The 72,089-nt window shown below is 36.0% G+C and overlaps 1 long non-coding RNA gene across 1 annotated transcript; it reads right to left on the bottom strand.

Annotated features, from left to right (window-relative positions):
- Window positions 1-25,099: 25,099 nt before the first annotated feature.
- LOC309634835 lies at window positions 25,100-49,183 on the bottom strand. The gene is made up of 2 exons (XR_014248459.1): window positions 41,682-49,183; window positions 25,100-41,322 (listed from the first exon to the last, which is right to left on the bottom strand). It is a non-coding gene; the product is annotated as an uncharacterized lncRNA (long non-coding RNA).
- Window positions 49,184-72,089: the final 22,906 nt, after the last annotated feature.

The following is a 72,089-nucleotide window of genomic DNA, read 5'->3' as shown; positions in this document are numbered from 1 at the left end:
TTTAAGCTATAATATGCAATTGAGAGTATGCTAGTAGCAGGAATGAGGATTATTTTATTTTAAGGCATAAACAAGGAACTGATTTATTGAGCATATTTTAATATACACCACTGGATAATTCTTTATTATTTTAAAACATAAAACTGCATGGAGCAAACAAACAGCAAAATTTGTTACTTTGTATGTAATAGGCAATCTAATTTATAGCCCTCCAAGAAATAGAAATATTAGAATAATATTCAAGTTTTATATTGCTTTTATTCTTTTATTATATTAATAATATTCTAATATTCAAGTTTTATTTTGCTTTTATTCTTGCATGTGGTAGATACAAGAAGAATAACTTTAAAAGCACTTTGAACTCATTCTCACTTAAGGTTAATTGACATACCTTTATTCAGGTGTTAGCACAAGTATAAAATGAGACATGTTACAAAATTAATCACCATATATTTATCGATTTCCTATATTATATGTGAGGTATTATAAAATAGGATATTAAGATATGTTAGGCTATATGTGTATATAAATAAATATGGGTGTGTATATATATATATATATATATATATATATATATATATATATATATGCACATACACTGCCTAACACGGGTTGATCTCTCCCTCTCTCTCTCTCTCTCTCTCTCTCTCTCTATCCATCCAATAAGTACGAAGAAGATACCAGTGAGCACAAGGACACCAAAATTGATTGCCTTCATGAAGAAAATTGTACCCATCAGAGGAAAAATCCCTTGTCTTCCTGACAGTTCACACTCATATGCATTCTCCTTCTTATTCTCTCCCCCCTTCCTTACTGTTGAACAAATATGATCTCTTCTTTCTGGGCCAATTCCCTGACCAGAATCTTGGATTCCTTCTCTTCCTGACTTCTCAGGTCTCTTGCTATAGTGATTATCCCTTCTGTTTCCTGTACCTTCACCCTTTCTCCATCAACTACTTGCCATGGGTACTCAAATATACTCACATCTCTGCTATCTTAAGAAGAACAGTTTGTTCCTAAACTCAGACTCCCCCCTCCAACTATTGCCCTGCCTCTTCCTATTAAGGGTCACAATTTTTGAAAAAATTGTGTATTTTTCACTTTGTACTTACTCCTCAGTTTATTTCTGTCTTCAAAACTCCAGTGGGAAACTGAGTTCAATCAGATCACGAAGAACTTCTTTGGGACTAATTGCAGTGGATATTTCCAACTTTATATTAGTTGGCCTGTGGATGGATTTAGACTTAGTTTACCTTGGCTTTGGAAACACACACCCTATTCCCTTTCTCAGATTATTTTCTTTTATCCAGTCTTTAAATGTTGACATTTCCTAGGATTCTGACTTGGAGACTATTCTTACTACACGTTCTTCCTGGAAATCCTCACCTACTCCTGAGTATTGAAGACCATCTTTAGACTGAGGACTTATATCAGTTTCTCTAGCTCAGACCTCTCTGCTGAGCTCCGTCCCTAGAGACTGAATATTCTTCTAAATATCTTCACTTGATTATCTTTCAGAAATCTCAAACTCACCATGTGTGATACATAAGTACTCGAACAGCTTTTTAAACTAACTCTTAGCCCACAGACTTGGCATCTTCCATTCTACTCTCCACACATTAGCCTCAGTAATCAAATGTAAATCAGGCCATATCACTTCTTTGATCTGCCCCATACAAAATCTACCACTGACTTCTGAATCCTAAGAGTAAAGTCCAAACTCTTTATGTTTTTCAGACCCTTTAAGATGTGTTGCACATTCTTTGTAGGCTTTATCTTTTGCTTTATTTCCCTCACACCCTATGCTACACCTATACTAAATATTTTTTTTTTCTGTTCCTCAGGCGCGCTCTACTATTTATCCAGTTGGTTGTCATACTCGCTTAGAACATCCCTCCTTCCTTTTTGTCTTGATCATCCTTTATATTTCATTTCAGTTGAGATATTCCTTCCTCTTTAAAGCTTTTCCTGACTCCCACCCTGCCCCCCCACAAGACTGGACTGGACACCCTAGTTCTGTGCTCCCATAGCTGATTATATTTTCTCATCACAGTTCTTGGAGACACTCTGCTATTAAAATTTTCTCACTTGTCTGTATTTCCAATGTAATATAAGTCAGGGGGCACAACTTCTGAAGCATTGGGTATCCAATTGAAATTTTCCCAGAGACCAAAAATAATTTAAAATTCAGTGTAGTTAAGATTACATAATAGTTCTCCGAATTTTCTCGATTAGGTCATTCATTCATGCATTTATTCATAAAAATATTTATTTACAATAGTATAGAGGTGATTAAGAGGGCAGACTAGAGGGCTAGGCTAGATTGATTGGGTTCAAATCCCAGCCCTACCTGTGTGATTTATCGTCAGATTGCTTAAGCTCAGTTATGCCTCAGTTCCTTATCCACAAATTAAGAATAATAATAATAGGATGTACCTTTTAGGAATATTGTATAATGTTAGTTATTAAATGTAAAGTGCTTAGGATAGTACCTGGCTCACAGTGAGCACTACGCAACTATTATTGAGCTCTGCTAGGTCAAGTGTATATAGTGGTCAAAAACACATAGCATCTGCCATGAAACTTACAGCTAGTGTGGGAGAGAAGAATTTAAGGAAAAAAAGACTAGTTACCTCCTTTTCTGGGAGACTAACATGTTTCTTACCCTCACCCTACCCCAAGTCCATGATATCTGGGGTCTTTTCAAGTACTAAAGTAGAATTTTATAGTTTCACTGGGAATTATTTTGATACACACAATTCATTTAACTCCAGGGTTCTTAGTTTTCACAAATTGCCTCACAGCCACTTCATAGACTCTCTGCCGGATGACGGCCCACTTTAGGGACGTACCTTTCACTTGATCTTTTCCCTGGAAGCAATAGTTAGGCTACTGAGTTTGTCTTCAGCCCAGAGTCACCACCTATCTATCTTGCACCTTTCTGCAAATTATAAAAAAATACTCTCTCTCTAGCTGGAAGAATTAGAAAAAAAGTTGCCATTCTGAGTAAGGACCAGCAGCCTCCTAGCATACAAATTGAGGAGCATATTAAGAAGAAAATGTTTTCAAGAGGAATACAAGGCAGCTACAAGGAGCAAGAGTGTGAGAAGAGGGAGCAGGATTTCATTCCTACTGTACCCTTTTAACAGGGTGCTATTGCTCAGGGCACAAAATCCCTATCCCATGCAGCAGCCCTGCTTCACACTGTGGGCCTGTTTGCTTCCTGGGCTTCGTGTGACCTAAATTTCTCCTTGTCTGCCCAGGGTCAACTCCATCAGCAGCTCATCATGCACTGAGTATTTTCTCAGGTTCCTCCAATACCTTTCTACGTCTCATTTTTTAGGAGCTCTGCCTTGTGCTTTCTAAAGTGACAGCCTTGGTCCGTTTTACTCTGCAGAGTGGCATAGTTATATATTGAAAAGAAGTCTCAAGATCATTTTACATTAGCCTGAGAAAGTAAGTAACTGTACTGTTAAGCATTTAAGACAGAAAAGCATTTTAGTGGTTTGTATTGTTGATAGCATCCAGGAAGAAGTTTACAGCTAGAAGTCTCAGCTGAAGTTTCCAGATTTCTCTGGTGAGCCTTCCTTGAACCTCGCATGCTGAGTAAAGGAAGATGAACTTGGCATATCAATATTGATGGGTAAACACCTGAAAATAATAGGAAATAGTTAAAACAGATATATTCTATATGTTGAGGATGTTATTTGGAAAATAACAGTAAATAGTCCTTTAAAAATCTATTTACTTACAACGTATAAAGTACTTTTATATACTTTATCTTCCTTAATGTTCAAAATAATCCTGTGGGAGAGGTAAATCAAGCATTATTATTGTATAATGCACAGATACTTTTAAAACATCTACATTGGTCCATTAAGTAGAAAATACGAGATTTGGCCTGTCCAAACATTGAATCTCTAGGGAGGGGGACACTAATTCTAACAGAATTTTAATAATTTATGTGTTTTTATTCATCATAAATTACTTTCCTAAAATCTGAATACATGTCCAAAAGACCAAGAACAATTTACATTTGGGTACCCCCCCAAAAGAGATACATTTAAAGCAAAAATAATCATGATATGATAGTATTGCACTTCAAAGCAGTAATATCGTCCCTGTCTTGTCTAGTTATGAATCAGAGCTAATGAGGGATTTGAGTACAGAACTAACACTCAGACTTTAAAAGGATGCTCTGTCATTTTGTTAGCAGCAGCTACTAATGATTTAAGGGTTTCTATTTTGCTGAAAAATGGGATCTGTCCTTTTGGCTTTGAATGAGCATTAGTACCTTACAGGAGATTAGACATTACTGTAAGAGGTAATTGCAGCTAATGGCTACATAAGAATTTTCATTGTATACTTTTTTGGGGAAAGTTTCTTAGTGATGATTCAATTCATGCTAAAAGTTGGCAGGGACTCTCAACCAGGTAGGTATTTATACAAGTTTTAAAACAACTAGAATAGTTCAAACCATACTGTCTTTTCAAGTGCAAAGTGTTTACGTACAGAAAGTGAACATAAAACATTGCTCAGGTTATTCAGTGTTCCGGGGACTCTAAATGTTATGAAAAGTGTTCAGAATGTTCTTTTAGCTTTCATATTTCATTATGAAATGTAAGAAAATATTACCCCAAATGTTGGTAGTTGAGGATTCCTAGCATATAGGGTGATAGTCATACAATTCTGAAAATCATCAGAAATTCTTTTCTGTCTAACTGTGAACACTAACATTCCTCATTATGCTGTTGCCAGAATCATAAATTCGTTGAACCAGAATCAAACAAATTTTAGAAAAAAAAGTGTAAATTATGGACAAGCTGAGTAAGTGTGTCCTATTATTCTTATAGGGTTATATTTATAGCTAACTTTCCCTTAGAGCTTTAGCCCTGGTGTAAGACATTTATCTAAAGAATCTTCTGAGCTCCCTTGAAATTTTAGTTAAGAAGTATTGTTGGTGACCTTGCAGAATCTGAGCTGTAAACTCTGAAACAGGTCACACTGTCTCTGAGTCAGAGGCTCAGAAGAATAGTGACTGCCGAGAGGCGGGCCAGGCATTTTCTTCCTCCTCACTGACTCTTAACCTCGTGTCCTCCAGGAGGAGTTCTGAGACCACTGATAGTCATCATAGCTCATGGGTCCAAACCTTCCTACTGCAAGGAATTCTCATTATTTCAAGGGCTTTTTAATCAGTAAACAGTAGAAGACAATTACTGTATAGATCGGTTTAATTAGTTTATTTGATGCCCAGAGCATGTAAATTTGCAACCAGGTTGCTTCTGCTAGCTATAGAATCATAAATTAATGGCAGTGTTCTGGACGGGCAAGATGATGCTCTGTGCATGCTAACCTCTCAGAACGATTCTAGTGGGTTAAGAAGAGGATTGGCATCCAAGAGCCTTTTAATAAGACAATTTTCTCACATCTTGGCATATTTTTGGTCATCAACAACCATAACTTATTTTTCCCCCTTTTTTTACTTGCACATTTCTAGTTTTCCATTAAATAACCTCACTTGACAATATTGAGAAAAAGAGCTACCTAAAATCTGTATATTTGTACATTGAATAAAAATTCATTTATTCTCTATGCTGTCTTTATAACCTACAAAACATTCTATGTCAAATTAAAAATAATTTCTGAGGACCAGAGGACCTTGAACTCAAAAACAAGATGTTTCCATATTTTAAGTAGGCATATTTAATGGCTTTAAATTATGTTTCCAACTTGTTGATCTAGTATGACACTTCACTTTTCTAGTCACCCCCACTTTTTACTTGTTCCCTCTGTCGTGAAGCAAAAATAACACACATTTTCTCCTTCAGAAAATGCAGTTCTTCCAAAAATGCAAATTAGTTTGGGATAAAACAAACAGAAAAGAAACAAGAGGAAACAAAGAAAGAGAATCTTTAAAGCTTTTGACTGGTTGCTTGAGCATTGTTCAACAAGTAGACATAGTCACTTTATTCCCACCATGAATTTTAGAAGTTGTGACAAGAGCCATCCACATTCTTTTGTGTGTGACTAGTGGCACATTTGTGAGATGACCAGCAGGGGTTGGAGCTATGACTGGGAGCAGTTTTCTTTTTGTGAAGTTAATGGGCACATATGGGGATTGAACAAGCTTTAACATTCTTTTGGGCTCCTCCCTCTTCCCTGGCCATGGATTTGAAAGATTGCCATTGAGACTACAATCAGTAATCTTTTCTTTAGGGCTCCTCTCTTTTATATAATGCACTGTCATTTTCTTTTTTTAATTTTTTTGTTTTTTGAATTTTATTTATTTATTTTTTATACAGCAGGTTCTTATTACTTATCTATTTTATACATATTAGTGTATGTATGTCAATCCCAATCTCCCAGTTCATCCCCCCCCCGCCCCCCCACTTTCCCTCCTTGGTGCACTGCCATTTTTAGAAGACACCAGGCATGAGTTAAATTTGGTTAGAAGTGAGGTTAAACCATGAGGTCTTTGCTGATTTTTTGAAATTTTCTATTTTTCTCCTTATACCCCACACCACCCCTAACTTTTTCCTAATCATATATGGTGCCCTCAATGATCTGATTGATGTGGCCTAATATGAGAATAGTTTGTATGGGACCATAATTTGTTTACAGTAGACAATAAGACAAACAATTAACTCAATTCTGCAGCTTCTGATACTGGGAAGAAAGCCATACTGGAATTCCAAATGACTGATGGTAAATATCTCTGAATAGCCTGTTTCCATTGAATCTGCTCTTTCTTTTTGACTTAGTTTCAATTATGAACGAAGAGCTTCTACTTAGTCTAATAGTCTCATCATTTAGAACAATAAGTAATAGTGTAGAAGCAATTTCAATTTTCTTAATATTTTTCTCAATGTTAATAGAGGTTTCTAAGTTGTACCATTTAGCTCCAAATTTGAACAAAGCAGGTGTCTTTTTTTTTTTAAATGATGACACCTGTGTACAGTCTAATGCTTGGCCTGCATTCACTTTCACTCCCTTGATTCCAGGGTTTGCAGAAGCCACATTTAGACCTTCTTTTGAATTAAGAGTGAAGGAAAAGCTGCACTTGGTTAATATTTAAGGTAATTGAACTTAGCTGAAGTTACCTCACATGGGAAACAAACTGTCTACCTAAACTCATTGTAAAACATGACACTCATCTTTTGCTGATTGGTTTGCAAATGGTCTATGTTGTCAGTGTCAGAAGACCTGCCCCACCCTTCCCCTTTTTAAATATTTTGATTATTTATCTGTGAATCTTTGGACTAATAATTATAAACAATTAATCTAGCAAATATTTATTGAGTGCTTACCATGTGACATACATTGTCCCCAAAACTTTAAATGCATTATCTTATTAATTCCCATAATGATACTATGAGGTAGATGTTTTTCCCATTTTACAGATGAGAGTAACAAGCTTAGAGTGGTTAATGTTAAGGTTAACTTACCTAAGACCATTCAGCTATTAAGTAGAAGTTTCAGTCTTTCTGACTCTAAAACCACTTTGCTTATCTGTTCTGTGTTGTTGCCTAACTTTGTTTCTTAAGATTTAAAAAATTTTATTTTTTTCATATTATAATAATATTATGGACTTCTTAGGATTATAGTAGAGCACTGTATAGGTAGGACATTTTGTTCATCTGTTTATCTGCATATAAAATGAAAGAGCTAAATTTGATTATTGTCACATACCTACTGGTCTATAAAATGATAACTGTCTAGAAATAGAGAATTTTAGCCAAGCAAGAGTTTCTCTGAGAAAGGCTTGGTAGCATTTGTAGAATCTGGAAAGGGACGCAGATAACAGGGGGAAGGAAAATAGGTTAGCAGGCAAACAATAGGAGGACTGAAAAAAGGTGACAGTTCTTTGCAAAATCAAAGAATTAGAAAACTTTCTACTTTAAGACATCAGTAAACATTTAATGGAATATATTTTCTCATTATTTTCATTATAACAACAACGACAAAAATCCAGAGTCTTTTAACAGGCATTCAGAATGCAGTGCCTCCTGACACAGAGTTAATAGCTTGTGCTGAGACTGGTTGCCATGATCATGTGTGGTTTGTGGAATCAGAATGTTTGGTTTAGTCACTTTCTAAATTAAATCTGTCTGTCCTGGATACCAGAAAGTAGGTTATCATTGATAATCCATTATCATGGCATTCATATGACATTCCAGTGAAGGCCCAGTTTTGTTTTGTTTTGTTTTAAATTTTAAAATAAATAAGAAAATAGTAGAAAATATTATCATTATGTAACAAAGGGGATGGCTTTGTGCCTTGGATAGCTGTAGTAGGACCGTTATCATTGTAGGAATGTGCTGAGGGAAGCTATTGGCATGCTAAAAGTACACTACTTTAATAATAATCCATGCATAAAGGACCATGAGAGAAGAGGTATGGCAGAGATCTAATGAATTCTGGATCTTTTCCACAATTACCATTTCTATAAAAATATTAAATTCCAAATATTAAACTATAATGTTTAAAACAGAATCTGTAATATTAAGATGAACTTGAATCATATAATTGTGAATTAAAAAAAATTAAAATGTGTTTCATTTTATTTATATTCAAAACAGATGCATGATTGTAAATACAGGGTGGTTGTAATATTCTAAGCACATATTTTAGGGACTTCCTCCCTTTTCCAAATCTCACTCAAGTGGAACATACACTCATTTCTGTAACAAAAATTCTTTCTACTCTATTGACAAAATGAATAGCATCAACTCAAAATATTTAAAAATTTAGTCACATCCACATCCTGCAGCCTATAAGGAGCTTTCACGCTTTTGGGCTCGCTTTAGATCTTTAATACCCTTTCCTTTTGTGTCAAGGAGCTCACGAGGCGTAAAGAAGCACTGATAAACCCACTTAGATCCCTTCCTGGGCCGTCACCTCTCGCTGCCAAGCGGCTTTAGGTGGTAACTGATCTGTGACAGGCTGCCAGTCAAACAGAGCATTTCTGAAAGCTGACACAAAAGACTGAACGCTGGAGAATGGATAGGAAAAATAAGAAAAGGACCCAAACTGTATCAGTGCCCCCCACTCCATCTCGGTCTGTTCCTCTTCGTTACCGCCGCCACCCTCTGGCCCACCCCTCTCCTCCCTAACCTTTTTTGGTTGGTTTCTTTCTCTTTCCTTTTCTCCTTCTCTTCCCTCCCAACTGCCCGCCTCCTCCCTTCCCCGTCCCCTCTCCCAGAGCACAGACTTTCCCCCCTGCCCTCTCGTAGGTTCACGGCAGGGCCAGCGCCGAGTGGAGAGATAGGGATCAGCGGCCCTTCCAAGCGGGGACTGCCCCAGTGCACTGCTGATAATAGAGCAGAAGTGAGAGTGACAGTCAGATGGACACTGACACAGGCCTTCTGTCAATGCCGCAGCTGCCCGTGGGACTGAGGAGAGAAGGGGTGGGAGGTGGGCGGGAGTGGAGCGGAAATGTCAGTGCCGGTAGCTGCCCCAGCTCGCTATTCTTCTGTGTAGGTGTCGTGCTATTCCACGTGTGAGGCAAGGTTTTTCTTCCAACTCCGTAGCACTTACTGTTTCTTCTCGGTTTGTGTGTGTGTGAGAGCAGGAGCAGCTTATTCGGTGATATCCTCACTTAATTTCTTCTGGTGCTGTGGAGCCCCGGTGCTGTGATTGTGTTTGACAGTTTTTGTTCTCACAGCCTTTTGAGCGTTTTAAAGATTGATAAATCTTGTCATATGAGAACGCTGAGTGATGCCCGAATATTTCACATTCTTAGAGCTGTAGATCATTTCTGTATTTCCCTACATTAAAATAAGGCTAGAAAATACTAACTGAGGCAGTGACTCATTTTTCTGCCTAGGAGTAGGATATGCTGAAAATGTCCCAAGCAAGTGGCTTTTGATCTTGACTTTGGGAGTTCCCTGGAGAGAGCTTAATGGTAGCTCTTCTTGGATAATTATTCTCTTGATTTCTAGGAGTCATGGTGATATCATTGTTCATCAATAATAGATCTCACATTTCTGTTTCTGAAAGTAAACCATTTTTATATAAATCTGCCAAAACCACATACACACACAGAGAACATATAACAGTGACTGATGATGACTATAGCCTCAATTATATAACAAAGTGATAAAATCCATTAAGACACCTCAGTCCCGCTGAATCTCTGCCTGACATCTCCAGCAGTTTAGCATCTCTAAAAGGCTGTAGCAGCTTGAAGTTTGAAGGTTTTCCATATCCTAGAAAGCAGAATCACCTGAGATTTAACTCAGTCCATTACAAATCAACTCTGCTTTTCCTTCTGAGAAAGTTATCGTCCAGGATCTTCTCTCTTGGTTATAAGAAGGGCAAATCAAAGATTTATACTAAAGGAGGTGGGTACGGAAGAATTTCATTTCTCTCTCCTTGTATATGTAAATGAAGGTCAGTGATAATGAATATGCTAGCTGATATAAATATTATTAACCTATCACATTTTTATAGGATGTTGCATTACAAAAGTATTGTCTTTCTCTCTCTCTCTCTCTCTCTGTCTCTCTCTCTCTCTCACACATACACACACACACACCCCCACACACACACATACACACACACAGAGGAAGGTGGAAGCAAGAGTTTGAGAAAAATACCCCATGGGAGAATATTGACTATTTTTAATGGCCTGATTTAGGTTCTCAATTTAATTTTTATGCCTTTTTCCTTTTCAGTAGATCCTTTAGGTATATGTTTTGTTTAAGTTACAAAGCACTAAGGAGAATAGCTGGAGACAAATTGGAATTTTGTGAATTCAGGGAAAATATGGATAAAACTTACAGTTAGGAGAACTATATACATTTATAATTTTGGCTTATTTCTATTTTATTTGCGATCATCTATTAGAAACCATTAATTAAGTCTGTATTTACATGGTGCTCTGTGACCATTATGAAAATAAAGGCAAGAAAAGCAAGACTTGTCAACCAAGGACCTTTCCCTGAGATATATAGGATTAATGATGTTTTATACACAAGGCACAAAGCTAGAAGATAGGCATCGGCCAAGTATATAAATTAAATAAACAAATACAGAAAACCACATTCTATGCCATTGAGTCAGTGAAGAGGGTAGAAGGAATACTTGATGTTATCATGAAAGTGGCATGTTTAGAGAGAGATAGGAGATGGGAAGGCTTTACGGACAGGTTAAGATTTCAGGAGTTGCCTAAAATAAGGGACAAATGAGGAATTATGAATCAGTTCTTCCTATTCTCAACAAATGTGAGCATTACTAAAGGATCTTTTTTCATTCCTTGGCCTTCGGCCTTTACACTTAGTTTTTTGAAATAGGGAGGATGCTTCTGACAGAGAGGCCAGAGTGGAACTTTTCACTGTAAAGTCATCAGAAACTAACATTTATTGATGAATATTATATGCTAATACTGCTGTAGATGTTATTAAATTTAATCTTTTAATCTTTTAATCTTCCGAATAACTCTGTGAGCTAAGTATTATTTTCCTTATTTCACAGGAGAGAAAGATGTAAAATACTTTAGTGAAGAATGTGTAGGTAATAAGGCAGAATAGACCTTCAACCTAGGCCATCATCCCTCACATGCTATGCTCTAGCCATGACACATCCATACTCACCCAAACTCCATGAGAACCCTGTGAGGTTTAACAATAACAACTATGATTATTCAGTGGCCTACAAAGAACTCTTAACTTTTAATTGAAGAACCAGTCTTTGCTCCTAAGTCTTTTTTCAGTTCTCAGTAAGACTCTCAATATTCTTTTGCACAGTGGTTCTTAAACTTGAGCAAACATCTGGAATCAACTAGAAGAATCAGCGAGAAACTTTGTTGAACAGAGATTCTGGGGCCCAATCCAGAGTTCCTGATTCAGTAGGACTGGGGTAGGCTTGAGAATTTGCATTTTTTGCAAGGTTTCAGGTTTTGCTGATGCTGGTAACTTGGAGATGCAGGTTATGGAAAAAAAATAGAGATGTCAAGTGTCTCCACGTTTTTGGGGTGAGCAATTGAAGAATGAAGTTGACATGGCCTATGATGGGAAAGACACAAGTGGAAAAGATTTAATTTCAGAAATAATGAATTTGATATGTATATATTTTATATCCAGTTGGAAGAACCAGGCAGGCAGTTCGATGTATATAGCCAAGCTGGAGATATAAACTTGGGAGTTGTTGGACTATAGATGATTTTCATGCCATCAATATTGGATGAGATCACTAATTGAGTACAGAGAGAATAGAAAAGGACCAAGGACTGAGCTCTGTGGAACCCCAACAGTAAGAGTTTGGGAGAAAGAGCAGACTGAATAAAGAATATTGAGAGGAAAGAACCACTGAAGTAGGAGAAAACCAACGTGGCTCAGTGTCTCAGAAGTCAGTCATCTGATTTCCATTTTAAAAGGATCACTCTGGCCAGTGTATTGAGAATAGACATTAGTGGGCCGTGGTGGAAGCAGGGAGACTAGTTAAGTGAATATTCCAATAATCTAAATGGGAAATATTGATATTTTGGTTCAGAATGGTAGCAGTAGGAATAGTGATAAAGGTTAGGTCTGACATTTATTTTGAGGACAGAACTGACAAGATTTACAGAAGGATTGATTATGGGATATGAGATGGAAGTGGCAAGCCTTTTGGTTTGAGCAACTGAAAATATAGAATTATTTACTGAGATGAGGGAACTATGAAGTAGGAACAAGTTTTGTTGAAAAAAATGATGATTTAGGTTTATTATATGTTATAGTGTGATTTATATTAGGCATCCATGTAAAGATATGGATTTAACAGTTGGGTATAAAAATGTGAAGTCCAGTTAGGAGGCTGGGTCTGGAGACAGAAGTTTAAGAATTGTCATCCCAGAGATGGTATTTAAAGCTATTAGTCTGCATGAGATTACTAAGGAAGTAAGAGTACATGGATAAAACAAAGTATTTATGGTCTGAGCACTGGGGCTCCCGATGTTAAAAGGTAAGGGAGATGAGGAGAAACTAGTAAAGGTGACTGAGAAGGGGAAACTGGTGACTTAAGAGGAGATCCAGGAAATTATGGTTTACTGGAAGCCAAAGGAAGCTCATCTTCTCAAGCGTGACAAATACTGTGATAGGTGAAATAAGATGAGCACTGGAATTGAACACTGAGTTTAACAATATGAAGGTTATTATTGACCATGTTCAGAGCAGTTTTGGTGGAATCATGGGGACAAAACTCAGGAATGGATTCCAGCGAGAATGTGAAGATAATTAGAAACAATGAAAATAGTACAAATAGACAACACCTTCTAGGAGTGTTGCTGCAAAGGGGTTATAGAAAAGATCTGGTAGCTGGAAAGAGAAAGTGGTGTCAATTGGTGTTTTTGTTTTGTTTTGTTTTCCAGTTTTATTGAGGTATAAAGACATACAGCATTATATAAGTTTAAGGTATGCAGCATAATGACTTGACTTTGATATATCATGAAATGATTACCACAGTTCAGTTCACATCCATCATCTCATATAGATACCAAAAAAAAAGAAAAAAGGAAAAAAAATTTCCTTGTGACGAGAACTGGTAGGGTCTACTCTCTTAACCATATAGCAGTGTTAACTATAATCATCATGTTGTATATTATATCCCCTCTGCTTATTTATCTTATAAACTGGAAATTTGTACCTTTTGACCACCTTCATCCAATTCCCTTTCTCCTTTCTCCCTCTGGTAACCACAAATCTGATCTCTTTTTCTATTAGTTTTTTTTTTTAATTGATTTGATATATAAGTGAGATCATACAGTATTTGTCTTTCTCTGTCTTATTTCACTTAGCATAATGCCCTCAAGGTCCATTCATGTTTTCACAAATGTCAGGGTTTCCTTCTTTTTTATGGTTGAATAATATTGCATTGTACAGATATATACACCACAACTTTTTTATCCATTCATCTGTTGATGGACACTTAAGTTGTTTCTATGTCTTGGCTACTGTAAATAAGGCTGCACATGGGGTGCAGATATCTCTTAACATAGTGTTTTCATTTCTGTCAGATATATTCCCAGAAGTGGAATAGTGGGATCACATGATAGTTCTTGATTTTCTGAGGAAACTCCATACTGTTTTCCATAGTGGTTGTAACAATTAAAATTGCACCCACAGTGCACAAGGATTCCCTTTTCTTCACATCTTTGCCAGCATTTGTTATCTCTTATCTTTTTGATGATGGCCATTCTAACAGGTGTGAGGTGAAATCTCATTGTAGTTTGATTTACATTTCCCTTATGATTAATGATCTTGAGTACTTTTTCATGTACCTGTTGGCAATTCATATATCTCCTTTGGAAAAATGTCTATTCAGGTCCTTTGCCCATATTTAGTTGGATTATTTGTTTTTTGGCTATTCAGTTGTATGTGTTTTTATATATTTTGGATATTAACCCATTATCAGATATGTGGTTTGCAGGTATTTTCTCTCATTCCTTAGGTTTTCTTTTCATTTTTTTGATCATTTCTTTTGCTGTGCAAGCTTTTTAGTTTGACATAGTCCCATTTGCTTATTTTTTATTTTGTTTCTTGTGCTTTAGAGGTGTGATATCCAAATAATCATTGCCAAGACTCATGTCAGGGAGCTTTTTTCCCTATGTTTTCTTCTAGGAGTTTTATGGCTTCCAGTCTTACATTTAAGTTTTTAAACCATTTAGAGTTAAGTTTTGGGAGTGGTGTAAAATAGGGATCTAGTTTTATTCTTTTACATGTGAATATCCAATTTTCCCACCACCATTTATCAAAGAGACTGTCTTTTCTTCATTGAGTATTCTTGGCTTCCCATCAAATATTAGTTGACCATATGTTTTGTTTGTTTTTAAAGAAAGAGGAAATAACAGCATATTTCTGTGCTGTTGGGATAAACCAGAAGAGAAAAAACTGATAGTGCAGGATAAAGAGGAGAATTTCTAGAATAATAGCTTTGAGAAGGTGAGAGAGATAGGATCTAATACATAGGTGAAGGTGTTAGAATTAAATAACATCAAAAACACAGCCATAATAAAAGGAGGGAAGGCAGAGTATCTGTACCTAGATGCAAATGAGTGGGTTGATTTGGTAGTGGAAGTCTATGGAAGGTTTCTGCTAATTGTTTCTATTATTTCAGAGAAATAGGCCATCTTCTGAGAGTAAGGATAGCAGATGTATTGGGGGGTAGACAATACGACTGAGACAAAAATCCTATGTAAAAACTTGTCTCTTTAGGTAAGATAGATCAATTGAGCTAATATTTAGGCTGGAGCTAAGGAGAAAATAAGCCACTCTCCCTCCCCATTGCAATATCCATAACACACTGCTCTAGTCTTCCTGAGATAGACCACCATAAGCAATGTGGGTCAAGAACTGGGGTAAACTGAAGACACCTTGTTCAGATCACAGCTGCTATAGTGGATCTTACAGATATCCTTCTTGGTTAATGCCCTCTGTCCTTACTCTCTTCTAGCTTTTGCTGGACAGGAAGATAAGGGTCCTGTGAAGCTGGATCATGATCCAAGAGTTGCTATTTTTGCTGTATTAATTATAAACCATATCCAGCTCAAGGGTATAAATGCACATTATAGGAACATTCTGCTATAGGGTCAAGTGTAAGACATTTGGGAGTGATCAGTTGGGTGCTATCTCCATATTTTGAGTTTTTTGGTTTACAGCATGCAAATAAACAGACTTTCTTTTATAGTGCTTGGTGAACAGTGTGGTTAATTGAGTCAAACCACATGAGTCATCTTAGGAGAATTGGTATAGGCCATGTGTAAATTAAACAGGCTGGGCTAAAAGCTACTCTGCAGTAGGTAAAATATTTGTGATTAACCTAGAGGATTCAAAGAAGTAAGTTTAGTAAGAATTGTGGTTCATAGAGAGATGGGAATCATGATACCCTTTAACCTAGAATGACTAAAGAAATTGAACCCAGCAACTGCTAGTGTATCTTGTCTCTGAAAGATCAGGGCACCTGTTGCCTTAATTGTGGATGTGAGAGGATCCTAAAGATTAGATAACGAATGAAACACTGTGGATGAACCCCTAGGCACCCTAGCAAATATCTTGTAACACACACATCTCATTGTGATTTTAGAATTAATGGATTAATTAAATCTCATAACGCCAGGGGCCAATTTAATAGCATGAATGTAAATCTAGGGTATAGAAAACTAGAAAGAATTGGTACACCTCTGGGCTTGTCTTTCACTGTTGAATCATTGATTTGGTTGAGGCACTCCCAAGTCTCGGTTATGAAACAATGATTTACATATAATAGGTGTTCAATAAACATGAATGAGTGATTGTTTGATGAGTTAAATCATGCACAGTTGCATTTATAAACAAATGACACAGATTTCTTGCTTATTAGCTTTGTGTAGAAAAGCTTTCTTCTCTTTCTTTCTTTTCTTTTTTTTTTTTAAGAAATAATTCCAAATATGTCTACAGAATAGGGAGTGGCATTCTTAGATTTCATGGGAACAACATCTATATACAATATGTGTTTAGATGATATTAAGATTTTAGGTGTATATTTAGCTGTGATTTTTGTGATTTCTCATTTGTATGAGAAGAAAAGTGCCACATAATCTTGAAAAATTAAAATAAATCATTTGATCTTTTTGGCTCTGATATTTTAGAAGGAAACCATATTCTGTCACACTACTGTCACGTGTAAAAAAATCACAGACAATCAGAATCTTCACACAGCTTCGTTCTCAGTATCTGAGACATTTCTATTTCTTTATGAGGAAAATACCCAGGGATGGGTCTGCATGCTTTCTCCAGTAAGCAGCTAAAATAATGGTGGAGATAATGAGTTTTAAGAAAATGTGAAATGTAGTAAATGAACACCAGACTATCAAAAATTCTGTGAAGTTTTACAGTGATGAATTAGAGGAAGATGGAAATGTAGAAAATATCATATATATGTATTTCTAACAGGAATGGATTTTCTAAAAATAAAATGTTTATTATTTTGAGTTTTCTGTCGGTTTTAATTTTAATTATTTTAAGAGTCTTAATTAGTTTACAACCAATTTATGTGTACTTAAAACAATTTGTATTGCTTTTTAAGCAGTTAGGAGATAGTGGAAATTTTAGAGATTGTGAATCTTGCATAAAATAGTAATCCTATCTCTAATATAGCTTTGCATTTAGTAATTGTATAAAATATTCCACCTATTTTAGAAATATAGACTCTAAATTTAACTACTAATAAAAATTTGGAGATATTCTGGACTTAGGACTTCCTTTTCTATCACAAAGTATGAATTCTAACATATATTATTATCCTTAAGAAATTATATTATTTTCTCAAATCTTTGCCTTTTATGATAAATTCTGAAATTCAAATGGTATACATTGTTACAAAATTTCTAAAAATTCTGTTAATTAACTCTAATAATTTTTTTTAAAAACCTCAAATTTACTTTCATGAATCAAACTATTTATGAGTGTTTAATTTTAAGCCAATTTTTAAAAAATAAAATATTAAGAAAGGTAAGGTTTACACTGTGTGCCTAGGACAATAGACTCAGCTCTTATTTGGAACAAGACTTGTTAAAATAAAACAAAACAAATTCACAAACACATCCAGACCTATCCATGGGACATGAAAAAATGGGAGATTGGTTGTGATCTTCAGAGGCACACCAGCAGTTTTATATAATATTGGCTCTGACAAAATAAATAATTAAACTGGGTTTTGGCCTCAGATCTGCTAAACAAAATCCAGATAATTATAGATTCTTTTAAGTTTTCTATTCCTCATGTAAACGTTCATGCTCTTAAATTGGTACCCAGCATGCCAATGACTGCTCACAGACATTTCAAATATCATACAAAGGAATAAAATAATGCATGGAAAAGTCAGATGATGTCATCATTATGCCACCAGTTAGACAATCATAGTTTGTCATTTGATGAAAGCGTGGAGTAGCAGTTATTAGATCCCTTCACGGTTGTGTTGGATACCCCATCTCTGTTTTCAGCCATTTGCCTTGACACCTCAGTAGAATTCCTAGTTTCTGGTAGAACAGAAAGTCCCAGGTCTAAAGTTTCTCCAATTCAGACTATGCTGCCAATGACAGTGCAGTCCAGTAAACTCATAAAATCCACATTCTTCTGTGGTTCTATATGTTTTTTAGAATCATGTCTTTTCAGTTCCCCTTTGGATTAAATTCAAAGGTTCCAAGAATGGTACTCCAAAATTGTCAAAATTTGATTAAATATGTATTGGTACAGTCATCAATTTTTTATATATTGATAGTCAAATTTAGTCAGATTTTCTTTTTTTTTTTTTTGTCTTTGACTATTACAGTCTCCAAACTGATTTCCTGTTTCAGCTTTATCTCTCTCCTACCTAACTGCTGGTATTCTCTCTTTTTTAGATTTCTTTAATGGTTTTTCATTGTTTATAGAGTAGAGGCTAAGTTCATTTGCTTGGTATCAAAGCTCTTCATGATTTGGCCTGTACCACGGGTTTTATTTCTTATCCCTCTCTGTCTTGTAAATTATTCTTTAGCATTCTAAACCTGCTTGTCTGTTTCCCTATTCACATGATGCTTTGTCTCTGTCACTTTGTCGAGGTATCTTTTAGCAGGAAAGTCTCCCTTTCTCTTTACCTAATTACTCCTACTCACCTTTTAAAACTCTGTCTTGACTCATTCCAGAGATTCTTTCCGAATAATTATTTCACCTCTCAACTGGATGCCTGTCCTTGATGCTTTTACAATATGTGTTGGAGTTCAAGTCCTGCCGGGTAACTCCATCTTCTGTCTAGGCTTCTTTTCAAAGAAGATCTGTTAAAGAACAGTAGTCTAATGAGGAACAAAGGAACAATTTATTAATTACTGTGCATGTGCCTGATAATCGCCACACAGGAGAAAATGGATTGGTGAACATAATTTAGGTCAAGAGGTTTAAGCCAGTTTCCTTCACTCTAATTCTCTGTGTAACCTCTTCCACCTCTATTGAATGGTGGCCCATCAGGACCACCTTTTTCTCTTTCAGTTTCAGCTACTTATCCATACAGCTGTTAGGGATAAATGGACTTTAAGATTTAAAGAAAAGGGACTTAGGATCAAAAGACCTGGCTTAGACATCTTGACCCAAGTCTCATTCTCCATAGCTGAGCCTCACCAGCTGACTTGGAATGCCAGTCCTCATCCAGGCCATTCATTTAACAAAAGTGTCTGAGCACCGTCTCTACCTCAGTATCTTCTGTTCTAGCCCCTGGAGATGTAATAGTGGAAAACATAGAGAAGAGAAGTCTTCCTTCCAACTCACATTTGTCTGAGGGTATAGAAGGGATTTGTGACTCATGAGATGTTTCATAATCTTCATTTTTCATCTGTATCTTATGCAACTTATGAATCTCTTTCAATGCTGTCTTCTGTTTTTATTTTCCCCAGAGACACCATACAGTTGTCTCTCTGTTGCCTGTCAGTGTGGTTTTGTAAATACACAAGTGCCAAGTGTGCTTTGCAAAATAGTACATGGTATTTGTTCTTATTTTGTATAGGTAATGTGTATTTAACATAAAAAGCAGATAATACAGTTGAGAAAAAGAAAAAAATTAAACAGAAAAAAAATTCCACAGTCCAGATAAATAACGACTATTAACATTTTATGACAAGGCCCCAAAATGTGAATAATCTGCTCAAGATGATAAAATTTGCATTAGAGTTACAATTGCAATCAAATATTTCCTATATAACATGAAACTTCAGGTTTGCAATGATTATAGTGATAATGATGATGATATCAAAATAGCAGCTATTTTTTTATACATCTACTACATATCAGGCAGTGTAGTAGGCTGTTTAAGTATCAAAACTCCACAATGGGCTTTTAAAGTAGACATTATTATCCCTATTTTATAGATGTATAAATAGACGCAGAGGAATTAATACATTCCTTGAACATTTAGCTTTATTTACAAATATAACTTTTGAGAAGACATAGTTTGTATTTTATATACAAGTACACATAATTTATCTAAATTCAGAATGGCTTCCAAAGGTCACAGGATCCTTAGCAAGAAATTTAGAGATAATTTCAAAATAATAACCCAAGAGGAGTTTAAAAGAATTACATAATCTTGTTTGATGAACAATTCCTCATGTCAGAATATCCCAGATTGGGAGACATAACAGCTATAGTGACTTGGCATTCGAATTGGATGGGATAGATTGTTGTTCTGTTGTGGGTAGGCCTTTTATACTTTAAAAGTAATAATGTTTTTATTTAGAGAATGTATTGGATTTGGGGGCATGTATGTTATATGCTGCAATTTAAAAATGTTGGAGTTTCTTCGTAATTTTAAGAGTTCTTCAGTTTGAAAGAACAAGGCTTTCCTACAAATACCAGGCAAATTGCTCAGCAAGTTGTGCTGTCGATCACCTCTGGATAGAAATGCTCACAGAGTGCTGAAGTGTCCTTGTAATTTTACAGCCTCTTTGAGTCATGTTTTTAGAACCCCAATCATTTTCAAACTGAAGCACTCTCAAAATTTTACAATTTTATGAGCAATGTAAAATTATTTCAGTATTTTATAACTTTATATTTTCATATAATTCTTAAAGAAAACGCATGCCCAATCTGTTTCCTAGTGTGATGATATGTGATTGAAACATTGTACAAATCACATCAAATTAGTTTTGAAAAACAAAGAAAGGCATTATAATTTTAATAGACCTTCCAGAAATTAAAAAGCATTGGTTGAAAGGCTATTTTGATTTTTGTGAGTTAAAACAGACAAAACAAGAAATTAACTGAGGACTTTACAGGTATAACAATGTAACAAAAGAAAGACATAAATCTTTCAGTGTTGGTCTGAAGAGACTGAAAGGGAGAAAAGCTAACATAACTACAATTTCCACAGCTTCCCTCTTCGCTAAATCTTTTAGTGTTGGTCTGAAGATACTGAAAGGGAGAAAAGCTAACATAACTACAATTTCCACAGCTTCCCTCTTCGCTACAAAATTATTCAGAAAAACAATGTGGGCTCATTTATATCCAGTGACCTTACTGTATGTCCTGGAGATATCACAGTTATCTTGTGCTATTAAGCTTTCTTTAGAAAATGTAAGATTAATATTAGTTTAATTGAAAGATTGAACAGAAACACTGACATCCATTCAACCAAATCATTAAATTCAGCACTCCATATGGACACAAAGAACATCTAATTTATCCAATTAAAATAATTTCTGTGCCCTTCAAAGGTGTATTGCCATAACAAGCAATGAACCACTTTTTAATAATGCTACACTCTGTCCTCTTATGATGACTTTAACAGAAAAGAAGTATTTTATTTGATGGACTAGGTAAGTTGGATCTTAAGCCAACTAAAAAGAAAATAATAGTGCCTCCTTTAATAATGCTCCTGCTAGAAAATTTTGGCAAATAAATGTATTTACTTTGTTGTCGGTTCCACATGAATTATTTTATTGGCAGGTTTATTTATTAATTATCCAGAGCAATGGCTTTGAGAAGCTCAAGCAAGCCTACTGAATAATAGATAATGCAGTCTTCCCAATAAGTCCATCAGGGATATTCAAGTTATTCCTGACATAATAAAAACTGTTCTGAAACAGAAGCAACTTAGGAAAAATATATGAAAGTTGAATTCAAGTGCATATTAATGTAAAACAATCTTGCTATTTTTCTAAATAAACTGTGGGGGGAAAGTCCTCAACATCACAACAAAGATGGTATGGACTTCCAGGGAACTCTAATATAAAGTACCAAAGCAGAGAGAAGGTGGAAAGACTATCAAGTTCATTTCTCTTTTTTGGAAATAAATGGGAGATAGTGTAGTTAGAGAAAATTTAAACCTAAGAAAATTAAACATATTTTTGTGAACAATACGTAATCTAAATACATGTATGTTTCCTTATGTAGATGAGTTAAATCCCAGAACACTGATAGGATTTCCAGGCAATATTATCATAGAAAATTGAAGCTATGGAAGATTGGTGTTCCAATTTTTTGTATATTTTTCAAACTTAGAAAGAAAGGCAACTCTAGAAACTGTAGACATACATTTTTGACCTACAGTTTTTACCTTAAGGCATTCTATATTATCTAAAATAATTCATGGATAGACAGAAAATAAAGTGATAACCACTATGAACTAGTTGGGTCAAGTTATACTAAAATATTATGGTTATTACTATTTTTGCTATGTTCACTACACAGGCCAGTCAAAGAAACATGGTAGAGTTGGTGTAACGTAATGAATGTCCAACAAGGCATTTAAGAGTGTCTGATGCGAAACTATTGAACAGTCTGGGGACATGTATCTTATGTGATAGCATAGGCAGGCAAATTAGTAACTTATTGATTGAGTGGTTATATCCTAAATATGCTTTTTAATGGATTGATGTCTGTAAGAAGGATGATTTTTGATGGTGTGCTATGGGCTCTGTCTTTGGTCATCCCTTGGTCAATATCTTCATTAATGATTTGGATGAAGGCAATGAATTGCATGCTAATCACTTTCAGAGGTAATGAGAAGGCAGAATAGAAAGAAGCTCCACAAAAAATTTAGCATTGCTTAGCATAGTAAAAACCACAATGTGTTTGTTAAATAAATATGTTATTTCTCCAAAGAGATCCTAGTTGAGCAATGGTTTGAATCTGTAATAAAAATATTTAATTAGGAATAAAATGGCAACATAAAAATGAAGGGTCATAGAGAAAGAGTGTAATAAACGTACAAAGGATTTAGTCAATAACAAGGTAACAAGCTTCTCATGAGTTACCAGTGAGACTTGGCTCCCCATGGACCAACCTGTCTTTACCACAGAAACTAATCAGAATTCTCGTAATATCAATGTCTAATAAAGTACAGTTTACAGATTAAAGAAGTGATGGCTCCACCCTATTTCATGCAGGTCAGGTCATAACTGGAATCCTATTCATTTCTAGGTACCAGTCTTCATATTGGACATGGACACTCTAGAGCAAATCTAGGGTAGAATGCAGTTGTGGAAACAATCATGTAGTTAAGATGTTTGTGCCAAATATTTCTCTGATATTATAAATTCATACATGATATTAATTTACAAAATGTAGGATCTTAACTTCTGTCCACTAAAATTTCATGTTCAATCTACCATTTCATAGAAACTACTTTCCACATGGTCATAGTGGCTTATGTTGCAATAAATCCAATGCTTAGAAAATTCTCACTTTTGACTTCTCAGTTGCATTTGACACTGTGGAACACTGTCTACTTTTTGAAAATCTCTTTCCTTGGCTTCTAGGGCACCACAATCTCCTAACTTTCTTTCCATTTTTAACCATGGCTTCTCATATTTCTTTAAGGGCTGCTCCCCCCACCGCCCTTAAATATTGGCATTCCTTACTCCTTTGTCCTGTTTCCTCTCCTCACGTCACTGTGCCCTCTCTTCTTGGAATCATCTTTTATTGTCATCCATGTGCTGAGGGCTCCCTACTCTATGTATCATTCCCAAACCTCTCTCCTGAATTCTAGGCCCCCTTATCTAGTGACCTGTTGGACATCTCCACTTGGATGGAAATATACTTTGGTGAAAGGTGCAAGGGAAGGAACCATTTTATTTCTCAAATGGCAGTAAGCTAGTTGTTCCTGCCTAATTATTCTGTTAGACTATAAACAAATGAAGGCATCCATGTCTTGTCTAAGGCTGTGTTCACGCAATAGCTCATTGCCTGACCGAGTAGGCTTTTAATAAGTACTGGTTAAATGAATGGCTGAATGAATCAGTGAGGGAATCATCAAGCTCAGACCCTTTTCCATCGTAATGCTTTCCACTGCAATTACCCTTGTCAAAACCACTATCATTTCCCACCTGGGATACAGGAGTAGAATCCCAGTTGAGCTCTCTCAAAACCATCTTGCTTTTAGAAAGCGTCCATAAACCAATCCATATTTTATAAAGTAGCCAAAGCTAGCCTCCTAAAACACAGATCTGATCAGACCATGCTCCTGTTTAATATATTTAAATGGATTTCCACTGTGCCTGAGCCTGATCTGCAGGAGGTCTATAATCTATTTCCTGCTTTCCTATTTATGACATTTCCCCATCACTTTTTATGCTACCAATATTCAGGATGTTTTACTTCTTTAAATCTGCCATATAATCTTTATTTCCCCCTGGCTGATTGTCTTCAGATCTTGGCATGAAATTTCTTCCTCCAGGAGACCTTCCCTGATTTTTTTATTCCAAATTATGTTTCTTTTGGCTTCCAAAGATGATTTGTACTGCCTTATCATATCATTTATTCTTACAGATTTTCATAATATCTTGTTTAATTATAAATCTCCTTCACTAGATTGCACTCTGTGTAGGTCAGGGCCAGGATGATCTTGTCTATGTTAGGTCCCCTGCTCCTAGTACCTTGCCTTTCGCTTCATAGGTGTGCAATTGTTGGATGCCTGAACAGAGCCACTACATTGTGTTCACAGATTGCCCTTCCTGTTTCTCTTGGATTGTGCTATTCATCAAGATTTGATACAATTTAATGCATGACAAAGAAAATCAAACACTACTAAAATCATTCTGTTTTGAAGTGCAGCAATATGTTTGTAGAACAGAGGTTTAATTAAAAATGAATGACTTATATAAAGAAATATAACAATTGGATTCACAGAACTGCAGTCCATAGTCTATTAACTCTAGTATTTGTAATGTATTGTGGCAAATAATATGTCTAAAAAGAGTTAGGAACAATATTTAAATAGGTTTAGTATTGTTTCAAGATTAGTTGGGGAATCAATTAAATAGAAAAGTTGAAAGAAAAAGACCAGTATACCTTATATAAATTATTCAGAATTTAGTATATAAGACTAAATTTTTGGTTTATGTATGTTTTAACTTAATTATTTTATTTATTACCACAAGAACCCTGTGGCATGGTTTGTGGCATAATGACATGTGAAAAAAATGATACTAAGAAAGGTTAACCTGTGCAAAATAAAGGGGTTACTAAGTATCGGGGTTGGACCTCAAACCTAAATCTTCTAACTCCTCACCCCATGTTTTGTGCACTAGGCTAAATAGAATATCTTGTAACTCACTTTACATAATTTTCTGGTCCATTTGCTCTCTTGCTTCAGTAAATGTGCTCCTCCATTAGTTCACTTACCACTACATTTTGCCATCTTTGTATCTCCATTTTAGCCCAGAGCAAACAATTTATTTCAAAAAAACGTGGTTTCCATAAAATGTTAGGAAAGTGAGGGAAGAATGACCTTTATAGACCCAGCCATTTTCCTCCAGAAATGATAGGCAAATGAGTTGTATAGAAGAGTCAGTTTTTTTTTTTAATGGAAGATTGAAAACTCCACTAAAAGTATGACATGTATATGATACTTACCAAGTTCTAAATACTCTACATGTATTAGTTTATGTACTCCTCAAAATAACCATACGAAGTAGTTACTATTGCTGCCCCCATTTTACAGATGAGGAAACTGAGGCACACAGAGGTTCAGAAACTCACTTGAGGTGGTAAGTGTGTAGATGGGATTTTACTAGGGCCCAGAGTCTGTTTTTAACCACTATGGTAACCTGTTTCTCAATAGTTTTTTCTTGACTTCCTTAGATCTCTTAATTTTACTTACTCAACAGACATTTATCAGACACTGAACATTGGTCAGGCACTGAAGGGGAAAATCAGATATGGTTCTTGTTCTTCAGGAACTATATTAGCTTATTTCTACTGATATTGAATATTCTGTGGAATACCTTTTTCTCTTCCTCAATTAGATGGCTAATGGAGGTCCAACTATATAACAAGATGAAAAATTGATGTTTGAAAAGTTGTTGTAGTATAACAGGTGAACTCATATAAAGTTTCTCTTTATTGAAAAAAGAGGCTGCATAGATTTGGATGTGCATTTTCTTTGTAAATATGGGTCTGAGCAACTGAGATTGCAGACATTAGGAGTGTAAATGGAGGAGATTGGACAAACAAGGGAAGTGCATGAATGTATGTGTGTGCACGTGTGTGTGTGCTTATGTGGTGTCAGTACAGGGACTAACAGGCTAGAAAGAGAAATTCAATTGCTGTTGCAAAAATTCTAGTGTTGTAAAGGTGAAAAAAGGAGAGGCTGACAACTGGGGAGGAGATGATTGGTGGTCCAAAATACAGGGAGGTAAAAACAAAAAGAAAAAAACAACTTTTAATAGCTATGAACCAATGACCACATAATAATCTTTGAAAGTTATAAAAATCCTATGTAAGTAGTTTTGTATGCAGAATAATAGTGATTAGAAAGAAGACGTTCTAGAGAACATTTATTATTAAAATATTCTTCAAATGGCTAAAGTATGTCATTAGTGAAATTTGCTTTCTTTATTGTTTTTCCATGTCCCACTCACTCTAACTGCTTCCTTTCTCCACTATTCCTTCTCTTCAACCTCCTTCCTGTAGTTGGTCTCTTTAGAAGAAATTAGACCTACCAGAATTGGCCAGTATGACATACTGCAGGACCTTTGCCCACACTGTTGTACTCAACTGACGTTTTGTGGATCTGACTGCCTTAGAATAAATTCTGCCACTGAACAGCTGCACCTAGCAGGAACATCACATAGATTTCTGGGAAGTCCAATATTGGAAAGACGTCAGAAAATTGGAGTCAGTTCAGAAAAGAGTAACAACTGAAAAGGAACTGGGGGAAGGGGATGATTTATGAGGAGATAATAAAATAAATATATACTGTGCATCATCCTATACATATACAATACATAATTCTGCAATGGGAATATGTTAAATTAAGAAACGTATTAATTTCAATGAAATCTTCAAATATGTTTCAGCTGAGATAATATTTAAGTTATTTAAAACTTATTTCTTAGAAATTAGGAATTAATGATAATTATTTATCACCATTAATAACTGATAATACTTAGTAGTAATTATTTAAAATGCCTGGTAATTTTATAGAACTGGTAGAGTTTCTAGATGTTAACTGTGACACATCTAATTTTTCTTATTTTTTATTTTATTTTAAAATTTTTATTGGAGTATAGTTGATTTAAAATGTGCGTTAGTTTGTGTTAGTTTTGGGTGTACAGCAAAGTGAATCAGTTATACATATACATACATTCACTCTTTTTTAGATTCTTTTCCCATATAGGCCATTATAGAGTACTGAATAGAATTCCTTGCGCTATACCATAGTTTCTTATTAGTTAGCTATTTTATATATAGTATGTTTTATTTTTAATGAACAAATGTTTATATTTAATGTTGATTAACCAAGCTCAGCAGTTAATGAAAAATAGCCAAAATTACACAGTTTGTGAATTTACTAAATGCAATGTCAGACACATATTAGGCTCTTATGAATATTTTTAAACAAACAAATAAGTGCTAATAAATCACGTTGGCAAAAATGTTATATTTCTGTAATCTCAAGGAAGTAATTGCAAGATGAAAACGAAAAATTTAGTTTTTTGTTAGCTTTCAAACCTGTGCATTTGTGCAGATAAAATTTAAATTCATCTGTCAGGTAATAAAATGATTGGTTTTTTAAAAATCATTTTTTAAAAATCTGAAATTGTTTTTAACACCTCAGTGTTCTTAGAAAGAATTGCTGTTTTGGTGATATTAAGGTTTCCACAGTCTGAAACTTGGTGTGTCTCTTTATTCATTTTGAAGTTTTATTTGTAAAGAAACTACAGATTTCCTTAGAGTGTTTTTGAAAAATAGCCTATGTGTTTATGGCTATTAAAAAGAGCATTTCCCCATTTTCATCTTCTAACTGGTTAAGGATAAAGTAGAGGAAAGCTGTGGGATTTTGTTTATATAGATATCTACTCAATGACAGAATTATGTTACTAATTCAGCATTTTTTCTTATTTTCTCTTGTGTTTTCATATTTGATGCAAACAGGAGTGTTGTTCTCCTCTTCAACAGTTACATTGCTTATTTACCTTTCATATGTAATTATAGAGCAATGTTAAATACTATCCAGATTAATGATAATATTAATGGTGAGGGTTGTGATGGAGTTTAGTATGCACGTTGCTAGTGTTTCACATTTAGGAGGAATTTAGACCAATCACTTTTTTTTTTTTTTTTAATTGAAGTATGGTTGATTTACAATATTGTGTTAGTTTCAGGTATACAGCAAAATGATTCAGTTATATATACATGTATTTTTTTCAGATTCTTTTCCATTATAGGTTATTACAAGATATTGACTAGGGTTCCCTGTGCTGTACAGTAAATTCTTGTTGTTTATCTATTTTATATATAGTAGTGTGTATCTGTTAATCCCATACTCCTAATTTATCTCTCCCCCCTCCCTTTTGGTAACCATAAGTTTGTTTTCTATGTCTGTGAGTCTGTTTCTGTTCCGTAAATAAATTCATTTGTATTATTTTTTAGATTCCACATATAAGTGATATCATATAATATTTGTCTTTCTCTCTCTGACTTACTATTCTGTAAGTCCATCCATGTTGCTGAAAATGGCAATATTTTATTCTTTTTTATGGCTGAGTAATGTTCTATTGTACATATATACCACACTGTCTTTACCCATTCATCTGTCAATGGACATTTAGGTTGCTTCCATGTCTTGGCTATCGTAAATAGTGCTGCTATGAACATTGGGATGCATTTATCTTTTTGAATTAGAGTTTTCGTCTTTTCTGCATATATGCCCAGGAGTAGGATTGCTGGATCATATGGTAGCTCTATGTTTAGTTTTTTAAGGAACCTCCATACTGTTTTCCATAGTATCTAGACCGATTTACATTCCCACCAACAGTGTAGGAGGGTTCCCCTTTCTCCACAGCCTCTCCAGCATTTATTATTTGTAAACATCTTGATGATAGCCATTCTGACCGGTTTGAGGTGATGCCTCATTGTAGTTTTGATTTTAATTTCTCTAATAGTGATGTTGAGCACCTTTTTATGTGCCTGTTGGCCATCTGTATGTCTTCTTTGGAGAAATGTCTATTAGGTCTTCTGCCCATTTTTGATTAGATTGTTTGTTTTTTTTGATATTGAGTTGTATAAGCTATTTGTATATTTTAGATATTAACCCCTTGTTGAAGACCAATCATTCTTGATTCATGTATTTAGGCATTGCTGGCAGTGCAGTGTCTGTGGCAACTTCTCAGCTCTGGCATTGTAGTGTGAAAGCAGACACTGACAATACATAAATGAATGTGTATGGTTGTATTCCAGTAAGGCTTTATTAATAAAAGTAGGCTGCAAGTTTGCTGATTCTTGCATTAAATAGTTAATTCTGGTCTTACTTTGCTTTATTTAAAGCCTCAGATTTTCATGTTATTTTTCTTTTATTGACTACATTTACTTTATTTTTTAAGTTTTATTTTTTATTATTTTTAATAGACTATTTTTTATAGTTTTAGATTCATAGCAAAATTGAAGGGAAGGTATAGTGATTTCCCATCTACACCCACATATGCATAGCCTTCACTGTTACTGACTTCTCCCACCAGAGCAGTACATTTGTTACAATTGATGAACCTATACTGACACATCATAATCACCCAAAGTCCATAGTCTGCATGAGGGCTCACTCTTGGTGTTGTACATTCTATGGGTTTGGACAAATGTATAATGACATGTATCCACTATTATCATACAGAGTATTTTTACTGCCCTAAAAGTCCTCTGTGCTCTGCCTATTTGTCCCTCCCTCCCTCTTAGTTCCTGGCCCTGGCAACCACTGATCTTTCTATTGTCTCCATAGTTTTGCCTTTTCCAGAATGTCATATCATTGGAATCATTCATTATGACTACATTTACTTTATTTACTTTAAAATTTACCTTTTTATGTAATTACATTGTAATTGTATCTCCTAATCTGTAATAGTACAAATAGGAATAAAATTGTCTATTGACTACCCTTGTATGATTAAGAAAATTTGATTAAGTAATACACAAATGAAGAACTACAAATGTTCAATAAGCATGAACATATGCTTAGTCTCACTAGAAGTGAAATAAATAAACACTTCAAAAGAAAGTATACATTTATATTTATATACCTATCAAGCTGCCAAAAATGAAAAATCATTACCTGCTTATATGTGTAAATGTCTGTGAATGCGGGATGGAGAGGGGAGCTGGGAGGAATTGACTTTCTGATGAAAAACTAAAGAGAGAATAAACAGATTCTTTCTGGAGGGTAAATTGGTGATACATGTCAAAGCCTTAAAATGCATACTATTTGAACATAACAATTTATTTGTAGAAAATAAAGAAATACCCAGAGGAACACTAAGTGTATTTAAAGCAATGTTCATGATGACATCATCTGCAGAGTAAAACAACAACTACAATTGGGAATGTTACTGAGTCCAAGCTTGTACTGATCGCCACACAACAGGCCAAAAAAATCAAGAGGTGAATTTTTGGGGCAAGGAATAGCGACTTTATTCAGAAAGCCAGCAGACCAAGAAGATAGTGGATTAGTGTCCCAAAGAACCATCTTACCCAAGTTAGAATTCAGGCTTCTTTTTTTTTTTTTTTTTTTTTTAATCTAGTAATTTGTTATACTCATATGTCATAGTTAGTTGTATTTGTCAGGCTTCTTTTATACCAAAAGGGAAGGGTTTGTGGCTGGTTTTTTTTGCCAAACTTCTTGTTCCCCAAATCCTTTGCTCTTGCAGCTAGCTGTCCAGCTAGATCTGGTCACAGTGTTCCTATAAACCTCCGACAAGACAAATGTTATTCTCTGTTCTGCAACTTTTTATGTTTTTATGAATGGAAAAGTGTTATACCTTTAAAGGTCAGAGCCTTGAGTATGGGCTATCTTGTATATTTCAGGCTCTAGGCAACATTCTTTTACAAAAGGTCAGAGCCATCATGACTAACCACAGGCAACAGAGCACAAAGTTTAAAGCTAAAGGAATAGATTCAATAGTAGTCAGGTTTGTTCTTCTCTGTTACAGAAGTAAATTTCAAACAAATTGGAATTAAGTGTAGGGGACTTCCGTTTCTTATAATGATGAATTGATAATGTAGCCCAATTCACCCTAAAAAAAAAAAAACTGGAAGCAATGCAAAGCATCTTCCTAAATGGATCGTATAGTTAATAAGATGGTAAGAAAATACCAGACAAAGAACAGAGAAAACAATAGATTTTAAAGAGGTATGTCCCAGTCAGTCTTCGGCTATACCTAAGTTGTAAAGCTGGAATTTTGGTAGAGTGTGAAGCAGATATTGAAGTTCAGTCCTTATCAAAGGGAACTACCCCTACTCTGGCCTGGATCCCTGACAGGCTGTCCCCTTGGGGATAGGGAACATGAAATGTACTCTGAGCGGTTATCCACATGGTCCCAAAACCTTAAGCCTCGGTCTCAGATGGCTACCACCCTTACATGACTGGCAGAAGGAAATGAAGTTTCCCTCTGACGGAATATATAATTTCCTGGGTCTCAAATTACTTATAAATGTAGGTTTTCAAATAAACATTTAGCAAACAACCAAAGATAATGAGGTATAAAATGAATCGAGACAGCATCAGCCACAATCAACAGAAAGAGCAAAGAACAAAAACAGACCTCTGCACTCCAGATATTAGAAATATGAAACAATTATTTTTTCCATGTTAGTGGAAATAAAGGCTAAGCTTACAAATTTCAGTAAAATCTGAAAACTATAAAAAGTGATATAATTATGCAAAAAAGCCCACCTGAAATTATAACAACTAAAATCTGAGTCGATGTTAAGAACTCAAAAGATGGGTTTACAAGCAAATTATGTATGTTTGATATATTCTGAACTTCAGGGTAGGTCATTAGAAACTATGCAGAATGAAATGTAGAGAGAGAAAAATATAGAAAATTCAGAAAATAGTAAGAGAGCTAGAGAACCTGACAAGAGGACTTAGTTAGCACGTTTAATCTGCATCCCAGCAGAAAAGAGAGAAAATTATGCAGAGACAATTTTGAAATGACAATGACCGACAACGTCTAAGAACCACTGAAACACATCGATCCACTGATTTAAGAACCTCAAAAAGCCACAGGCAAGATAAACAAGTATTTTTTAAAAATCTACACTTAGAGACTTAATAGTGAAATTCCAGAAAAATAACAATGTGGTACTGGCTAAACTTACTGTAGTAAGCATATGAAGCTGAAAATGTTGATGCACAGTTATAAATCTAGGAAAAGCTTCTAGTATATTAAGTGGAAAACCACCACAATACAAGGGCAATAATACCTTTCAAATATGTATATCTATATAGAGGACTGCCTTGAATATACAGTAAAATGTTCAAAGTAGTAATTACTAGATGGTGGAAATTTGAGAGCCGTAAGCTCATTAGTCATTTTTAACACTTATACATATTTTATTATTTTTCAAAAATAATTATATTCTCATAGTGTAATTTAAAAATCAAGGTTAAAACACAATACCCAGTGCTGGCGAGGGAACAGTAAAATAGATACTTTCATACTCTGCTGGTGGGGTTATATCTTGAAACAAACTCAATGTTGGGAAATTAGATTGTATGTATCAAAAGCTATAAAAATAGCCATGCCCATTGATCTGGTGATTTAATGTCTGGTTATTTATCCTAAGGAAATACAGACTTGCAAGAAGATTTTATGCAATGCACAGAGATGCTCAGTACACAAATCCTTTGCCTAGAACACTCTCCTTCATTGGGCACCCTTCAGGTCTGCCTTGAAATGTTGCTTCCTCAGCATGATTTTCCCTCAGTATCCAGTAGCAGTTGATACTCTTACCCAGTTCTTCCCATGATGCACTATATCACAGTTATAATTATGTGGGGTTTTTTTCATCTTTATCTGCATCATTGCCATCTTCTCCTCTTACATATATTTTAAGCTCTTTGAGGCAGGGACTACATCTTTGTTCTTGCCTCTTCTCCTTTGTGCTGAAACAATGTTTCTAGCTCATTATGGGTAATCACTAAATTTTTAATAAATTCATAAAAATGTTTCTTTCATATTTTATTTCAATAAAAAATAGAAAACTAATAAAAGTTCAGACTGTTAATTTTTAAATGTATTATGTTATATCCATCTATTGGATACCACAGTTGTTAAAAATTAGTATTTTACAAAAATGTTTAGTGTCTTCTAAAGGTTTTTCTTATATATTGTTAAGGAAAAGAGTATGTATGAAAGAGTATTTATGTGATAAACTCACCTTTAAAAATCTCACAGATTAAAAAATATATATATATCAAATATATTATCTTTTCTATTCAACTGTACAAAAATATGTGTGTTTATGTGGTGTATGTATAAAGGTAAACATAAATATAAATATATATCTTTAATAGGCAATTCCTCACTGAAAGGTGAATATGAATAATGACCTAAAGTGCTTGAGGACGTGAATTGTGCTTATGTCTGGGGAAAGAATTTTAGGTAGGGGGAACATCAAGTGTGAATGCAAGCATGTGCCTGGCATGTGTGAGAAAGCAAGGAAACCAGTATGGGGGAATGGACAAGGGGAAACAGGGGTGATGAATTCAAAGATCCGTTAGCAGAGATTTTACTTTCTTTGTACATTTATCCTTTCTTTTAGGTTTCACTTTTTTCTTAATTATAATTGTTAAGGGCTTTTGTAATGTTTTAAAAGATATCTTAGATTTTTTCCTTAATGGTTGTCTTTTTTGAATTTCTTCTTATATATTATATTATTTCCTTTGCCTGGTTTTACACTGGTATTTTAAATTCTTTGGCTAACTCTTCAAGTTGACTTCATTTATTTTTGTACCTTTTCTTTTAAAGAAATAATGAAAATGAATGAACTATAGTTTATAAGTCTCCCTTTTTTTTTTTTTTTTCCGTGTTGCTAGGTTTGCAGGATCTTAGTTCCCCATCCAGGGATTGAACCCAGGGCCATGGCAGTGAAAATGCCAAGTCCTAACCACTGGACTATCAGGGAATTCCCTCTTTGAATATAATTTTGATTGAATTAATAAGTTTTTACATTTAGTGGGGGTTTTTGTTATTTTTTCATCGTTTTAGTTGTAGTTATTTTTAAGTATGAATTTTTCTGCTTATACAACAATAATATGTTTATGGTAGAAGAGTGGAAGAAAATCTAGAAAGGAGGAAGAAGAAAATAAATAATAATCCCACCCATCATCCACTCATTCAAATGCATATATAGTTATTTTCCTTAAATTTGGGATATTAATTACTTATAGTTTTATAACCTGAATTTTTCTGTATTTGGCTTAATAATATTTAGACATTATAACTAATTTTTTCGTGAGAAAATACATTTTTTGTGTGTGGTAGAAGTACAAAGGACATGAAAGGACATGAATGTAAATGCCCTTCTTCCTGATTCCCAGTGTTCTCCACTTGCCCCAGCTAAAGACAATCACTGTACCAGTTTGCTGTGTTTCTTTGCAGAGATATTCTATTGCAAAAACTAACAAGTTGTTTTCTCTTCTTTATGGTCAGAATATCTGTTGCTTCTTATGTCACTTGTGGTGATAATTGTGAGCCATTGTTTTTCATGATCTAATTCAGTTACTTTTGAAGTTAGTAGAGATTCTTCCTAGATTCGGACAATGGGCTGTTGATTCTTGTTTTTAGCATTTAGTTTCCTTTTGTATTTTCTCCATAGGTATTTTAGTGATAAATTTTGATACCCTGAAGTAAGGACTTTTATTCAAAACTTCGCTTAGCAGGAGAATCATATTTTTCTCTTGTTTTCATTTGTTGGTTCCTGTTTTATTTGTTTATTTTTGGTTTGTTTGGTGCTAAATCATATTTTCTTTATTTACTTATATTTTTACTGTAAGCCACCATAAATTCTTTTTGGAAAGAGATGCACTATAAATCAACCAATACATAAATAACATTTTATTGTTGTGCTACAAAAAGATGATGACTAAGTGTCCACCACCAAGAAATTGCAAAAGCAAGTCTTGGTATAAATGAATGCTGTATCAAGTGTTAAAAATGTATTTTTATTGACTTGGAAAGATGACATTTTTCTTAGTAAGAAAAAGAGCAGGTCACATAGTACTGTGTATACTGATATGACTTTAATTAGGAGATGTTTATATTGATCTGTATATGCCCATATCTATATATGCCTATATATTCCCCTATGTACGTATGCCCGATTTATCTATACCCATATCTATATATACTTGATCTATACACGCCCACATCTATCTATGCACAGAGAGAGGTCTTGAAGGGAGTTTGCCAAAGAGCGATGATTTGTGGTGGTACCTCTTATATGGATGTTATAATCTCTCATTTATAGTTCTATTAGCTTTTTGATTTTTTATCATGTATACAGAATTTTATCAAAATTATTATTTTCCTAAAAGAGACCTGACAATTTTTTTCTTTAAATAACTCTTATGTCCAGAATGCCAAAGTTTAAAACTCAGGCAGCTTGTTTACATGTAAGTTGTAAAACTTCACCTAGATTTACCTTTTACTTCTAAACTAACACAGGGTGACGCATCAGAGTTTTGAGTGTCATTCAATTGGCTATAATTTCTGTTTACATACAATGCATAAAAGTTTGAAACTGATTTTTATATGTTGCATTTAACTACAAATGGGTTATTTTATCCTAATTTCTTGTCAATTGGTGTTTTAGAAGCATTTCTATACAGAAATCTTCCTAAGAAATATAGAAATAATGTTCTCCCTTTTAGTAACATCATATCTTTAAATACTAAAATCTCTACACTAAAATAATAAAGCTTTGTTATTTGTTCATAATACATATATGGTTGCTCTGCTGTGCAAAGGACAGGAAAGTCACAAAGCTTCCATGTAGAAGCTGGTTATTAAATATTCAAGGTCAGTTTATCAGGACCTTTATTATACCACCAGAAATCTTCTATAATGAAGAGCTACTTGTAACATCAAAGCACTGGAGACATCATCTCTTCCCCCCATAGCCCATGACCTAAAAGATTTTCTTTTTATCTTTATATGAAAGAAAAACATGCTTTTCAAAAAAGGCTCAACATTTGTGGACATTGTGTGCATCATGTAAAGTAGACTCTGGATGTAGTCTATGAGGTTTGCCTTTGCCCAAGTGTTTTGTTTTTTCAACATTGTGCTTTTTATTATTTTCTTAGAGAACCAGAAAAAGGAATTTTGTTTTAAAGTAATTTTGAGAAAGAAAATGGTTTCTAATTAGCAACACAGGGTTTTTTCCCAGAATAATCTGAAGGTCTGAAAACGTGGCACTGGTACTTGTTGGACCTTTCTTTCATATTCTTTTTTGGGTTTTCTTTTTGGTGTTTTTTTTTAACATCTTTATTGGAGTATAATTGCTTTACAATGGTGTGTTAGTTTCTGTTTTATAACAAAGTGAATCAGCTATACATATACATATATCCCCGTATCTCCTCCCTCTTGTGTCTCCCTCCCACCCTCCCTATCCCACCCCTCTAGGTGGTCACAAAGCACTGAGCTGATCTCCCTGTGCTATGTGGCTGCTTCCCACTAGCTATCTATTTTACATTTGGTAGTGTATATATGTCATATTCTTTTAGAAAGTAAGGGAAGCATATTTTATCGGACTTTAGAGATAGTTTTAGGAATCCAAAATTTGAATAGTCATCTCTAAAAATGAATATTACAACCAAATTGGACACTCATAATTGAGCCAGAAGCCCCTGAAACGTGAAGAGGAATGTCAGTGTGCCTGCCTCCCTTTCATTTTCTATCAAATACAGAGTATTAGGGGCAAAACAAAGATGGGAATAATATACAACTGCAACACAGGAAAGGGGACTTTTCTAAAGAAATTACCTAAAAGTTTTCCTTTCACCTGATTTCAATTGTATCTTGCCATATAATACATATATACATTTAGAGACTGTTTAATCATGTTATTTCTATTTGCATGGAGACATACAATGGTAAGACATTTGTAAGTGCTTTTAATAGTAATTTCACATGGTTGCATGAAAAAAATGCTTGGATTTGTGTTAATACCCCTGGTTTTTTATGTGAAAAACCCAAACTCCAGTATTTATTTGGTTGATTTAGAATCATTAGAGGAAAAGAAGTTGAGGGAAGAGATATTTTTGTTAATTAGAAAAGCAGAAGTGAAATAAATCTGATTCTTGGACTTATACTCTTTGGCTTTTTTAGTAAGATGTTGAGTTTGAGAAAATATTGCCCTAGAGTAAATTCTAATTTATGCTGAAAAATTTTAGATGCATACTATTCTGCATGAAAGTACAAACGTGAGTAAATTATGTATGGTGACTACTCGTTGCTTAAAGCCTCTTGAAAAAAGAAAAATATTTCTGTTTGCATCTCACTAATATGCCAACATTTGGTTAGTTACGTTTACTCCTGTTTACCACAGGTAAACTGCATGGGACATCAGACCGCTCATTATAGAGACAAGTGTGCTCCATTCCCAAAGTTGGATGACCAAACAAGTCATGGTGCATATTGTAATTTCAGTGCTACTGTACATCTTAAAGCCGTCTGGGGTAAGATGCTTACTAAGCACTGCATTTTGGCTGTCAGAATGCTTCATGGATGGTAAATAAAGGCAGTGCTATGGGTTTGCGGAGCTAAACAAATATCTGATGCATTCTAGAAATCTCTTCTAGAAAGCTTCTACTTTGAACCTTAAGTTTTGGAAGAAGTACATTTTGCATTTATTGACTAATCTTTCATTAAAAGCACACTTTCTAGGGCATTCATTGGAAACATCCACTTCTGTTTTCTTGTGATGAGTCAATGCCCATTTCACCTGGCAGAGAACTCAATTGTCAGCAGTGCTGCCCTTTGAAATGTTAGTTTTCCCTCTTTCTAGTTGTATGGTCGGTTACTATTTTTAAAACACAACAAAAACTTTGAAGGGTAAATAGAAAGACCAAAAGCAGAAGAACTAAAAAGAAGTGTATTTGTTTAATTCTTGTCATTTTTCAGAAACCTTATCTCTGGAATTTAATGCCATAGTTTAAGATCAAATTACACAAATACCTCAGTAGGAAATGGATAATTTTTCCTTTATACTTATTTATAGATGTTGCTTTTTATAGTTATCAGCTGTGTCATTGATAAAATCATGCTATAGAACAACACCGAGGCCAACAAACTATGGTCCGAAGGCCAAAGGTCAAATCCTGCCAGCACCTGTTTTTGTAAAAAACTTTACTGGAATTCAGGCCGTTATTTATGCATTGTCTATAGCTGCTTTCTGGCTACTATGGTCGAGTTGAATAGTTGTTATAGAGACTATAAAGGCCCATAATGTCTAAGTTATTTACTCTCTGGTTCTTTACAGAAAAAGTTTATTGACCCCTGTTCTAGCACATGGATTTGCTAATTTGTAAAGGAATACACAAGTTTTTTGTTTGTTTGTTTTTGTAGTATGTAATAAAGGGGAAGAATAAAAATATTTATTATTTCAGACAAATTTTTTTCAGTGAAGTATACTTGCATTATTGCTTAAAAATTTTTAAAGTCTTAACAATTTCCTATAGAAGGGCATCCTTGCTTGGATGCAAATTTGTGTACACTGTCAGGTGGATAGTGAATAAGTTGGTATCTCTTCAAAGAAAAAATATTTTCTAAACCATGCTGTGAGATTGGCATAGAAGGAAAACTGGAAATAGGGTTCAGGTGAGTCAGTGAAGTGGCTTCTAATCATGCAGCTATTATCTGCCTGAAAACTGCACAAACTGAGGTTAGTCTGCAGGCCCTATCAGCTTGTTCTTGGCGAGGCTCCCAAACCTCTAACTGTATCATGGCTGTGGCTTCATTCTCTATAGCAGATTATTCCCATGGCTGTCTCAAAGATAGTCTCTGGGCCAATTTTTTTTTTTTTTTTAATCTGTCACATTTACTTCCTAAAAAAAAGTAAAAGAAACTTGTTAAGAAATAAAAAGAGTATATGTGCTAAGTTATTTTTAAATTTTTTTGTATCTTCATTTGGTTGTTAAATAGCTGTGTACGTATGTGTGTGTGCTTGAGTATACGCATGCATGATTAACGAAAACTAGTAGAATTGTGAAATAGTGTACTGAGTTCCAAAATAGAGCTTTTCTATAAAACATCTAGCAGAAGGATAATAGATAATGATGCAATGGTTAACATTACTGTTTTCAAAAATTGAAAAGGAATCGTCACTTGGAGCCAGTTTGGCATTTTCCTATATGACATCCTATTTAGGGCTCTGAATCTCAGCTATGCAGTTTTGTGAATTTGGATCCAACAGAGGAGATGTAGCTTTCACACAATTTTCTTCAGTTATAAGAAATATAATCATTGCAATGGGATGCCTCAAACCTGGGTCACTTAAATCATTTTTGAAGACAGCAGGTGCTCTTCAGGGACATTCAAGATGGGGAAGGTACCTGTTGTTCATTGCATCTCACTGTCACCCACACAGACTCAGTGCAGGCCAGTGTGTTCAGGAGTCAGTCAGGAAGAGGGATATGAAAATGTTGCAATTTAACAAATGTTCTAAAATATAAGTATAGAGAAAAATATTTTGCAAGGCTAAGCTGTTTAGATTCCAAATATTTAGATTTTCTCTCAGTGTTAATCCTGAGAAAGTAATTGAATGGGATATGAAAATATAAGTATATACATTAAAATATAATTTTCTGAAAAAAACACCCACTTTATTTTGAGCTAAACAAAACAAGGGTAGTTTCAGATTCAATGCATTATAATGTTAATTCATATCAGATCTTGGGAGGAAGTAACCTATTTTATTCTTATTATTTGTTGTCTCAAGATATAGGATTCCTACACTTCTGAATTCCAATTATATGCAGTAGAATTTTGAAGATATAGAGCAGAGGTCAAAATTTTGGACATTGTGATACATATAGCCCACTGACTTTCTATTGGATATAAATAGCTTTTAAAAAACTAGAAATTTTATTAAAATATAGATTGTAAAATTCCATTGAAAATCTAGGAGATTTTGATGTTTGTTTTGTCTTAAAATTTTTGTTAATGTAAAGGTTGTACATGCACTTGGTATAAAATAAATTCAAATGGTACAGAGGGTCATAAAGAGATTTTCTTGATCCCTGTCCCAGCTTTACATTTTCTTAAGTGTTGGTCCATGAATGCTTATGCTTATATGAACATACAAGTGAAAGAGAAAATGAAATTATGATAAACATATTTTTCTATGCTAAGTACTTTTAATTAATTTTAGTGATTAACTTCCATTTATTAACTTTTATTACTTTACTGCTTTATGCTTTCTTTTATTCCAGTTTTATTGTCATTGCTTTAGTATTTTTAAGTTCTTACGTTTGATAAAACTTCCTTTTCTCTTCTCCTACTTACATTTGTTATTACGTAAGTTTCAAATGCTGTCGCTTTGATGCTTGACAGGCCTTGTGGTCATCACAATGACATAGGGAGGAGGGCTTCACAGTGCAAGCAGCAGGGCAGGCTGAGAGGACGCCGTGTGGCCCTGTGAACACCATGCTCCGTGCTACAATCTTTCAGTCCCTTAAATAGCCATCCAAAAAGTTTCTAAAAACTCACAGCTAAAAACTATTCCTGGAGAAATAATGATCCTCTTCTTATCAAAGACTGGACATGTTTAGCTACATTAATGTTATTTGAACCCTTCTAACTACTGAAAGGGTCAAGGTGGAGAATAGAATCTAGAATTATTCTGATATATTTTCCAGTTCTTTTCCCTGGTGTATTGAGTTCGAGGGATCTGGGGGCTGATCAAAGAAACAGATATGACCATGAGGTGGCAGTAGCACACAGTGAGTTTTATTTGGGCAGTGCTTTGACAGGCTTGCACTTCGGGAAATGTCCCTCACAGCAGGAGACCTTCCAGAGGCAATGGCGGGGGGACTATACCTAAAAGAGGAGGAGGGCAAGGGGAATCAGAGAAGGATCAGAAAGGGGATTACCTGTCTAGATGATGTTGCTGAGCAGCATGATTGAGAGTCTCTGGTTCAGAGAGCTCTGAAGGGTAGCAGCAGTTTGGGGTCTTTCTTTTATAGCCACAGAATTTATCTGATCTATGATTAACAGATCTTGGGTGCAGTTTTGTGTGGTATGCAAAGCAGGAAGGCTCTAAAAAGCTAAAACCTGCTTATTTGGGCTACATTTAAATCAACTGAATGTGTAAAAATTTGGGGTTTTTTGGTGGGCTTTGGAGCTACAGTCCCGAGCTGCTGTGAAGAAATAGACAACATAGGGCCAATGTACAGAAGCCATTTTTTGGCTCATTAATATAACAGCTAGGTCTCACTAATTTTGTTTGTGTATGTGTGTTTTGTTTCATTATAACATATTCCAAATACACATAAAATATGCATACCAATATAATGTATAACAGATACACACCATCTATATTTGTTAAACTCATAATTTTGTCATAATTGCTCCAGGTTTTTTTTTTTTTTTTTTTTTTTTTTAAATTTTATAGCTACTTTTATTTTTATTTATTTATTTTTGGCTGTGCTGGGTCTTCGGTTCGTGCGAGGGCTTTCTCTAGTTGCGGCAAGCGGGGGCCACTCTTCATCGCGGTGCGGGGACCGCTCTTCATCGCGGTGCGCGGGCCTTTCACTATCGCGGCCCCTCCCGCCGCGGGGCACAGGCTCCAGACGCGCAGGCTCAGCAGTTGTGCCACACGGGCCCAGCCGCTCCGCGGCATGTGGGAGCTTCCCAGACCAGGGCTCGAACCCGTGTCTCCTGCATTAGCAGGCAGATTCTCAACCACTGCGCCACCAGGGAAGCCCACTCCAGGTTTTTTTAAAGAAGTAAATCACTAGAGTTTAATTCCTTGTGTGCCACTCCCTTAAAACTAGTCCCCTCCTTGCCCTCTTCAGAGGAGTCTCCTAAGTATGTTTAGATTCAAATACTATATATATGTGTGTGTGTGTATTTTATATATATATATATATGTAATTTAAAATGATTTAAAAACTTGTTTTGGGATGATTTAAAACTTTATATAAATAACATAGCATACATATTCTTCTGTCCTCTCCTTACAATTTTTGAAATTTATCCAAATGGATCCAGTTGATATCTATAGATCAAGTTTGTTTTCACTGCTAAATAGTATTTCATTATGTGAATATAACATGATTTTTGAACAATTTCATATTGATGGACATTTAAGTTGTTTCCAGCTTATTATTTTTGCAAATGATGTTGTAGAGAGCATTCCTAGACATATCTTCTTATGTAAATGCTGCTATTTGGCTATTCCATTTCAATACTCTGGAAATAAATTGGCAAATAATTCCCAAACACCCCATGTGCACAGTGTTGGGATGATAATGAAATTAGATATACTTTCTATTTTTAATACATTTATAATCTTGGTTTAATCTTGTATATATTCCTAAATAAGAATGACTCTAGTATTTGATAGTTTAATTTTACCTTTAATTTTACTAAATGTAAATTTATTTCTAAGACAGCAGTATTGTCAATGTCATTGCTTGATTATTTCCCCCAATATTTGGTTTTGGTAGTCTTCCAAATTGCACAGGCAAATGTGAATGACTGAGTTATAGTTTTGTCTTAGGGAGAACGTTGTGTTAAAGAGCCTTTCTGAATTCCTAATACTGTCACTTGCTCGGTTAATGATTTATTAAATACTTCACAGCAATTAGATAAATGAGATTTTAAAAAAATGTTTTCCACTACAGCTCAAGTAATTGAAATCACTCCCTTCAGAGCTGTATTTTGGGAAAATAGTGGCAGGCACATGACGTAGTAAGGATAATGATCAGTGTAAGCTGATAACTTATAATGGGAAATACATACAGTGTTTGAACTGCATTCTAAATCACTTGTTTTTCCAGCATTTATTATATGCAACAAACACGTAGCAAGTGGTTAGCTAAAACAGGTAGTTTGAAAATATTTTAGCATTTTTATCCAAACAAATGTTAGAATTTTTTTTGAAAATGAAAAATGCTAAGTATAATAAAAGTATATATTTATGCTCTTGGCAGCCAAATGTGCTTTTTAATGGAATTTAAATAAATGGAATTTTTATGACAAAAAAAGCAACAGTAAAAGCAGTGATTATGTTTTTCATAGTTCATTTGCCTTCTTTGCCCTGCAGACCTTGTGTGGAGGAAAATGAGATCCCGAGTGAAGTCTACAATGTCATTGACTCTGAAGAAGGACTCAGAGACCCACTGGTGTTTAATGACCCTTACTGGCCTATGCAATGGGAACTGGTATGATCTTCAGAAATAGATGGTTCTTTGGCAATGTTAAGAAATATTATTTTCGTCATGTTTTAATGCAGTAGACAGACACTTTTATGCACTGCCTGCTTTTATCTATTGGTTTTGCAGAGAGAGACTTAGCAAACTTTTGATGAAATATTACTGCCAGCTTATTAATGAGTACTAATTCTTTTAATTTGATTACATCCTTAGGGTTTGATTTAGCCTATAAAAGATACCAGTAAAAAACCTAAGACATTTAAATTTGGTGCGTGTAAACAGGCTCATTACATAGAAATGTTGTTGCCATTCAGGCTTGAAGTTCTTATTTTTGCATAACCAGAATATATTCTATATTACTTCAATAATGAGAGAACTTGTCTTTGTCTATATGGAGTAAGTGGGAGTTAGAACATTGCACAACAAACTTTTTTTCATAACACTTACAGTGTTGGACTTTTTAGGACTACATTGCCCTGTCATTTATACAAGACTGTGGCAATGGGAAGGTCTGAGAAAAACACACATATTTTTTGAGCATTAACAAGTAAAAAAAAAAAAACGTTGAAGTAGATACCACTAAATATTTTTAAGGTAAGTGTTTGGAATGTGAAAACTGTTGTGGTAGCTTTTTATGTTGATCATTGGCAGTTACCAAGCCTACTCTCTGAAAAGAGCAGAAAACCCATATTGGAAAATGTCCAGGTCACTTTTCTGTAGCTTTAATTCACCTTTAAAAAGTGAAACATAATTTAGAAAGTTCTAAGAGATGTATGTGACTACATTTGACATTTCAAACACACATGCACAGAAACTCAAGTAAAAAAAAATAAGAATTTCTTCAATTACATGGAGTTGAAATAATTGCTAACAAGTGAGTGGACTAGAGCTAATTAGGATAATGATAGTCAAAGATAAAAGGAGTGAAATTAAGAAAAAGGAGTGAGGGAAGTAGCTAGATAAAGAAGGAAGGCGTGAAATGTGGGGAAATTTTTTTCAACTTTCTCGTTTGTTGGTTTTTTTGACCTGAAGAAGCAGTAAAAAGTAAGATGAATACTTGAAGATTACATTTGTGATACGTTGTAATTAGTCACCAACAAGAAATACTTTTTTTTTTAAATTTTATTTATTTATTTATTTATTTGGCTGTGTTGGGTCTTCGTTTCTGTGCGAGGGCTTTCTCTAGTTGCAGCGAGCGGGGGCCACTCTTCATCGCGGTGCGCGGGCCTCTCACTGTCGCGGCCTCTCTTGTTGGGGAGCACAGGCTCCAGATGCGCAGGCTCAGTAGTTGTGGCTCAAGGGCCCAGCTGCTCCGCGGCATGTGGGATCTTCCCGGACCGGGGCACGAACCCGTGTCCCCTGCATTGGCAGGCAGATTCTCAACCACTGCGCCACCAGGGAAGCCCAAGAAATACTTTTTTGTGTAGGGTTATTAAATGCCCAGCTCCTCTATATTGAGGTCAAGGATTTTAGGAGACACAAGAGGGAAAGAAGATGGAAGGTAAGTGATATAGGAAAAACAAGAAGAACTGAGTAGCAGTCAATAAAGTGACAGATTAGAAATGGAGAATAGTCTTAGAGACTATTAAACAATAAGCCCTCTTAAAATCAGACAAGCTTGTGAAAGGAAAGGACAGAAAGCAGAGGTAGTAGGATAACTCTATCATTTTCTAGGGCACAAGTTGATAGACTTTTTCTGCAAATGACCAGATAGTAAATATTTCTGGCTTTGTGGACCACATAAATCTCTGTGGCATATTGTTGTTGTTGTTGTTCCAGTCCTTTAAAAATGTAAAAACCTTTCTCAGCTTAGAGTCATACAAAAACAGGCTATGGGTTGGATTTCACTTGCCGGCCATAGTTTACTGACAGCTGTAGAAACTAAAGGGAAAAGAGGCGTCAAATAGGAAGTAGCCATTCAGATTTAGCTCTCTTTCTCTCTTTTTTTTTTTCATTTAAGTATAGTTGATTTACAATGTTGTGTTAATTTCTGCTGTATAGCAAAGTGATTGTTATACATATATATACATTCTTTTTTATATTCTTTTACATTATGGTTTATCACAGGATACTGAATATAGTTCCCTGTGCTATACAGTAGGACCTTGTTGTTTATCTAGTCTATATATAACAGTTTGCAGATTTAGCTATCTATTAAGCATACAGGTGCTGTGCTATTTACACACTACACTAGCACAACTCAGCAATGAAAAGTCAAGCCAGGTTATACTAATGTCAGTAGCCTTCTAGATTATTACTGCATTCTGGTGGCACCATTCTAGAGGCATGTCTGCCAGTATGGAAGAGATTCTTCATAATGCCACAATGAGCCATAATACAAAATTGCAAAGAAAGAATTGCAGTTTCCAGTTGGAGTTCTAATGTTATTCATAACAGCAGACCTAAGCTGTGTTACAAAACCCATCTACTGTTGAGAATACCAAACTAATTTCATTGAAAGATTGAATGGCACAGGTGTGAGTTCTCCACAACCAAGCATCCTGAAATAGTCTATTCTTTATTTTTGTGTCCATCTACTCCTCAGACAACCTATGGCAATTTGGTTTTGTGATTCCCTCACACTTGCCTTGGTGATCTTCCCCCACCTTCATGCGCTCCACTTAATTTCCCAATGTACTTAAGACTTTCCAGTTCTTATCTTACTTGAATCATCAATTAGGAGCTGATAAATATCCAGATAAAATGCAAATGGCCATGATTCCTCTCCCAAATTCTCTTTGCTTGTGCCTCCTCAACATTCGTTCCTGAGTAATTCTTTCTCATATTCTAAAATTCACTCCAGGCACTATATTCTAAAAGAATATCCTTTTCACCTACCAGAGTGGATTGGGCCACTTTTACTCTGTACTTCTGTGCTCACACTACCATTGGAATGCGTGAAAAAGTGAATAAATGAATAGTTAATGCTTGACAATTTGTGTGTCCTCTCAGCTAGACGATAATATGCTTAAGGACAGGGACGATGCTTTATTCATCTCTACATTGCAACTCATGGCAGGAAACGTGACATTTTTAATACCAAATAAGCATGTGTTTAATTAGCAAATTTTGGAATGCATGTATGAACATAGCTCTTCATTTTTCTTCCTTTTGTTTTGTATTCTAAAGTAAGAAAAATCTATTTAACTCTTACCTGCTGTGAGCTTGTGTTCTAGTAAAACTGGTTTTCAGTTGAAAAATCTGCTTCTATCTCTGCCAGTAATTTTAAGGACAAAAAAAAAAAAAAATAGATCCTGTAATAGGAAACCCCCAGTAGAGTGGCTTGAGCAGAATGAGGTTTATCTCATTTAAGAAAAAGAGTTGGTCGAGGGCCAGAATGAAATCTCACAGCGCCAAGACCCGAAGCTCCTTCCGTCTGCCACCTCACTTGTGTCCCTCTTACACATGCCTCACTGCCTTTTCTGCACTTCACGTAGTAGTGAGAAAAAAAGAAGGTATATGGCACCCCCAATCCCTTGTGGACACAGCCAGGAAGTTGTATTTGTGTGCTCGTCTCAAACTTGGGGGTCTCTTCCTAGGAGAGGGAGGAATATATGTGAGGAGACAATATGTTAACAGTCTCTTCCAAGTACTACTTAAAAAGCAAAACATTTTAAACAAAAATGTAAGTAAACTCTCTGGAATTTCTAATTAATATTTGATATGTAGCATGAACAATAGAGAAATATGAGTATAGGAGATAGGAAATTATAAAGCTATAAAATAATTTTTGAAATTGCAGGGAATTTTTTAAACAATTGTTCCATAATGTTGAAACTCACCTGATTCGCCATTATTTGCCAAAATTTATCATGGCAAGTAACAGAGAATCAAATGTCCCAAGTCTGAACAGAGTATTGTTTATATGGGCTAAATTCACCATTTAAATAAAATGTCAGGGACAAACTCTTCCAAATATATAATACTAACTTTTTCTTTCTACTCCTACTGTTATTCTCAGTGAAAAATCATTTTATTATCATAAACCCATCTAAGAACAGCCACGATATTCTTCTGCTAAATATTTGTACAATTCTGCTAATGTGAGGTAATATTTATAATTTTTTTGTCCTAGTATATTTTTCAGAACATGTTTCTTGAGAAATTCTCATTAGCTTTTAAATATCATTGTAGTTCTTAAGATTTGCATATAAAGTTAATGCTGCTTCTGCCTAAAATTGTGCTAAAAAGTATAATTTGAAGAAAATGGTGACTTACATTTTTTGAAGTACTATGTTCTAATGATAAAGTTCTTTAAAATATTGTGCTAGGTTTTTGCAATCATGGTCAAGTGTTCCATCATGTTATCTGAAGTAAGTAGCCTAGAAGAAGTGAAAGTCAAAAAGGTGACTATTTTTATTAGTTTATATAGGCAAAAACAAAACCCATTTTAACTGATGCTCAAAGCTCAATAGACATTGACAAGAAAAATTACAGCAATATAATTTTCAGGAAGGTAAGGTTATTTGATTTTTTTCTGCTTTAATTTTTGATTCAGAAATTAATTTTTCAAAAAAGAAGTGTTGCATCTGCACATGCATTATTTTACCTATAAGACGGTGAAACAGATGATGTGAAAGTGAGTTGACAACATGAAATTTCATCAGTGCAAAGGGCATTAGGATACTCTTATAGTGTTGGGGATCAGTGTCTGTGAGCTAGGGCTTCTTTCCTTCCTCAGCCTCCGTGCCTGTGTGGACTGCCATAGCACAGGCCAGAGGGCCAGGTTGAGGACAATGTCAAGAGAGGTTAAACCTATGAGTTTAAAAGAGAGGTTAAACCTATGAGTTTAAAAGTTGCTGTGACTAAGTGTGTTAGGAAGAATTTATACTGGGTATATTAGGGTATAAGTTTAGACAAATGTGGATTCAGATCCTATGTCTCATCTGTGACTGTCATGAATATTTTAATGTTCTGAAAATCTGTTTTCTTATCTGTAAGAAACTTAAACTTTGCAGGATTGTTCTTAGAATCAAATGAGATTATGGACACAAAGGATGTGTCACAATGCTTGACATGTGGTAGGCATTCAATGAGCAACTTGGCAGCTGGCCAGATTCCTTTCCTGTTATGGGTTAAACGTCCATTACATAGGAAGTAAACTATGCAGAATGCTCATTTCTCAACAATACTGGATGATTAAAGCAGTACTAGTGCAGGTTGTTAATAATTCTTGTGTTATAATGGGAATAATGTGTTAGTGATCTCCAAAGAAAGACTTACCCCACAAAACATACATAAGCAAAAAGTAATGGGATACAGGAAAAAAATTAAGGACTTCCATTTATATTTATTTTTTATCTTTAATTTTTTAAACATTTTTCTGATTGTATTATAATCTGTATAATGTATTAGTATATTAATACATGTTTTCATTTCCAAATAATTAAATATATAATATGGGTGTATGCACAGCACATTTTTTTATGAGAACACATGATCAAAATGTTTGAAAGAGACTGATATACTCAAAAAATACTCATAAAATGGATGTCACAATGTTTTTACTGAGTTTCTGGTAAATGAACAGGACTAGGCATTAATTCTTTGAAGATGAATCAGATATGGATTTTTATATTAAAAATCTTAAAGTCTAACAGAGGTATTAGCACACACTAATAAATAACTATATTATTAGATGGCAATAGATTCTATTAAGAAGGCAAAATTAAGAGTAGTTATTTCGAGCCTTCAAGATGGTAGAGGAGTAAGATGTGGAGATCACCTTCCTCCCCACAAATACATCAAAACTACATCTACATGTGGAACAACTCCTACAGAACACCTACTGAACGCTGACAGAAGACCTCAGACTTCCCAAAAGGCAAGAAACTCCCCACGTACTTGGGTAGGGCAAAAGAAAAAAGGAAAAACAGAGACAAAAGAATAGGGACGGGACCTGCACCTCTGGGAGGGAGCTGTGAAGGAGGAAAAGTTTCCACATACTAGGAAGCCCCTTCACTGGTGGACACGGCGGGTGGCAGAGGGGAGAAGTTTCGGAGCTACGGAGGAGAGCGCAGCAACAGGGGTGCGGAGGGCAAAGTGGAGAGACTCCCGCACAGAGGATTGGTGCTGACCAGCACTCACCAGCCTGAGAGGCTTGTCTGCCCACCCACTGGGGTGGGCGGGGGCTGGGAGCTGAGGCTCGGGCTTCGGGTTCAGACCTCAGGGAGAGGACGGGGGTTGGCTGTGTGAACACAGCCTGAAGGGGGCTAATGCGCCACAGCTAGCCGGGAGAGAGTCCGGGAAAAACTCAGGACCTGCCTAAGAGGCAAGAGACCATTGTTTCGGGGAGCACGAGGAGAGGGGACTCAGAGCACCGCCTAAACGAGCTCCAGAGATGGGCGCAAGCCGTGGCTACCAGTGTGGACAGCAGAAACGGGCATGAGATGCTAAGGCTGCTGCTGCAGCCACCAAGAAGCCTGTGTGTAAGCACAGGTCACTATACACACCTCCCCTCCCGGGAGCCTGTGCAGCCCGCCACTGACAGGGTCCCGTGATCCAGAGACAGCTTCCCAGGGAGAACACATGGCACGCCTCAGGCCGTTGCAACGTCACGCTGGCCTCTGCTGCTGCAGGCGTGCCCCGCATTCCATACCCCTCTTTCCCCCCAGCCTGAGTGAGCCAGAGCCCCCTAATCAGCTGCTACTTTAACCCAGTCCTGTCTGAGCAAAGAACAGATGCTCTCAGGCGACCTACACACAGAGGCGGGGCCAAATCCAAAGCTGAACCCCAGGAGCTGTGTGAACAAAGAAGAGAAAGGGAAATTTCTCCCAGCAGCGTCAGGAACAGCAGATTAAATCTCCACGATCAACTTGATGTACCCTGCATCTCTATAATACCTGAGTAGACAAGGAATCATCCCAAAACTGAGGCAGTGGACATTGGGAGCAATTGTAGACTTGGGGTTTGCTTTCTGCATCAAATTTGTTTCTGGTTTTATGTTTATCTCAGTTTAGTATTTAGAGCTTATTATCGTTGGTAGATTTGTTTATTGATTTGGTTGCTCTCTTCCTTTTTTTATTTTATATATATATATATATATATATATATATATTTCTCTCTTTTTTCCCCTTTTTCTCTTTTTTTGAGGGTGTATGTGTATGCTTCTTTGTGTGATTTTGTCGGTATAGCTTTGCTTTTGCCATTTGTCCTAGGGTTCTGACTGTCCGTTTTGTTGGGTTTTTTTTTTTTTTAGTATAGTTTTTACTGCTTGTTACCATTGGTAGATTTGTTTTTTGGTTTGGTTGCTCTATTCTTTCTTTCTCTCTTTTTTTTATTACTTTTTTCTTTTTTTATTTTTAAAACTTGTCTTCTATTTTAATAACTTTATTTTATTTTTTTTCTTCCTTCCTTCCTTCCTTCCTTTCTTTCTTTCTTTCTTCTCTTTCTTTTTTCTTTCTTTCTTCCTTTTTCTCCCTTTTCTTCTGAGCCATGTGGCTGACAGGGTCTTGGTGGTCGCTGGTGTCAGGCCTGAGCCTCTGAGGTGAGAAAGCCAAGTTCAGGACATTGGTCCACCAGAGACCTCCTGGCTCCACATAATACCAAATGGCAAAAGCTCTCCCAGAGATCTCCATCTCAACACTAAGACCCAGCTCCACCCAGTGACCAGCAGGCTACAGTGCTGGACACCTTATGCCAAATAACTAGCAAGACAGGAACACAACCCCACCCATTAGCAGAAACACTGTCTCAAATCATAATAAGGTCACAGACACCCCAATACACACCACTGGATGGGGTCCTGCCCACCAGGAAGACAAGATCCAGCCTCATCCACCAGAACACAGGCACCAGTCCCCTCCACCAGGAAGCCTACACAACCCAACCTTACCCCCTGGAGCAGACACCAAAAACAACGGGAACTACGAACCTGCAGCCTGCGAAATGGAGACCCCAAACACAGTAAGTTAAGCAAAATGAGAAGACAGAGAAATACACAGCAGATGAAGGAGCAAGAGAAAAACCCACCAGATCAAACAAATGAAGAGGAAATAGGCAGTCTACCTGAAAAAGAATTCTGAGTAATGATAGTAAAGATGTTCCAAAATTTTGGAAATAGAATGGAGAAAATACAAGAAACGTTTAACAAGGACCTAGAAGAACGAAAGAGCAAACAAACAATGATGAACAACAGAATAAATGAAATTAAAAATTCTCTAGAAGGAATCAATGGCAGAATAACTGATGCAGAAGAACAGGTAAGTGACCTGGAAGATAAAGTAGTGGAATTAACAACCACAGAGCAGAATAAAGAAAAAAGAATGAGAACAATTGAGGACAATCTCAGAGACCTCTGGGAAAACATTAAATGCACGAACATTCGAATTATAGGTGACCCAGAAGAAGAAGAGAAAAAAATGGGACTGAGAAAATATTTCAAGAGATTATAGGTGAAAACTTCTCTAATATGGGTATGCGTATAGTCAATCAAGTCCAGGAAGCTCAGAGAGTCCCATACAGGATAAATCCAAAGAGAAACATGCCAAAACAAATATTTATCAAACTATCAAAAATTAAATACGAAGAAAAAATATTAAAAGCAGCAAGGGAAAAGCAACAATTAGCATACAAAGGAATCCCCATAAAGTTAACAGCTGATCTTTCAGCAGAAACTCTGCAAGCCACAAGGGAGTGGCAGCACATATTTAAAGTGATGAAAGAGAAAAACCTACAACCAAGATTACCCAGCAAGGATGTCATTCACATTCAATGGAGAAATTAAAACCTCTAGAGACAAGCAAAAGCTAAGGGAATTCAGCACCCCCAACCCAGATCTACAACAAATGGCAAAGGAACTTCTCTAGTCAGGAAACACAAGGGAAGGAAAAGACTTACAATAAAAAACCCAAAACAATCAAGAAAATGGCAATAGGAATATACATATCGATAACTACCTTGAATATAAATGGATTAAATGCTCCCACCAAAAGACATAGACTGGCTGAATGGATACAAAAACAAGACCTGTATATATGCTGTCTACAAGAGACCCACTTCAGACCTAGGGACACATACAGACTGAGAGTGAGAGGATGGAAAAAGATATTCCATGCAAATGGAAATCAAAAGAAATTTGGAGTAGCAATTCTCATATCAGACAAAATAGACATTAAAATAAAGACTATTACTAGAGACAAAGAACGACACTACATAATGATCAAGGGATCAATCCAAGAAGAAGATATAACAATTGGAAATATTTATACACCCAACATAGGAGCACCTCAATACATAAGGCAAATGCTAACAGCCATAAAAAGGGAAATCGACAGGAACACAATAACAGTAGGGGACTTTAACACCCCAGTTTCACCAATGGACACATCATCCAAAATGAAAATAAATAAGGAAACACAAGCTTTAAATGATACATTAAACAAGATGGACTTAATTGATAAATATAGGACATTCCATCCAAAAACAACAGAATATACTTTCTTCTCAAGTGCCCATGGAACATTCTCCAGGATAGATCATATCTTGGGTCACAAATCAAGCGTCAGTAAATTTAAGAAAATTGAAATCATATCAAGTATCTTTTCTGACCACAAAGCTATGAGACTAGATACCAATTACAGGAAAAAATCTGTAAAATATCCAAACACATGGAGACTAAACAGTACACTACTAATTAACCAAGATATCACTCAAGAAATCAAAGGGGAACTCAAAAAATACCTAGAAACAAATGACAATGAAAACATGACAACCCATAACCTATAGGATGCAGCAAAAGCAGTTCTAAGAGGGAAGTTTATAGCAATACAATTCTACCTCAAGAAACAAGAAACATCTCAAATAAACAACCTAACCTTCCACCTAAAGCAATTAGAGAAAGAAGAACAAAAAAAACCCAAAGTTAGCAGGAGGAAAGAAGTCATAAAGATCAGATCAGAAATAAATGAAAAAGAAATGAAGGAAACGATAGCAAAGGTCAATAAAACTAAAAGCTGATTCTTGGGAAGATAAACAGACTTGATAAACCATTAGCCAGACTCATCAAGAAAAAAAAGGGAGGAGTCCCAAATCAATAGAATTAGAAATGAAAAAGGAGAAGTAAAAACTGACACTGCAGAAATACAAAGGTCCATGAGAGATTACTACAAGCAACTATATGCCAATAAAATGGACAACCTGGAAGAAATGGACAAATTCTTAGAAAAGCACAACTTTCCAAGACTGAACCAGGAAGAAATAGAAAATATGAACAGACCTATCACAAGCACTGAAATTGAAACTGTGGTTAAAAATCTTCCAACAAACAAAAGCCCAGGACCAGATTGCTTCACAGGTAAATTCTATCAAACTTTTAGAGAAGATCTAACACCTATCCTCAAACTCTTCCAAAATATAGCAGAGGGAGGAACACTCCCAAACTCATTCTATGAGGCCATCATCACCCTGATACCAAAACCAGACAAAGATGCCACAAAAAAAGAAAACTACAGGACAATATCACTGATGAACATAGATGCAAAAATCCTCAACAAAATACTAGCGAACAGAATCCAACAGCACATTAAAAGGATCATACACCATGATCAAATGGGGTTTATCCCAGGAATGCAAGTATTCTTCAGTATACACAAATCAATCAATGCGATAAAGCATATTAAAAATTTGAAGGAGAAAAACCATATGGTCATCTCAATAGATGCAGAAAAACTTTTGACAAAATTCAACACCAGTTTATTATAAAAACCCTCCAGAAAGTAGGCAAAGAGGGAACTTACCTCAACATAATAAAGGCCATACATGACAAATGCACAGCCAACATCCTCTCAATGGTAAAAAACTGAAGCCATTTCCCCTAAGATCGGGAAGAAGACAAGGTTTCCCACTCTAACCACTATTATTCAACATAGTTTTGGAAGTTTTAGCCTCACAAATCAGAGAAGAAAAAGAAATAAAAGGAATCCAAATCTGAAAAGAAGAAGTAAAACTGTCACTGTTTGCAGATAACATGATACTATACATAGAGAATCCTAAAGATACTATCAGAAAACTACTAGAGCTAATCAGTGAATTTGGTAAAGTAGCAGGATACAAAATTAATGCACAGAAATCTCTTGCATTCCTATACACTAATGATGAAAAATCTGAAAGAGAAATTAAGGAAACACTCCCATTTACCATTGCAACATAAAGAATAAAATACCTAGGAATAAACCTACCTAAAGAGACAAAAGACCTGTATGCAAAAAACTATAAGACACTGATGAAAGAAATTAAAGATGATACAAACAGATGGAGATATATACCATGTTCTTGGATTGGAAGAATCAACATTGTGAAAATGATGATACTACCCAAAGCAATCTACAGATTCAATGCAATCCCTATCAAACTACCAACGGCATTTTTCAGATAACTAGAACAAACAATTTCACAATTTTTATGGAAACACAAAAGACCTCTACTAGCCAAAGCAATCTTGAGAACGAAAAATGGAGCTGAAGGAATCAGGCTCCTGACTTCAGACTATATTGCAAAGCTACAGTAATCAAGACAGTATGGTACTGGCACAAAAACAGAAATATAGATCAATGGAACAGGACAGAAAGCCCAGAGATAAACCCACGCACATATGGTCACCTTGTCTTTGATAAAGGAGGCAAGAATATACAATGGAGAAAAGAAAGCCTCTTCAATAAGTGGTGCTGGGAAAACTGGACAGCTACATGTAAAAGAATGAAATTAGAACGCTCCCTAACAGCATACACAAAAATAAACTCAAAATGGATTAAAGACCTAAATGTAAGGCCAGATACTATAAAACTCTTAGAGGAAAACATTGGCAGAACACTCCATGACATAAATCACAGCAAGATCCTTTTTGACCCACCTCCTAGAGAAATGGAAATAAAAACACAAATAAACAAATGGGACCTAATGAAACTTAAAAGCTGTTGCACAGCAAAGGAAACCATAAACAAGACCAAAAGACAACCCTCAGAATGGGGAAAATATTTGCAAACGAAGCAACTGACAAAGGATTAATCTCCAAAATATACAAACAGCTTATGCAGGTCAATATCAAAAAAACAAATAACCCAATCCAAAAATGGGCAGAAGACCTAAATAAACATTTCTCCAAAGAAGGTATACAGATTACCAACAAACACATGAAAGGATGTTCAACATCACTAATCATTAGAGAAATGCAAATCAAAAGTACAATGAGGTATCACCTCACACCAGTCACAATGGCCATCATCAAAAAGTCTACAAACAATAAATGCTAGAGAGGGTGTGGAAAAAAGGGAACCCTCTTGCAGTGTTGGTTGGAATGTAAATTGATACAGCCACTATGGAGAACAGTGTGGAGGTTCCTCAAAAAACTAAAACTAGAACTACCAAATGACCCCACTACTGGGCACATACCCTGAGAAAACCATAATTCAAAAAGAGTCATGTACCACAATGTTCATTGCAGCACTGTTTACAATAGCCAGGACATGGAAGCAATGTAGGTGTCCATGGACAGATGAATGGATAAAGAAGATGTGGCATATAGCACAGGGAGATCAGCTCGGTGCTTTGTGACCACCTAGAGGGGTGGGATCGGGAGGATGGAAGGGGGGTAGATGCAAGAGGGAAGAGACATGGGAATATATATATATGTATGGCAGATTCACTTTGTTATAAAGGAGAAACTAACACACCATTGTAAAGCAATTATACTTCAATAAAGGTGTTAAAATAAATAAATAAAATCTATGGAAGAAGCCTCAAAAAAAAAAAAAAAGAAGATTTGCACATACATACAATGGAGTATTACTCAGCCATAAAAAGAAACGAAATTGACTTATTTGTAGTGAGGTGGATGGACCTAGAGACTGTCTTACAGAGTGTAGTAAGTCAGAAAGAGAAAAATACCATATGCTAACACATATATGGAATCTAAAAGAAAAAAAAAATTGTTCTGACAAACCTAGGGGCAGGACAGGAGTAAAGACACAGATGTAGAGAATGGACTTGAGGACATGGGGAGGGGGAAGGGTAAGCTGGGACGAAGTGAGAGAGTGGCATGGACATATATACACTACCAAATGTAAAACAGATAGCTAGTGGGAAGCAGCTGCATAGTAACAGGGAGGTTAGCTCTGTGCTTTGTGTCCACCTAGAGGGGTGGGATAGGGAGTGTGGGAAGGAGACACAAGAAGGAGGAGATAATGGGGATATATGTATATGTATAGCTGATTCACTTTGTTATACAGCAGAAGCTAACACACCATTGTAAAGCAATTATACTCCAATAAAGATGTTAAAAAAAAAGTAGTTATTTCTAGCTTGTGGGAGGTAATATTTGAACTGTGTGAACACTGTAAACAGAGGCATAAAGGTAGAAAAACATAGTTTTTGTCCACTGGAGCATGTCTTGAATACTCGAATGAGAAGCCCAATCTACATTCTATACCAATAGAATTTTTTTAAAGACTTATGAACTCAAAAAATTGAGTTATGCTTTAATACCATTAATTAATATTTTATATATTCATTTGTGAAACACTTCTTTGTCAAATACTGTGGTCAGGCCCAAATGCTAAATACACAAAATATGATTATGAATTACATACTGTTCTTGTTCTCAAAGATTCATAGTTTAGTGAGATAGCCATGTAAATGTACTCACTGCATTCTATGAATGTATAACAGAGGTATTTATAAAAGAATAAACAGTGATGACCGCATAGTGAAGTGAACAGCCTTTTCTGTTCAGGTATGTTGGAAATGCTTCACTGAGTCAAGAGAGAAATAAGCAAACATTGGAGTCCAATATAGGAAGGCTGGCTAGGCTATGACCTTTTTCATGTGGCTGGAGTCTGCAGAAATAGTAATGGAGAAAGGCTCAGTTCAGTTTGGTCCAATTTTAAAGGACCACATATTCCAAAATAAGGCATTTGTCCCTTGTCCTGTAGCTCATGGAGATTAGAAGCTCAAGAGAGGGAAGTAAGTCAACCACCTTTGTCGTCCTGTAGAAAGGTGATCTAGGTAGCAGGTAGAGTACAGAATAAAGGGGACCAACACTGGAGGTGAAAGAGAACAGTTAGGAGTGGGCTATAGTTCAGGCAGATGAAGAAATTTGGACCTATGTAGATAAAGTGGGGATAAAGACAAAAATGTAAAATCAAGCCATATTTAGAAGGAAGATATTGATAAGAATCTTAAATAAATCTATATACCAAGGTAAAGGGAGAAGGACCTGTCCCAGATGATATGAGATGGTTTGACTTGGTGACATAGCGAGTGATTGCATTAGTCTACTAAAAGTACCATAACAAAATACCACATACTGGGTGGTTCAGATAACAGTAATTTATTTCCTTAGAGCTCTGGAGCCTGGAAGTAGAGATCAAGATACCAGCAAGGTAGAGTTCTCCTGAGGCCTCTCTTCTTGGCTTGCAGACAGCTGGCTTCTCACTGTGTCCTCACATGGCCTTTTCTCTGGGCATATGCATCCCTTGTGTCTCTTCCTCTTCTTATAAAGACACCTGTTCTTATAAAGTCCTATGGATTAGATCCCCACCCTTATGACCTCATTTAACCTTAATAACCTCTTTAAAGGCTCTGTTTCCAAATACAGTCACGATGGGGGTTAGGGCTTCAGCCTAAGAGTCTGGGAGGAGGAACACAATTTAGTCCATAACAATGATGCAATTTATAAAAAACAGGGTGAAAGTTTGGTGATGTGATCGAGTTAACGAATTATGTGTTTGACAGAGTAACCAAGATTGTCTGTGGAATATTTAAATAGAAAGGAAAGAAAGGGACTAAAATGATGGAAAATGATATCATTACTCATATTTTAATACTGAGGAAATTGAGACTCCTGGCTTTGAAGATGACAGGTGAGCACTTAGAAATATGGAAGATAATGAGTTATGTTGTGGGCATTATCTTATAATTTGTTTATGTAACAAATGTTGAAAGTATAACAAATTCACATTTATGTTACAAATAGATAACTATAAGATGTTTTCCACAATTTAACTCAGTATCATCCATTTTTCTAAGTAACTACATGTTATCTTCAAGCCTGTGAGTACCTCAATATTTAATAAATATGTGACTATAACATATTACATTTGAAGGTGTCCGTGTCCGTGTGTGTGTGTGTGTGTGTGTGTATGAATAGATAGATGAGATTGCCCAGGACTGGTGGAAAGGGAAGGGGGATAATAATATTTAATAATATTTAAAGGCCAAATGGAGTGCATTAATCTGAAAGCAATGTGTAGGTTAGGATATAAGTGAGCAGGAGAAAGATATGGACATAAGTTTGGAGGCCTTTGTAGAAATTCAATAACGAAAGCTGATTAGGGGAACTGCATGGTACATGGAGACATGGAAAGACCAGAGCAGATTTATACACTCAGTAAATATTTATTCATCACCTTCTAGAGGCTAGCAATGTGTTGGACTTTGGAGACTCAATAGTGAACGAGAAGATGGACTTATCCTCTTAGAGCTGATATCCTAGCAAGAAATAATATAATTAAACAGATAATCAATGGTAAAATATAAGTACTACAACCAATGCTTGGTAGCAAAAAATGGGAGCTCCTAACCTAGTGTTGGGAATATAGAAGAAACTTTTTCCAGAGGAAATTTAAATTGAGAACCAAGATGAAGATACTTAACCTGACAAAAAATTTGCCAGGATAGGAGGAGTGGCTTTTTTAGGCAGAGAGATACTAGCACAAGGAGCCAGAAGATTGTGTGGCATTGAGGAAGCAAAAGACTTGTCAATATGGCCAAAATATAGGCTGCAAAGGGAAGAGGAGTTTGAAAAGCTAAGGAAGAAGAAATGCCCAGAGATGAAGAGAACCAAGAGAGTGTGTTTGTACAAGAATCTAGTATAAAAGAAAATGTTACTGACTGTGGGCAATGCTTCTGAGGAAAAATAATATTACTGCATGTTCTTTGGCATATAAGACAGATACTATTGTTTTTAATGAGAATAATTCCAGAATAATATTGGGGATAGAAGCCACACTGCAGTGGACTGATGAGTGAGTGGATGTTAGGGAAGTGGAGATATTGAATGGAGACCTATTGTAGAAGTCTACCTAGTCCATTTACTATTGACTTACTGAGAATACTGGGATGGCTTTTGGAGTTCAAGCTACCTTGAATTTTGAGCATTGGTGATACTACATTATAACAATGGAAACAAAGAGACAAGGGATTATATCTTTAAGACACTGAGAGAAAATTACAACCTAGAATTCTATTCCAAGGGAAAAAATATCCTTCCATAATAAAAATGAAATGAAGTTATTTTTAATCAAGCAGGCCTTCATCATCAGCAGATTCATATTACAAGAAATACCAACTGCCCATCAGGCAAAATGAAAATAATCTCAGGTGAAAATTTATAAAAGTTTCCTGAAGCTCAGGTTAAGACTGTCTTTCTACAGGGAGGATTTACCTTTGCTTCTATCAGGCAGTCAGAAAAACTAGCAATCTGGGATCACCTTAACCCAAGCTCAAGGATCAAGATGATTTAAAGTTGGGCATCAGTCCCTGAGAGAGCTACTTGTAGTTGACTCTGACTCCTAACCAAATTTTCAGAAACAGCAGATGCCCCTAGGAGAAAAGTGGCCCTAATTGCCAGGCTTACCTGTCTAGGTTTCAGCTTCTCCCCATTCTTGGCCTTCAATCCCTTGTTTGCTTTCTAATACATTCAAATAACATTTATCTACTTTTTCTGATGTTTATTCAGGTTTTCTAGTGTCTTTAGCAGGAGTGTTAGGAGGAGTTACTTAATCCACTATTACCAGAATTAGATGTCTAAAGGTTATGCTATGGAAATAACCAAATAACCAAATTTCAAAGATGTAAATTGCTGTTAACACAGTCACATAAAAGAAGTAGGACCATAACGCTGAAGTTGTCCTTGAATGTTGTACTTTTGCCAGAACTATACCAATATATAGCCTGAATGGGGAGCCATTTCTTTCAAGAGTGAAGCAGGATTTTCTGTCTTGCCTAATGGTCAGAATTTCTTTCTATTGGATTCTCAACTTCTACATAAGATATTGTTAAGATAAAAGAAAAAGAACACATATTCAAGAGAGGCTACACATGCACAGCCATAGACTATCAAACTTTTTTATCAGTTCCATATGATAAGCTACCACCATAAACGGAAAAATCTGTACTGATTTTTTTCTGATTAAAAAGTAAATATTTAAACAATAAAAATATAAAAAGTAAAAATATTGCCTATAATCTTAATACTCATATGCAATCACAATGCACATTTTGTTACATTTTATTTCCGCTATTATTCTATGCTTGCATTATGTTCTATGTCCATATAATACATTGCATCTACTTAAACATGCTTAAAATTTTCAAATAAAAATGTAACCATGCTGTAAAGACTCTTTCATACCTATTTTTTTCCTTAATGTCTTGGCAATTTTTTTATCTTAGTTAATTTGGCTGTAACTCATCTCTTTTAACAATTCCTCAGTATGCCTTATTTGAACGATTGTTTATTGATGGTCTTCAAGAAATGTCTATGTTACTATTTTATAAACATTGCTCTGATATTGGTGGTGGACTCTGTGCTGGTATGGTGAGTGGACTTTGATGGGCGGGGGAGTTCACCATAGAGGACAGTCCAGTAGGTGAGATACATCAATAGGCAGCTCAAGGATCCAGTGAAGCAGCTTTTACTCTGAAATATTCCAAGACTTTCTGACCCCTGTGAAGCCTGGGGTGGAAAACTGGGACTCACTCTCCTGTGGCCTCTAGCTGAGTTTCCAAAGTCCTTCGATTTGCTCCTTACTGGCACTCTCTTCTCCAATTCCTGTTGGTAGGAACTTAGGGCTGCCCAACAAAGTTCAAAGCTGCAGTTGCCAGTAAGAAAGAAGAAAAGAGGGCAATAATAGTGGTTAGTGTGTTATAGGAGTTCACAGTTCAACTTAGTCTTTTTTTTTCATTTTGGACTTGTTGAGATGGTTTAAAGTTAGCTGAGATGTTGCAAACCCCTGTCCCTTCTTTTACTCACTGTCTTTGTTGAAGAACACCATAGTAAAATACAAACTTCACTTAGTACAGGCTGCCCACCAGATGTAGTTAAAAAAAAAAAAAAAAAAAAAAAGCAGTGGCCAGTCCTTCTGGGAGACAGACTCAATCTAAAGGTCTTTGCTTTATACCCTGCTGTGTGAAACTTGGGTATTTCCTGAGTCCTGTTGGAGAAAGCTAAGCACTCACTTAATAGGCTGAGTTCTTTTCCTTTCTAATGTTGAATAACAGGGTAATCAACATCAATCAACCTTTCCTTTAGTCTAGTCATTCTCCTTCACAACTTCCGGAAAAAAATTAATGTTTCTTGATCGTTGATGGCTTCTGCATTTTAGCAATGTTAAGTTCTTTTTTAAAATTTGCTTTTCTGTTTTTCATCATGTCAGTGGGATTTTATAGGGAAGGCACAGACTAAAATCATTATAATATGAGACATTTGTTCTTTAAGTTTTAATGGGGAGGGAGGAGATGAAAATATCTAATGTCCTTGTTAGGAATGGACTGGCTAATGGGAGCCATTGATTTTTTTTTTGGTCATGCCAAAGGAATGCTAAACGGCTGTGCTGATATAGAGTAGGATACTCTATATCCTACTTTATATATATATATATATACATACAGGAGACTTGCTTTCTTGACTTCAGTTTTGTGAAGAACAGATTCAGTAGTTGAATTACCGTGTGGGTAGAAATGTGATTATTGCTCTCTGCTCTGTGGATAGAATTGTGATTTTTGCTTTTAGGATATATTTTAGATAGAATTTTGGTTTTTTAGATACTAACAATTTACTGAGAGATTCAAGAGAAGCTCTTCTTTATCTGTCATCAGGATGAAGCCAGTAATGTTATAATTAATTTTTTAAGCGCTGACTTTCTGAATTGGTTACCTTATAAGTTCCTCACCTAGACTCGGATAGAGTTTGAGTTGCTGCTGGCTGGCAGCGACTCTTGAAGGAGACAAGGAGGGAGCTGTGCTGGCAGCCAAATGAATTTGTTCTGCATGTCCTCTCCAGTTGAGTGCTATGTGATGCCAACTTCTAGCCCTCAGTTTGATGTCATCTTATAAGTTACACCAAGCAAATATTCTGATTCTTCAATGTGATCTTATGAAACTTCTTCATGAATCTTTGATTATATGAACATTTGTGTATAATATATATTTTTTCTATGCCCAAACAGATCTTGGATGAACTTACTATATAAAAAAACTATCTGGGGTCATTAATTGAAAGTTATTCCTGATGCCAGGGTCAGTAATTTTTTTAGCTTAGTAGAATCTATGGTCCCTGCCTAGATCTCCTTTCCTGTGCTTTTGCACCCATACCCCAGCTGCTAGCAGTGTTGGCTACAAATATATCACAGCTCTCAACCCACTCCCACCTCCTAGCCCCCATCCCCTACCTCCTGTACCCTGAGAAATTGTTATCTAGTCCTAGCTCATACTGCTTGCTGCATGACAGGCCAATAAATCAAGAGATGAGTTGTTGGGGCAAGGAATAGTAAATTTATTTAAAAAGCCTGAAGACCAAGAAGGTGGTGGGCTAGTGTCTAAAAGAACCTTCTCACCTGGGTTTGGATGCTAGTTTCTTTCATAGAACAAAGAGAGAGAGATAAGGAGGTAAAGGGGAAAAAAAGGCAGTAAGTTGTTGCAAATATTTTCTGGTTCTGGCCAGACTCCAAAGGGGATATGTTAATTTCTTCTTTCCTGCAGCCATTCACAGATGGGCCTGGTCAGGATGTTTTCTGTGAGCTAAACAAAGTTATTTTAACTTACAGCTCAGGCATGGGAGGCAAGGTTCCCCAAGATGGGCCATTATGTATACTTTAAGCTATAGGCAACATCCCTTTAGTGATTAACTTGTAGCAAAAGCAATAGAATACAAAGGTTAAAGTAAAAGAAACAGATCCAATATGGAGTCAGATTTGTTCTTCCCTATTACAAAATGTCCTTGGCTGATGGGAGCAGTCTAGCCAGTGGGCTGTGACACTCCTTACCCCACTTCAGGGATGGCATTTAGGGCATGTCTGACAGATACAGGAGTACAGAAGTCTAGCTTCATTGACTCAAAGGGAGACAACACTGTGGTGAGATTTATATTTCAGACTCCTTGCAATCTGCCTGTGTCAGCCCAAGGCTAGACTTTACCTAGACCACATTCCTTTTTTTTTTCTTTCAGTTTTATTGAGATATAATTGACATGCAGCACTGTATAAATTTAAGGTGTACAGCATAATGATTTTACTTACATACATCATGACATGATTATCGTAAGTTTAGTGAACATCCATCATCTCATATAGATACAAAATTTAAAAAAATAGAAAAAAAATTTCCTGGTGATGAGAACTCTTAGGATTTGCTCTCTTGAAAACTTTCATGTATAACTCACAGCAGTGTTAATTATATTTATCATTTGTACATTACATCCCTAGAACTTATTTATCTTATAACTGGAAGTTTGTACCTTTTGACTGCATTCATCCAGTTCTCCCTCTCTCATGCCCTCCTCTGGTAACAAGTCTGATTTCTTCTTCTATGAGTTTGTTTGTCTGTTTTTGAAGTATAATTGATCTACAACATTATGTTAGTTCCTTTTACATAACATAGTGATTCAATATTTCTATACATTTCAAAATGATCATCACAATAAGCCTAGTTACGATCTGTCACCATACAAAGGTCTTACATACTTATTGACTATATTCCCCACGTTGCACATTTCATATTCTTGACTCATTTATTTTGCAACTGGAAGTTTGTGCCTCTTAATCTCCCTCACCTATTTCTTTCCTCCCCCACTTCCCTCTCTTCTGGCAACTGTTTGTTCTCTGTATCTATAACTCTGTTTCCGTTTTGTTATGTTTATTCATTTTTGGGGGGTCTTTTTTTTAAGATTCCACAATAAGTGAGATCATGCAACATTTGTCTTTCTCTGTCTGACTTATTTCACATAATCACTAATTTCACTTCTAGGTCCATCCATGTTGTTGGAAATGGCAAGATTTCATTATTTTTTTATGGCTAATATTACATTGTATATACATGTATATACCATATCTTCTTTATCCATTTTTCTATTGATGAGCACTTAGACTGTTTCCATATCTTGGCTATTATAAATAATGCTGTAATGAACATAGCAGTGTGCATATCTTTTCAAATTGGTATTTTTGTTTTCTTCGGATAAATACCCAGGAGTGGAAGTGCTGGATCATATGGTAGTTCTATTTTTAATTTTTTTGAGGAATATCCATACTGCTTTCCATAGTGGCTGCACTGCTTTATATTCTCATCTAGTGTATAAAGGGTTACCTTTTCTCCACATCCTCACCAACACTTGTTACTTGTTGTCTTTTGGATGATATTTGTTCTGACAAGTGTGATATTTTGGATAGTAACCCTTTATTGGATATATCATTTGCAAATACCCTCTCCTGTTCAGTAGGTGGCCTTTTCATTTTGTTTATAAGTTCCTTTGCCGTGCAAAAGCATTTTTAAAAAGTTTGATGTAGTCCCATTTGTTTACTTTTGCTTTTGTTTTCCTTGTCTGAATAGACATATCCAAAAAATATTACTAATGCCAATGCTGAGACCACATTCCTGATTAGCTCTTTCTCCTTCCTTTTACTGCTTCACTCCCACCCTTATACCTATTCTTGAAGAGATCTTCCTCTTCCATCTGAAACTCTGGATTGGGTTCTATTTTTAAGGAAACTGGCCAAAGATGGTGCCAAAGGTGGTTTAAGGAAGAAGACTCTGAGAATGAGATTCTGGAGTTAGAATCATGAAGTCTGGCTTGTAACAAATACCTCATCACAGGTGGTAGGTAGATGGAGTTTGCATAGCTCTGGCATGTAACACAATGCAATTGCTAAAGCTGTCACTGAGGTCTACTGGGATAGGATATGGGAAGAAGGAGATGAACTGGCTTGTGCAATATCTCTAGCATTTCAGAGGTACAAGAGAAATATAAATTATAAAGACTGTGGAATTGGGAGGCTATTTCTGAATACCACTGGTGCTTTGAAGAGATGAAATAACAGGCACAGGGCAATCAGTCACTAATTTAAAGCCAAGTATGAGAGTGAGAGAACCTCTTTGGCAGCTTTTAAAAGGACCTTCAACTCTTGCAGCTGGAGGGCAGAGAGATTGAAGACCAAGCATAGGGCTTAATTATGAGTCACAGAACTCAAGAGTAAAGCTTAATCTCAGCCTAGGATGTATATAATCATATAATCATAATGGACATACTTAGCATTTGGCAGAACTCTCATAGTTCTGTGAGTAGTTCAGTAGTAACAACTGCAGTGAAAGTGAAAGTCCACGAAACTGCCCCACTAACCCCATCTCAGCCAATATAATAAATCGAAAATAATATTGTATCCACAGGGAAATAGAAGAGATTAGTTCTATTCTCAAAGCCTTAAAGTTTTAAGGATTGTGGTACCATTATATGTTCATTTAATTCACCAATCTGATCCATGTAAAATCAGATGTATCATAAAAGATGACAGTGAATTAACCATAAAGTTAACCAGTGGCAATCCCAATTGTGATAACTGTGTCAGATATGATATCTTTAGTTGAGCAGATTAACACAGTTTTGGATATGTGGCTATTGAAATTTGGAATACATTCTTTTCCATGCGTATAAAAGAAGAAGATCAGAAGCAGTTAACACTGTTGTGGGACAGACAATATACACTTACTGTCCTTGGAGCTATGTTAAATGTTTCATAATATATTTTGTATATTGAAATTGTCTTATATTTCAGTGGGGCATGGATCATCTGGATATCCCACAGAATATCATATATGAAATCAAGAATGGGTATCCCACAGAATATCACATTGGTTCAATATATTGTTGAACCAGAAGTGGCGATAATTATTGGTTCCTTGGTAAAACATGTGTGCTCCAGAGGGTGGAGGATAAACCTCACAAATACTTAGCGATGGCATGATTCAGAGGGGCGGGGGTTCAGTGGCCTAGGACATGCAGGCACATCTCCAAAGTAACACAGGGTGGAAGATAGACTCTACTAATATTCACAAGCTGCCTCAATGGTACAGTTTTTGTTTTTGTTTTTGGTAGGGGAGTGGTCCTATGGTCAAGGTCATGACAGGACATCCCCTCCCAGATAAAGGACAAGTTATTGCACCTGACATCTCCTTCTACTAAGAATCACATCTCTTGGCAGACCTCTTCAGGCAGAATATTCTTCAATTGGGACTATTGCTCTAACCCATTCCTCATATGACCTAGAAGCTGCTAGATTTTAAAAAGGCCTAGAGCAAGAAATGACTTGGCAGGTGGTCCAGCTGTGGTTCAAGTAGCCCGCTACTAGCCATATGGCCAGGAAGACCTCATGCATACCTCATACATACTCCATAAATACCATTTTATGGTAGAAAATCATGCTATATGGAGATTCTGTCAAGCCCTAATAGAAAAGCTGCAACTTCGACTCCTGAACTTCTGGAGCAAGGACATGCTATATGCAGCAAAGAACTATATACCATTCTACAGACAGATACTAGCATGCTAGTGGGCCCTCCTAGAGATGAAGCATCTAACAGTGGGATCTCAAGTGACCGTGCAGCCAGAATTTCTCATCATGAGCTGGCTTATGTCAGGCTACCAAGACATAAGATTGGGTAGGGCCGGCCCTCCCAGCATCAACCCATTATAAGATGGGAGTGACATATCCAGGATATGTAAGCTCAAGCAGGTCCAGAGGGCTCCTGATAGCTGCACAAACAAGGTAGCTAGAACTCCCTGTTACCTATCACTGTTGTGTCAGCAACCTTGCCTCCGCTCATTACCAATGGCTTTTTGATGGACACTGTGATGAACTTCTCAGAACCCTCTTCAATGGAGGGCTCAATGCCCCATCTTGCAGGGGTGCTGTGAAAAGATACTCTTCAGCTCTCATATCTTCCAGGGATTGCTTCAGCTGCATAAAGCTGCCTCCCTCATGGTCATGTCTCTTACCAATCAATGCAGATATAAAGGTGTGGTCACTTTGGCCTAACTCAGGCTAATTCTGAAGGGTCAATTTAGGTATCTGTGAGAGGTATTTATCCAGACATCTCCATGGAGTTGGCAAAGGCTGCTTTAGAACTTGACTTCTTTCCAATCCTGCTTTCTTCTTCTCCCTTTCATAGGTGTTGATCCCAAGGGGACTCTTAAAAAGACATCCAGTATTCTAAATACTAGAACTGAGTCTACTTCTATGGGAAGGCATCCTGTGACAGACCTCATAGGGGTTTCCGGTGAGTAGGTGACAGAGGGGAATACAAAATTTGAGCTTGGTTCACAGATAAGTCAATATGTTGGTGCAACCCTAAAATGAATAGCTGATGCATTATACTTCCACTCAAGAGTGGCTTTGAAAGACAATGATGAAGGAAGGGAAACCTACCAGTGGAAGGGCTTTGGGCAGAGATCCTAGTTATTGTGTAAAGAGAGAAATGGTTTGAAGTAATAATATTCATCAATTCATAGACAGTGATAAATAATTTAGATGGTTAGCCAAGGGATCTAGAAGGAGCAATAGTGTGAGATCAAGGTTAAATAAAGATGTCTGGGAGGAGATATGTAGATGGAGTGGAAAGGAAACATGAAGCTCTTTTTATTGTACACCAGTGTGGAACCTTTATAGAAGAATCACTAAACAACCAAATGGACAGAATGACTTGGCCAATTATTATCAGTCAGCCTCTCTCCCTGACCATGACAATGATGGCATCATGAGCATGTGAATAGAGGGCCCATGGTGGCAGAGATGGAATCTATGTATATGCCCAAGAACATGTTCTCTGTCTCACCAAGATCTGTCTAGCCAATTGCTGCTCCTGAATGCCTGACCTGTCAACAACAGAGATTAGTGTTGAATGTGTCATATGATACCATCCTGTAAGGAGACCAGTCAGCTACTGGCTGCCATTTTTTAATGGGACTCTTTCTATCTTGAAAAAGGCAGACTTTATCCTGACCAGGACTGACTTGTATGGGTTCACATTTCTTGCCCACAGGACTTTGACCAATATCATACTCCAGTTGCTCATGGAGTGTTTGATTTACTGGCATGAAGCCCTGTGTAATAACATCTCACGCTAAGAGATCTTTTTTTTTTTTTTTTTTGACAAAGAAGGTAGAGAAGTGGGCACATGACCATGGGAACGATTGATCTAATCACCTACTGTACCATCCAGAAACTGTTGTTCTAGAAAACTAATACATATGGCTTTGGGAACTAAGGGGTGAAAGAAGGAGTGGTCCCACTCACTATCATTCCCATGACCTGCTTGGGGAATTTGTGCTTCTTGACCCTGAAACCTTAAGCTCTGTATGTCTAGAGGAGCTGGCTCTCCAGATGGGGTCCTTCACCTGTTGACACAGTAGGATTCCTAGTAAATGGAAAGGTACAACTGCTCCCTGGTTGTTTTGGGCACCTAGTGGCAGTAGACCAGTAAACACAGAGCAAGAGTAATTGACCCTTGTCTTCTTTGGGAGTCAGGACATCTAGGAGCAGGAAAGAACGTGTTTGGCACTTAGTTGATTCCCTAGGGTGGGGGAGGGAGGTATCTAGGTCCTCTCATGCTCATTTGTAACTGTGAATGGGCAAGTACAGCAACCACGACCTTCCTTATGATGTCCTTGTAACAGGGGTTCAACCCTCAGGGATGAGGCTCTGTGTTACTCCACTAGGTAAACTACCAAGTCCAGTGGAAGTGCTAGAGAGAGAGAGGAATATAGAAAGGGTGATAGAAGAGGGAGATGAGTACTAGTTTTTGCCATATGACCAACTGCAGCAGCTATTAAGTTTCCTCAAGAATTGTGACCACAGAATCCTGGAGAATCTGTGCCTGGATGGGAGTAAATCTTATGTAAGAAAGAAGGGCAATCAAATGGATGCTGTAGATGCTCAGCCCAGATTCCCTTTCCTGGCCCTTGTATTGTCCCCCATTTGCCAGGAGTATTGGCTACTCACAGCTCACAGCTGCCCCCTTCTCTGGAGATTTGCCCTCAGTTGAGGTTACTGCCTCACCCAGCAGGTTACACACCTCCCACTATCCAGGGGTGGCCACAGCTAATGGCCCCAAAAATAAGGGGTACAAAAGGCTGGCTCTCTTGTCTCAAGGAGGAGCATCTTTGCAGTGCAATTTATGCTTCAAACTCCCATTCCACCCATGTTGAGGATCAGGCCAAGGCTAGACTTTACCTGAGACCACATCTTTGCTCAGTTCTTTCTTCTCTTATTTTTCTCCCTCCTTTGCAAGCTTTGCCTAAAAATCATGCCCTTAGTACAACTCGTGCATCCAATTTACTTTCTTATGCTCTGTTTCTAGGGAACTGGACCTAAGACAATTAAATTAGTAATAAAATAAATTCAAACAAACATATCAATAATCTTCGCTTGATAGAGCAGCTTTTCTTGATAGCAGCACTCTGCTATCACTGTGTGGGTATACAATGACATGGGGCATAGCCCCTGCTTTCACTGAACTCACCATCTAGTTTGCAAGTAAAAATATAGGTGTGTGCACAACTTAAACTTGAGACTCAGTGCTAGATGGTACCAAATTGACAAGACATAAAATTGGAGTTCAGAAAAAAAGAAGTGTCTTCCTCAGAGAGCTACATACTTGAAAGTAACTATCAAAATGTTTGTTATGTGAAAGAATTTTCACTACCATAATTTGAAAATTTGTGTAACATTGACAATATGTACTAAAATGATAAAGTCAGTGAAATGTTGTTAATTTAGTGGAGTTGAAATAAAGCATATACATTTCCAAAATATTAGCATCTGGATCGATGATCTCATGCTATAAGGTGTTTATTCAGAACTGAGCTTAAGCTCAAAGTGTAGTACCCAGATGCTGCTGTACACTGAGAGGACAGAGCATGTTGCTTCTCTTCCTCCGTAACTGTCAGATAGCAACCATAGGGGGCAATGCAAGCTCAGCAGTAGCATTCTCAGCTCCCTGTCCGTACCAGCTGAAACTGTCTTTTCAAAGCTTTGCTGCTTTATTATTCTTGCTTAAAACAGGCTAAATCTTTACAGTTTCACAATGTCTTAAGCTGCATAATTACTTTAAGGTTTGGGGCAAGCCATATGTGGAAATGTAAAAGAGTTGAATGTAAAGAAAAATATTTTATAAAGATACAAAGAGTAAATGGGGAGGGACAGGGTTTGAGTTTACAGTCGATACAAAAGTAGAACAGAAGTTTGTAGCTAGTACACAAGGAATGTAATCTGCTCCACTAATTTTTGTCTGTCAAATTCCTGTTTTCTGAAAAGACAAGTCTGTGGAAAAGCAAACTGATTCTTATTTAAATTTTGTTATATTTCTTAATGAATTTAGTGTCTGAATATTGTGAATGAAGAGACAGTTGTTGAACAAATAAAATAGTTCTCACAAATCATTTCAAGGGGCATATGCATTTCACATATTTCTGTGCTCTTATTTTAAGGTTCCAGAGTTAGTGTACCAACATATGAATATGGATACATATTGATGAGTATGATTTTCTTGCCCATCACTATAAAAATATCTTTCCTAGTTGAACAGTTAATGAAATGATGAGAAAATCTGAGGTGAACATTAGCAGTCTACTTTCATTTTGTTTCATCAAAAAGAATCTCTTTTACAATGACTATTTACTTGCAATAACTGCAGCAGAAAATGATTTAATGCTCAACATGTGCATTAAAATGCACTTGCTTTTTTTAATATGTAAAAGCTGATAGAAATTTCATTTAAGCACAATTCCTGTATCACAGATTTTAAGCAAAATGAAAGGAAGTTAGGGTATCATTTAAACATGGCTATAAAAATAATTTCTTTCAGTGGCTAGAGGGAAAGAAGGATTGGTCAAAGTAATTTTTATCTTCGATGGGATTCCCCACTAGTCTGCTCTCTTATTTGGCTTAATGCATGCCACAATAATCATGCTATTTCTTCCTAGCATTTTTCTAACTCACAGTGGTAAGAATAATTGAATGGTGTTTATATTCTAAAGTGCCTTTTCTCACTAAGCTCAGAAGTTCTTTCTGAGTATTAATTCTTACAGTATTTTTGTGTGGAACACAGGGATGTGTATTATTATCCTGTTACTCCCCTTTTAACAACAAGGATAGTGAGGCACATATGCAATAAATGATACACAAGACAGAGTCAGGATGCCAGAAACAGATCACAACCTGACTTCCAGTTCATAAGTCAGACCATACTTTCTAGGAATTATTAACATACTTGGGGATTGAATCCTGGCAATTAGTAGCTATCTTCTAAGTCCTTGTTTTCACTCCTAGAATGTTAACATTGATATGAAGGAAAAATTTAATAACTTGGAGTAAGTTAATTCTGTTGCATCCTGTGTAATACAGAGATTGTAAACAAGCAAGTTGTAAATAACTGCAATAATAGGAATGTTATTGATAATAATTTGAAGTGTAAATATTTAATGGCACAGATGTAAAATTCACAACAATTAACACAAATTTAAAAAAAAAAACCTTTAAAATAACAGCCAGCTTAGAGGCTGCTAGAAAGAAAAAAAAAAAAGAACTAGTTATGTAATTTGAGTGTAGAATCATAGGTGTTTAAATTTATGGGATAGACCCTAACCATGTAAGAGGTTTCAGAGACTCAAAGTGAATTCCAGCTAGGAGACTTATCTTTTCTAAAGGGCATCCTTTGCTTGTGTCTGTAACTGGATAACTTTGAAATCATAAAATCCCACTTCTGCCAATTATTACTACAGAGAAATTTCTTCACACATGCACAAAAAATTTCTTGGTTGAGGCTTAAAGATGTTCAGGTAGGCCTGGAACATGATATATACTCAATATATGTTATTTAGCAAATACATGAATTCGCTTTTGAGAATTCTTACCCAA

The sequence above is a fragment of the Balaenoptera borealis genome (genome assembly GCF_965194805.1).
Source record: "Balaenoptera borealis genome assembly, chromosome: 9".
Lineage (NCBI taxonomy): Eukaryota > Metazoa > Chordata > Mammalia > Artiodactyla > Balaenopteridae > Balaenoptera > Balaenoptera borealis.
Note: the sequence above shows the minus strand (reverse complement) of the source record. Positions and strands in the feature narration are given on the sequence as shown.